The 60,948-nt window shown below is 46.6% G+C and overlaps 1 protein-coding gene and 1 long non-coding RNA gene across 2 annotated transcripts; both read left to right on the plus strand.

The window, feature by feature from the left end:
- The first annotated feature begins 28,073 nt into the window (after positions 1-28,073).
- Positions 28,074-50,888, plus strand: GPR132 (G protein-coupled receptor 132). Its single transcript, XM_084837261.1, has 2 exons — positions 28,074-28,204; positions 49,146-50,888. Exon 2 carries the CDS (start codon positions 49,158-49,160, stop codon positions 50,199-50,201), a length of 1,044 nt encoding a protein of 347 aa, XP_084693387.1. The 5' UTR covers positions 28,074-28,204; positions 49,146-49,157; the 3' UTR covers positions 50,202-50,888.
- Positions 50,889-58,411: 7,523 nt separating this feature from the next.
- On the plus strand, positions 58,412-60,073 carry LOC146356965 (uncharacterized). The gene is made up of 3 exons (XR_014788174.1): positions 58,412-58,528; positions 58,959-59,057; positions 59,141-60,073. It is a non-coding gene; the product is annotated as an uncharacterized LOC146356965 (long non-coding RNA).
- Positions 60,074-60,948: the final 875 nt, after the last annotated feature.

Below are 60,948 nucleotides of genomic sequence, written 5' to 3' on the forward strand. Positions count from 1 at the left end.
AACCAAACACTTCTAGCCTATGCTGAAAATGCTTGCTAGTGTTGTGCTGCCTCATGGGTAACATGTATGGTATAAAACCCATTTAGCCCAATAGCTCGTGGTTCAGAGAAGCTGTCTGATCCAACCATTAAGTACGCCTGTGTGCTGTAAGTTACCCAATAAAGTCTCCTTGTAAGTAACCCCCCCCCCCGCTGGAATCCCAAAACACAAGTGGGGCTAGAGCGCCTCACCCAGTATCAAACCCTGCTGTTAGAAGCCATGAAAGCAGGTATGAAGAAGTCAGTTAATATGACCAAAGTGTCTAAAGTGCTGCAAGGTGCCACCGAGGCCCCAGAGCGTACTTGGAGCGTCTTTTAGATGCCTATCGCCAGTACACCCCCCTCGACCCAGAGGCCCAAGAAGACGTGGATGAAAGAAGAAAAGAAGAAGACCCGGCAGAGGCAAAAAATTCTTTAAAAAGAATCAGTGTGCCCAGTGTGGACAAGATGGACATTAGTGGCATGAATGCCCAAATAAAATAACTCAAATACAAAGGAGAAAACCAAAGGGGCCAGAATGGGCGAAGAAGGAGACAGCTTGAGAGGGGCCGTGACATTGACTTCATGATTGACACTGGAGCGGCATCAAGAGCAAGCAAACGTTAGCCTTAAACAAGAAGTTCAAACACTGAGCAAAGTTCTTCAAGCCCAGCGTCGCTTTGTCTTAGAAAATAAGCCATTCCCATCACAGAAGTTCATCCTTTCCAACCAAGAGTTAAAGTATGAGTTAAAGAGGGAAAAATAACCCTTTGACTCCCAGATGGAGAGGACTGAAAACTGTCATACTTTCCACCCCCGCAGCTATGAAAGCAGCTGGATTAAACCCTGGATACATTGGACACGAGTCAAGAGAGCAAGAGGGGGAGAGTAGACTGTAAACAGAAATCCTGAAAATCCTTTAAAAATCATTCTGAAAAAGCAGTAAAAAGACTCAGGCTAGACCTTACTGTGGACACACTGGGAGACTGTCCCCCTGCGTACGGTCAGACCTGCAACTGGAGAATTGAAGAAGGGGACTAGACCCTACAGCAGCTTGCCAGGTGAATAGCTGCCCAGCGTACGGTCAGATCCCAAAGAAGATCAAACATGCGTGTTGTAGTGTTAGTAGTGTTGCATTGTGTTTCCTTAATAAGGTGCAAAAAGGGGGGTCTGCCCCTGGAAGGAGAAGTTTGTCCCAGTGATTTGCTGATAATTACTGGCTTCACCTGGCTAACATCACGAGAGTAAAACATTTTTGTTTGCCAAGAGATATACCTGCAAACAGGCTTATTAGCTCTTGCCTAATACCTGTCTGTACCCCTTCATGGATCACTGCCTTGTTGTGGCGAAGGGGCTTGTGTAACTCAGTGAAGCCATAAGCTATGCCGTGCAGGGCCACCCAAGACGGACAGGTCATGGCAGAGAGACAAAATGTGGTCCACTGGAGAAGGAAATGGCAACCCACTCCAGTATTCTTGCCAAGAAAACCCCATGGAACGTATCACAAGGCTAAAAGAGATGACGCCGGAAGATGAGCCCCTCAGGTCGGAAGGTGTCCAATATGCTACTGGGGAAGAGCAGAGGGTATTTCCAAGTAGCGCCAGAAAGAGTGAAGCGGCTGGGCCAAACCCGAAAGGACACTCAGCTGTGGATGTGTCTGGCGGTGAAAAGAAAATCCGATGCTGTAAAGAACAATATTGTTTAGGAACCTGGAATGTCAGATCAATGAATCAAGGTAAGCTGGAGGTGGTCAAACATGAGATGGCAAGATTGAACATCGACATCTTGGGAATCAGCGAACTAAAATGGACAGGCATGGGTGAATTTAATTCAGGTGACCATCATATCTACTATTGTGGGCAAGAATCCCTTAGAAGAAATGGAGTAGCACTCATAGTCAACAAAAGGGTGGGAAAAGCAGTACTGGGGTACAATCTTAAAAATGATAGAATGATCTCAGTACGAATCCAAGGCAAACCATTCAACATCACAGTAATTCAAGTCTATGCCCCAACCACTGAGGCCGAAGAAGCTGAGGTTGATCGGTTCTATGAAGACCTACAACAACTTCTAGAACTAACACCAAAAAAAGATGTCCTCTTCATCATAGGGGATTGGAATGCTAAAGTAGGAAGTCAAGAAATCACCGGGATAACAGGCAGGCATGGCCTTGGTGTACAAAATGAAGCAGGACAAAAGCTAATAGAGTTTTGCCAAGAGAACATGCTGATCATAGCAAACACTCTTTTCCAACAGCACAAGAGGCGACTCTACACATGGACGTCACCAGATGGTCAATATCGAAATCAGATTGATTATGTCCTTTGCAGCCAAAGATGGAGAAGCTCCATACAGTCAGTAAAAACAAGACCTGGAGCTGACTGTGGCTCAGATCATGAGCTCCTTCTTGCAAAATTTCGGCTTAAATTGAAGAACGTCGGGAAAACCACTAAACCTTTCAGGTATGACCTAAATCATATCCCTGATGAATATACAGTGGAGGTGAGGAATAGATTTCAGGGATTAGACCTGATAGACAGAGTGCCTGAGGAACTATGGACGGAGGTCCGTAACATTGTTCAGGAGGCAGCAACTCAATCCATCCCAAAGAAAAAGAAATGCAAGAAAGCAAAGTGGCTGTCTGATGAGGCTTTACAAGTAGCTGAGGAAAGAAGGGAAGCGAAAAGCAAGGGAGAAAGGGGAAGATATACCCAACTGAATGCAGAGTTCCAGAGAATAGCAAGGAGAGACAAGAAGGCCTTCTTAAATGAACAATGCAAAGAAATCGAGGAAAACAACAGAATGGGAAAGACTAGAGATCTCTTCAAGAAAATTGGAGATCTCAAGGGTACATTTTGTGCAAAGACGGGCATGATAAAGGACAAAGAAGGCAGGGACCTAACAGAAGCAGATGAGATTAAGAAGAGGTGGCAAGAATACACAGAAGAACTATACAGGAAAGATCTGAATGTCCCTGATAGCCATGATAGTGCGCTCACTGAACTTGAGCCGGACATCCTCGAGAGTGAAGTCAAGTGGGCCTTAGGAAGCATTACTAACAACAAAGCTAGCGGAGATGACAGTATTCCAGCCGAGCTATTTAAAATCCTAAAAGATGATGCTGTTAAAGTGCTGCATTCAATATGCCAACAAATCTGGAACACTCAACAATGGCCACAAGACTGGAAAAGGTCAGTTTACATTCCAATTCCAAAGAAGGGCAACGCCAAAGAGTGTTCAAACTACCGCACCATTGCGCTCATTTCACATGCCAGCAAGGTGATGCTCAAAATCCTACAAGCTAGGCTTCAGCAGTATGCGAACCGAGAACTACCGGAAGTACAAGCTGGGTTTCGAAGAGGCAGAGGAACTAGAGATCAAATCGCCAACATTCGCTGCATCATGGAGAAAGCAAGAGAATTCCAGAAAAACGTCTATTTCTGCTTCATTGACTACGCTAAAGCCTTTGATTGTGTGGATCACAACAAACTGTGGCAAATTCTGAAAGTGATGGGAGTACCAGACCACCTTACCTGTCTCCTGAGAAACCTGTACGAGGGTCAAGAAGCAACAGTAAGAACCAGACATGGAACAACCGATTGGTTCAAAATTGGGAAAGGAGTACGACAAGGCTGCATATTGTCACCCTGCTTATTTAACTTATATGCAGAGTACATCATGAGAAATGCTGGGTTGGATGAATCAGAGGTCGGAATTAAGATTGCCGGGAGAATTATCAACAACCTCCGATATGCAGACGATACCACCCTAATGGCAGAAAGCGAAGAGGATCTCAAGAGCCTCTTGTTGAGGGTGAAAGAGGAGAGTGCAAAAGCTGGTTTGAAACTCAACATTAAAAAAACGAAGATCATGGCATCTGGCCCCATCACTTCCTGGCATATAGAAGGGGAAGAAATGGAAGCAGTGACAGATTTTACTTTCTTGGGCTCCAAGATCACCGCAGACGGTGACTGTAGCCATGAAATTAAAAGACGCTTGCTCCTTGGGAGGAAAGCTATGGCCAACCTAGACAGCATAGTAAGAAGCAGAGACATCACCTTGCCGACAAAGGTCCGTCTAATCAAAGCTATGGTTTTCCCAGTAGTAATGTATGGCTGTGAGAGCTGGACTATAAGGAAGGCTGAGCGCCGAAGAATTGATGCTTTCGAACTGTGGTGCTGGAGAAGACTCTTACGAGTCCCCTGGACTGCAAGGAGGTCAAATCAGTCCATCCTAAAGGAAATCAACCCTGAGTGCTCATTGGAAGGACAGATAATGAAGCTGAAGCTCCAATATTTTGGCCACCTAATGCGAAGAGAAAACTCCCTGGAAAAGACCCTGATGCTGGGAAAGACTGAAGGCCAAAGGAGAAGGGGACGGCAGAGGATGAGATGGCTAGATAGCATCACGGATGCAATGAATATGAACTTGAGCACACTCCGGGAGAGAGCGCAGGACAGGAAGGCCTGGCGTGCTATGGTCCATGGGGTCACGAAGAGTCAGACACGACTGAACGACTGAACAACAACAATACCTGTCTGTAGACATCCTGAGAAAATTCAAACCATGTTAAGAGTTTATGGTGTAAGTTTAACTTATTCCCAAAATGGTAACTGGGGCGTGGTTGCAAAGATCCTACCCCCTACAGAGTTCACTCTACGCACCCCCATCGTTGCTGAAACAAATGCTACGTGTGCACGAATGCTTAATTGTCAAAAATTTTCCAGAAAATCTAAAGCTATCCCTGGCCCCCTTCCACTGTAATAAAATTCAAAACATATCTTTTAATGATGCCCTCATACTTTTGCCTCATGGATGGTTTTAGACATGTAGTTCCCGCACTTGGTCATTCATTCCTGCCAACTTGTCTAATAACCACCCAGGTTGCCTCAGCCGCCAATTGAACTGGTGCCAATTCTTCCCCTGTGGCCCGAGAAAATCCGTCGACGGCAGCCTCGAGCACTCCAACTAACTAAAAATTGTAATAGTCATGTGCAGTTATATTCTGACTCAGAAAAATTGGCCTTAGCAATGTCACTGGTTGGGGTTCCAGGTTTAGCCTTGGCTGATGGTCTGGAGATCAACCGGTTAGCTTGCAGCTTAGCCAAAAGCATAAATGCCACCTCACGAGCATTGTCATTGTTAAATAAAGAGTTGCGTGATCTAAAAGGTGCAGTTCTAGAAAATAGAGCTGGTATAGATTACCTCTCCCTTCTTCATCATTTAAGTTGTGAGACACACCAAAAGCTCTGTTGTTTTAACTTAACTGATAATGGCAATGCTGTAGATGAACAGATCAACAAGCTGCACAATATAGTAGCTAACAAAACAATAAGACAAAACAATTAGCTCAATTAGTTAACCCCTTGGCTTCCAGATCTTAGCTGGCTTAAAGCATTGTTCATCCTAATTCTACCAGTGTTGTTCATAAAAGTTCTGTTATATCTCTGTGTTCCTTGTCTTATGCGCTGTTTAACCAATCTGTTTTATGTCTCAGCTAATAAAACTGCTGCCCTCTATGCTCTAATAGCCCAACAAGAGGCTAAGTAATATGTATGTCACAAAAAGCTTTGTATGGTTATCAGAAATGCTATAATTGTAATGAAATTATGCATTTAAGGGGGGAATGTAGCAGCCATATCGGGGGTCAGACTAAGTAGCCTCATGCAGTCTCATGCTTCATGTTCTTGCTGAGCTCTTTCTCCCTTGAATATATTGTTGTAAGCTGACGAGACACAGGAATTCCTTATCTTGTCAAAGGTCATACAATTGTATATCTTGTTCTCTGCTGTTCTCTTATGTTCTCTCCTTATCATGGCTACCCTATAACCCAGTTCTTGTATTATAAACAATGGTGCTGGGAAAAGAAATGTTGAGGACTGCAACCCCACGCGGGGGGGGGGGGGAGGAGCCGTTTCATATGTGTCACAATGTCTATAAAAACAATGTGCTGATGTATTTCGGGGCTTCTGGCTCTTTGGAAATGATTCCAGCCTTAAGCCCGCGCGTTAAATAAAGAATCTCTTTTTCCTTCACTCCGTGGTCTCTCTGACTCTGGGTTCTGCAACAGTAGCATAAGCAACAACACTCATAGCCTGAACATCAGAAATAAAGGGCCCACCTGGGGTCCTAAACTGGCCCCCCAGCATTCCCAAGATTGTCATGCCCCCTTCCCCAGGCCACACACGCTCCCCCCCAAATGCTGATTGTTTGGTTGTTTCCCGGCTTCTGCAGGTCCCCCCCACCTTCCAAAAGGTTGAAATGCCTCTCCTAAGGCTTAGTTATTGGCCGTAAGAGCTTTCAGCTAAAATATGCTGGTATTTTTGGTGTTTTGCCTACACCCCTTTTAGCTTTAGCTCCACCCCTTTCTCTTTGACTCCACTCACCACTAGAATGCAGCCCCTGAGTGCTTCTCTGAAACTGACCCTGAAACTGAATTTGGTCCTCAGGTTAAAAGAGGTTTGACACTCCTGCCTTACGGGAGGCCATGCTGGACACATCTGTGCTATAAGCCTTAACTGGCTTAAAAAAATTATGCATGGTGTGGAGAAAGTGGATAGGGAGACATTTTGCTCCCTTTCTCATGATCCTAGAACCCAGGGTCATCCCAAGAAGCTCATTGGTGGGAGTTTCAGGACCGAGAAAAGGAAGTACTGGGCATCTTTAAAATGGGATCAACAAATTCCTGGAGGAGAAGGCTATCAATGGTTTCTAGTCCTGATGGCTCTGTGCTACTTCCAATATCAGAGGCCGTGAGCCTATTTACACCAGTTGCTGGGGAACATGGGTGGGAGGGTGCTGTTGCGCTCATGTCCATAAAATACAAATTTAAAACAGTAAAGCTAAAAGTTTAGAAAGCTAAAATGCTAAAATGCCTGGGAAAATAAAAAGGACTTCACCTGGCGCCGAAAGGAATACAATGTAGGTGCCAGGCAAACCTCACCAGGGAGCTCATTCCAGAGCCGGGGTGCCACAGCAGAGAAAGCCCTCCTCCTAGTAGCCACCCGCCTCACTTCCTTTGGCAAGGGCTCACGGAGAAGGGCTGCTGAGGATGATCTTAAGGTCCGGCCAGCCACATATGGGAGGAGGTGATCCCCCAGATAACCTGGCCCCAAGCCGTTAAGGGCTTTAAATGTTAATACCAGCACTCTGAATCGGGCCCAGAAATGGACTGGCAGCCAGTGCAGCTGGAAAAGTACTGGCGTAATATGAGCTCGCAGGCCAGTCCCTGTTAACAATCTTGCTGCCCTATTTTGGACCAGCTGAAGTTTCCGGATCATTTTCAAAGGCAGCCCCACGTATAACGCATTGCAGTAATCCAGACGAGAAGTTATCAGAGCATGGATAACTGTAGCTAGGCTATCTCTGTCCAGATAAGTGCGTAGTTGGTATACCAGCCTAAGCTGATAAAAAGTGCTCCGTGCCACTGAGTTCACCTGTGCCTCAAGTGACAGTTCTGGATCCAAGAGCACCCCAAACTACGAACCTGATCCTTTAGGGGGAGTGCAACCCCCTCCAGAACAGGTTGAATATCACCTAGCCAGGCAGATGAACCACCCACAAACAGTACCTCCGTCTTGTCTGGACTGAGTTTCAGTTTATTGGCCCTCATCCAGTCCATTACCGTGCCCAGGCACTGATTCAGAACAGCCACTGCCTCACCTGGTTTTGATGAGAAAGAGAGGTAGAGCTGGGTGTCATCCGCATATTGATGGCACCTCAGCCCATACCTCCGGATAACTTCCCCCAGTGGTTTCATGTAGATATTAAACAGCATGGGGGATAAAATAGAGCCCTGTGGAACCTCATGGCACAATTGCCATGGCACAGAGCAATAATCCCCCAGCACCACCTTCTGGAATCGGTGGTTATATCCCATCCTTGCACCAAAAATGGTGCTCTCTTGCATCTCCACTCTAAAGGATGGCATTTACCAGATGGGAAATGCTGCTCTCTGCCTGAGACCCAGAGAGTCACTGCCAGTGAAAACAGACAATACTGTAGTAGATGGATCAATGGCCTAACTCACCATAAGGCAGCTTAATAGAAGTTTGACCCAACAAGCCTCATGGGTGAGCAAGAGCATGAAGAGAAGGGAGATGTAAAGTTGGGGGTAACAATGGATGAAGGCTCATGCACTGCAACGGAGAGAAGAGCTCTAATAGCACCCAAAATAGTTTTCACAAACATGTAGGAAGAAAGCCAGACCATGAAGCACGTGGTCTTCGATGTCTATATACTAATGCCCAGAGTATGGGAAACAGAACAAACTTGAACTCTTAAAACAGGAGGGAAATTATGACTTGATAGGTGTAACTGAGACTTGGTGGGATGACTCTCATGACTGGAATACAGCAATTGAAGGATATAACTTGTTCAAAAAGAACAGGAGGAACAGAAAGGGAGGTGAGGTTGCACTATATGTGAAAAATACATATCTCTGCACAGAAATACAGGAGGTCAGCTTGGTAGCCCCATAGCATCTGGCTTAAAATAAATGGAGCAAAGAATAAAAGGAACCTACTGGCCACCCAACCAAGGAGAAGGCAAGGATGAAACTTTTGAAAAGCAAATAGCCAATGTTTCAAGGAAGAATAATGTAGTAATGGGGGACTTCAATTTCCCCGATATTGTTGGGAGACAAATTCTGCAAAACATGGCCCCTCCAGGAAATTCCTGACTTGTGTGGCGGATAAATTCCTCCTACAGAAAGCAGAGGAAGGAACTAGGGGATTGGCTATCTCTGACTTGATCCTAACCAACAGAGATGACTTAGTGGATAAAGTAGCAGTTACAGGAACTCTGGGGGAAAGTGACCATGTTATACTTGAGTTCTTGGTTCTAAAAGAAGCAAAAGCCGAGTGTAGCCAAACGCGTACCCTGGATTTTAGGAAAGCTGATTTTAATAAACTCAGAACAATGATAAGTAAGGTCCCATGGCAAGTGACTCTAATGAGAAAAGGAGTCCAAGATGGGTGGGAGTTTTTTAAAAAGGAAATTCTAAAGGCACAATTACAAACAATTTCAACAAGAAAAAAAGGTGGAAGTCAACAGAAGAAGCCAATTGGCTTCACAAAAAGCTTAGAGATGACCTGAAAACAAAAAAGCACACATATGGGAAGTGGAAGGAAGGCCAAGCAACAAAGGAAGAGTACAGGCAGGTAGCACAGAATTGCAGGGATGGTGTCAGGAAGGCTAAAGCTGAGAACGAGCTGAGGTTAGCGAGGGATGCTAAAAGCAACAAAAAAGCTTTCTTCAGCTACGTGCATAGTAAAAGACAGAGGAAAGAAATGGTGATTCAGCTATTAAATAAGGATGTCAAAATGATAACAGATGACAAAGAAAAGGCAGCAGTGCTCAATTCCTACTTTGGCTCAGTCTTCTCCCAAAAGAGGGTCTATGAGGCCCCTGGCAAAGGTGAAGTATAGGCTGAAGGGGCAGGATTGCAGCTCAAGATTGATAGGCATATGGTCAAGGAACACCTATTGACTTTGAATGAGTTCAGATCTCCAGGGCCAGATGAACTGCACCCTAGAGCAATAATGGAACTGGCAGAACTCTCAGAACCACTGTCTATTATCTTTGAGAAATCATGGAGGACAGGTGAAGTGCCAGATGACCGGAGGAGGGCTACTGTTGTCCCTATCTTCAAAAAGGGTAAAAAGGAGGAACCTGGGAACTGCAGACCAGTCAGTCTGACATCAATCCCTAGGAAAATTCTGGAGCAGATGATAAACCAATCAGTCTGTAAGCACCTTGAAAACAACGCAGTGATTACTCGAAGCCAACATGGATTTGTCAAGAACAAATCCTGCCAGACGAATCTAATCTCATTTTTGGATCAGGTAACCTCCCTTGTGGACTGTGGGAATGCTGTGGACATCATATACCTCGACTTAAGCAAAGCTTTCAACAAAGTGGACTCCTTTTCTCGTTAGAGTCCCTTGCCATGGGATCTTACTGATCATTGTTCTGAGTTTATTAAAATTGGCTTTCCTAAAGCTGTCCTCGTGCCCTCCAAATGTTTTGATGACAAATGTTTTGTCATCAAAACATTTGGAGGGCACCAGGACAGGGAAGGCTGCCTTACCCGATATGTATTTCTAGTGCTTTAATTAGAGTCATAGGATCATAGAATAGTAGGGTTGGAAGGGGCCTACAAGGCCATCAAGTCCAACCCCCTGCTCAATGCAGGAATCCATGTCAGAGCATCCCTGACAGATGGCTGTCCAGCCTCCCAATAAGAAGAGGAAATTACTATTTCCTCTTCTTATTTGGAGGAGGGCGAGACCAACCCTACAGTTGCACTACCCTTTGGAGGTGCTCCAAGCCCCTCCAGATCACAGTGTGTTATCAGGGCCAGCATCAAGGGTAGGAATTAGCAGGCACCTGCTGAGGGCCCACACCCCAGCAGGGGCCCATTGACAAGAGCCCCCTGGACTTGGTCCTCCTCTTCACCACTGCAACCTGCTTGCTCACCTGCCTCTCACTCTGAGCCAGACAACAGTGGTGGTGCAAAGGTGAAGCAGTAGATGACAAGGCCAACTTGCTCATGGGCTCACTGGCTGTCAAGCAAGAGAGTGGCAGCAATGATGAGAAAAAGGATGAGGAGCAAGAACAGCTGTTGACAATGGTGGTGGGGCGGGAGACTGAGGGAGGGGGCCCACTGAGGGGGTCTTGTCCCAGGGCCCTCAAAGACGTGGAGTCAGCATAGTGTATCATAAATGTGAGCCTGTCCTCCTCCTGAGCTTGAAACCATGGGGTGTGGGGAGGGGCTCATCCTTGATCTCATATTGTGCTTTAGAGCCATTCTAAGTGTCTCTGAAGCTGAGCATGCTATCAGAGACACAAGATCCCCTTTTTCGCTGAGTAGGCAGCTCTACTGGTTTTGGCAGCCAGCCATAATGTATGGCTTCCTATTTATAGTGCAGGCTGGAGACAGGCAATCATTCTTAAGAGAGCTGAAAATGGTTTGAGGTAGATCTTGCTTCCCACAGTGTACACACACAGTTCTTTTGTCCCATTCTCCTCTTTGGTCAAACAGGTTTTTGGGAAAACCTGCAAGACCTGTTTGACCAGAGGCAAAAGTAGAATGGATATACACCCCATGAGCAGTGATTCCTCTTTCAAACCAACTACTTTTCCAAAACCATGACTGCCTTTCTCCCACCTCCATCATTCTTGTTTCCAAGCCAAGCCTTGCCATCCATCTTGGGGTCTCAACATCTCCTCCTCCTCCTCCTCCATTTCCTATTCCTGTTCTAGATGGCCTTGTTATGCAGTTCAGACCGTTTGTAAGCTATTATCACCAACTTTATCAGCTTTTTGCAGGCCACTTCCTGTGACTTTGGCACGTGTGGCTTTTGTTTTTGTTCTTTGTCTATTAGAGCATATAACAATGCCTGGAGACAGACAGTAGTTCACACAAGAGTTGAAAGTGCCTTGAGAGAGTTCATTTTCCATGGTGCGCACACTGATTAATTTGTCCTCCTGTCACCTCTGGTCAAGGAGGTTTTGCCCATTTGGAGAACCACTTACAAAACCTGTTTAACCAGAAGCAAAGGCTTAAGGCGCAAGCAGCTAACACGTGTGGGAGACAGATCCTGTGAGCAACCAACAGCTTATTCAATCAACTCAGTTAGGCTTCAGGGGCCCATGGGCAAGATGCTCTCTGGCCCCTCACACCACTGCCTCGCCCCACTACCACCACCACCACCACCCCACACTGCCTTGGTCTCCTGATCACATTCCCCATACACCCACATACACACATTTAAAATAACAAAGAAAAGAGAACCTGTTCATTCGCTTCCCGTCATACTGCCTGGTGGCCCCCACCCCGTGCTTATTGGGTCACCACTGGCAGCATCAGCAGTCACTGCACTCAGTGGGCCAGTTTGCACATCAGATAAACCACCATGAAAATAAGCTACAGCGGTTGTTTGTTCGCTCGCTCACCCACGTTACTCCCGACAGACAATCAGGCACTCTGCAGCTTGCAGTGGTTTGTTTCCACGTTAGCCCTCCCACCCGCTCCTGGCATGTATCCCATGGACCTTTGCAGCACAGCTCAGTAGCCTACTCTGCTACCCCTCTAATGAGCGAAAGGTGAAAAAAATAACATCGAATTTGCGCAAATCCCCCCCAGGTAAAAAAAAAATGTTACATTTGCACAACTCTCCCCAAAAGGGGGGAATAACATTAAATTTGCAGAAATATTCCTGAAGGGCCAGGGAATGTCACTATCTAGGGAAGCAATGAAGTGAAGGAGTAAATTGCCTAGTGTCATTTCAAGATGTAATAGAGATGGGATATCGTTAGTGGGATCTTGAGGAGTAACCGGCAGGGTTTTTCACTGTTTTAAACAACCCATGCTGAAGCAACTCTGCCCGGGTTTGGACATCATGACAAGCCACCCTGAGAAAAAAAGCCACCCTAAACAACCCTACTATAAGCCATGGGTTCTCAGGGTGGCTTGTTTGTGAAAAACAACCCATGATGAAAAAGCCACGCCGTGTTCGGACGTCATGCTAAGCCACCCTGCAACCACCCATGGTGACAACCCACCATGGCTTAGCATGACATGTGAACCAGGTCAATGTCTTTCCTTTTTCTTCCCTTTGTAAAAAGAAATATATATTTGGGGAGGGCAGGATGGGTGCACTGGCTGCTACGGACCAAGCTCCACACAGTCGTCCCTGCCATTTTCTTTGCCCAGAGTGTACACACAATGAGCAGAGATATCTGTCACCACCTGCATTTCTTTTAACCTCAGTCTGAACACAAGGAAAATCAGAACTTGGGGGCCCAGAGGGATGCACTTTGGGCAATGAGAGAGTCAAGGCCAGCGTCAAGGGTAGGCATGGTTGGGCACCTGCCGAGGTCCCACACTTCTCCTCTTCACCCGTGCAACCTGCTTGTTCACCGCCTCTCGCCCTGGCCCAGACAACAGTGGTGGTGAGAAGGTGGAGCAGGAGATGCCACGGCCGGCTTGCTCACTGGCTCTCTGCCTGTCAAACAAGGCAGTGGGAGCAATGAGGAGAAAGAGGATGAGCAGCAAAAGAATCTGGCGACAATGGCGGTGAGAAGATAGGCTCACTGAGGGAGGGGGCCCATTGAACCTGGAGCCCGCACTGAAGATAGTGGGCGTGGCTGTCTGAAGCGTCGCTCAGCAGCAGTGCAGCGACACATAAATCTGGGGGAGGGGCTTTTTTTTAAAGGGAAGATGTTGCAGCAACTACTGCTGGTGGGGCAGTGTTCTTTGGGGCCCTTCTGGGCTGCGGGGTCCCGGAACTGCACCCAGATGTCTAACCCTAGTGGCAACACTGGTCACAGTCACCCAACGAGATTCATAGCTCCATGGGAATTTGACCTTGGGTTTCCCCAGTCTAAGGGCAACCGTCCAGCTGCTTTCTCCAGCAAATCACAGTAATTCAAATGCCCGTGTCTCTCAGTATAGGGAAGGGCTAGAGCTCAGTGAGAGAGTGCAGGGTCTGCATGCAGACGGTCCCAGGTTCAATCCCTGGCATCTCCATATAGTGGCTGGAAACACTCCTGGTGAGGTACAGGAGAACCGTTGCCAGTCGGTGTAAATCAGGAGTAGTGAACTTTAGGCCCACATGCCCAATCTGGCCCATCTGGTGTCCCAATCCAGCCTTCCAGGGTTCCCCAGATGACCACGCCCCTTCCTCCATTCCCTACCCCCTTTCTCTCAACCACCAATCGCTTGGTGGTTTCCTGGCTAATGCATAATTCTTTCCCCGTTCTAAAAAGTTGAAAAGCCTCTCCTAAGGCTTAGTTACTGGCAGTAAGGGCTTTAAGGTGCAATCCTGTGCTTGTTTAGGCAGAAAAGAGGCCTGCACCTCCCAGCATAGCTGGCTGGGCATGCCGGGAGTTGTAGGCCTTTTTTCAGTCTAAACATGCATAGGATTGTGCCCGTAAGCAAAAATACTCTGGCCCCACCCCTCTTGCCTTCAACTTTGCCCACCACGGGAGCGTGGCCCTGGAGAACTTCTCCGAAATTTAATTCAGCGCTCAGGCTGAAAGAGGTTCAACACCCCTGATGTAGGTCGACAATGGTTGGACTCAGTATAAGGCAGCTTCCTATGTTCCTATATAATGTCGTAGGGATGTCAGAGAATTTCTCCACGAATCTCGGGGAGGCCGATTGCCAGCGCATTCGGCCCTCCGAAATTGGTGGAGAAACAGTCTGCCCCCCGCCCCCCCCCCCCCGGGATGGGACTTACCTTGCTCGAATGTCCCTGGCGGTGGCGGCTCCAGCGGCGATTCGGCAGTGGTGGCGGTGGCGGCTGGTCTTCCGACCGGCTGCCGCCACCATTTCCAAGTAAAACAAACAAACAAACAAACATGATAGGCTACGTAAAGATTTACGTAACCTATCATGGCTAGATTTTTAAAAAATACCGTGATAGGCTACGTAAATGTTTACATAGCCTATCACGGCTGACTTTGGGGGGGGGGAAGCGCGTATGCAAATGGCGGCGCCCATGGGCGCCGCCATTTGCATTCCTTATTTTGGCACGTGTAGTCTACGTAAACATTTACGTAGACTACGGCGAAAATAAGGGCAATGCAAATTTCGTTGCCCTTATTTTCACTGTAGTCTACGTAAATGTTTACATAGACTACACGTGCCAAAATAAGGAACGCAAATGGCGGCGCCCATGGGCGCCGCCATTTGCATACGCGCTTTTTTTTTTTAACTCAGCCGTGATAGGCTACGTAAACATTTACATAGCCTATCACAGCTGACTGCAGGGATGCAAATGGAGGCGGCTACGGCCGCCACCATTTGCATCCCGGCAGGAGACGAGGTTTCACGGCCGGAGGGACGAGGCGCCTCCCCCCCGGCCAGAATTTCGGCGGGGAGGGATGGGGTGCCTCCCCCCCGGCCAGAATTTCGGCGGGGAAAGACGGGGCGCCTCCCCCCCAGCCAGAATTTCGGGGGGAGGGACGGAGCGCCTTCCCCCCACCGCAAAGCAAGCTTCGGGATCAGGTAAGGGACTTTCGTCCATCCCTAGTTGTGGATAGATATTTAGGTTGGTCTAAGACTGAAGCAACCTGAGTTCCAATCCCTGCTTAGCTTGGGACATGACTTTGGACCAGTCACATTCTCTCAGCCAAAGTCTACCTTACAAGATTGTTAGGAGGATAAAAGCAGGGTGGGGGAGTACACTTCCCAGAGCTCCTTGGAGGAAACACAGGACAAAAATGTGACAATAATATCAAATTATTAGAGGTTTTGTAGTTCCGTCCTGACCGCATATCCTCTCTAGCCATGAAAGAACCTCACCCAAAGCCTGTGCAAGCTGGTGGTGCTTGCTCAGGGTGTGTAGTTTCATTATTGTTGTGGGGGGGGGACTTCCCCCCCCCCTTTACACCAGCCTGAGACCCTCCAGTTGTGTCAGCCATGCTGGCTGGGAATTATAGGAGTTGCAGTCCAACACAGCTGGAGAGTTCTGGGTTGGGATAGTCTGCTTTACCCAGTGCAGCCACTGAGGTCCAATGTGAAATGGAAGACAGGGCTTGGGGGAAGAGGAACTCTTAACCCTTTTCCCCTATGCTTTCTACTGAAAATGGCCTGCCCCCTTAAGCTGCTCTTACCCGCTCCCCCACCCCCTGGCGGAAAAATGAGAGTCACTTTTCAGAGAAAAAAATGACTCAACAAGAAACGCCTTCCCCTTTCAATACCTTTCTACCCTCTTAGGATTCAGCCTCAAAAGTTAACAGTCATCTCAGCCCAGCTTTGGGGGATTCAGTCCTTTGACCTCATAGCAATGGAATGATTGCCTTCTTCCCCCCATAAGTTTACCAAGGTTTTTACTTAATATTAGTAGTTTGGACATTCCTTCTCTCTTAAATACAAAAAGGGAGTTCCTATTTTGTTTTTAATTTTATGTTGTGTTATCTTTCTGTTTAAGCATTTGGTAAGGAAACTTCAGTGGCTGCATTGTTGATGCGTTTTTAAAATGCGCCACCGGAAATTATGGAACTACACATAAGGCAGAGCAAGCAGGATGACCAGACACTCCTGAATCATTAATACTCATGAAGAAGAGCAAACATAAAAAGAGCCCTGCTGAATCAGGCCAAAAGCCTATGAAGCTTAGCATTGGCTTCCCATGGTGGCCAAACAGATGTCTCTACGGGGCAAATCTGGCCCACTGGTTCCAATATGGCCCTCTAGGGTTACCCAAATGGCCATGTCTCCTTCCTGTGGCTCCTCCGCCTTTCCACCAACCACCAGTTTCATAGAATCATAGAATAGTAGGGTTGGAAGGGGCCTACAAGGCCATCGAGTCCAACCCCCTGCTCAATGCAGGAATCCAAGTCAGAGCACCCCTGACAGATGGCTGTCCAGCCTCGTCTTGAATGCCTCCAGTGTAGGTAATTGGTTCCATTGTCTTATTGCTCTAACAGGAAGTTTTCCCTGATGTTCAGCCGGAATCTGGCTTCCTGTCACTTGAGCCCATTATTCCGTGTCCTGCACTCTAGGATGATGGAGAAGAGATCCTGGCCTTCCTCTCTGTGACAACCTTTCGAGTACTTCAAGACAACCTTTCAAGGACTTGAAGAGCGCCATCCTATCTCCCCTCAGTCTTCTCTTCTCAAGGCTAAACATGCCCAGTTCTTTCAGTCTCTCTTCATAGGGCTTTGTCTCCAGTTTGTGGTTTCCTGTTCTTTTGTGCAGTTTTTTTCCCCATTCTAAAAGGTTGAAATGTCTTAAAGCGGCAAGAGCTTTAAGCTAAAATGCGCTGGGGTTTGTTTTGTTTGTTTTGTAGTTTGGCCCTGCCCCTTTGCCTTGGGCCCCACCCACCACTAGAAGGCGAGCCCTGAGAGCTTCTCCGAAAAGAAATTTGGCCCTCGAGCCAACAGAGGTTCTGCACACCTTCTCTAGGATGCCCACAAGCAGGGCATAAGAACATCAGAAGAGCCATGTTGAATCAGCCCAAGGGTCCACCTAGTCCAGCATTCTGTTTACACAGTGGCCAACCAGCTGCCCATGGGAAACCCACAAGCAGGACATGAGTGCAACAGCACCCTCCCGCCCATGTTCCCCAGGAACTGGTATACACAGGCATACTGCATCTGATACTGGAGGTCGCATATAGCCATCAGGGCTGGTAGCCATGGATAGCCTTCTCCTCCAGGAATTTGTCCAACCCCCTTTTAAAGCCGTCAAAATTGGTGGCCATCACTACATCTTATGGTAGTGAATTCCATAGTTTAACTCTGCGCTGTGTGAAGATGTCCTTCCATTTATCTGTCCTGAATCTCCCACCAATCAGCATCATGGGATGACCACGTGTTCTAGTATTATGAGAGAAGAGAAAGAATGGCATCTGTGCCCTACCCCTCTCCTGCTGTTGCTCCCCAGCAACAGATGTTCAGAGATACACTGCCTCTGAACATGGAGGTTTCATTTAGCTACCTCTGCTAAGAGCCATAGATATATCCATCCTCCATGATTTTGTCTAATCTCCTTTGGAAGCCCATCTAAACTACTGCCTATTACCATGTGTTGTGAGGTCCCAAATTAACTATGCATTGGGTGATGAAGTACTACGGTCCAGCTTTCCTCATCCTCCTGCGACACTCTGCCATGACCAACTATACACACTGAAATCAGCTCTTCTGGACGCTTACGGTGCAATCCTATGCATGTTTAGACAGAAAAAAAACCTACAATTCCCAGCATCCTCCAGCCAGCCAAGCTGGAAGTTGCAACCCAAAACATCTGGAGGTCACCAGGTTGGGGACAGCTGCTGTCTTGCCTCTGGACACCAGATGCATCTGGGTTTTGTAAACCACCTTGGTTGGCCTCAGAAAGGTGGTATAGAAATACAATAAATAAATTAGCAGGAGTGCACTCCGCATATGTGCAAAGGCACTCTCAATTGGCCATGGATAATGTGTTACCTGTCCTGTATTACCAGCAGATGAGGGGGAGAAGCAAGGCTGCTCTATTGGTCCTGCTGAAGACCACCATCATGAAGGCCCCTCTCCCTCAAGTGTCACCACCACCAGCAATTCCAGCAGGCTGTACTGAGGGAGGAACGGGAAGATTTTTTGTTGAAAGTTGTTTTTAAAATTTCCCTCTTCCCTCCTCATTCCTTTTTCCTTGTGTGTCATGTCTTTTTAGATTGTAAGGCTGCAGGCAGGGACTGTCTTGCTTTACTGAGTGCATGTAAGCCGCCCTCAGAGCCTTTTTGGCTGAGGAGCGGGGGATGGATGGATGGATGGATAAATAAATAAATGCGAAGGCACTCTCATAACAGTTGACAACGGGTGATGTGTTAATGTCACTGTGACATTCCTGCCCTGGGTTCTACCTTCTCCAGCTTCCTCCTGATGAAACTAAGAAGAAAACCCCCTCAGGACGTCTGCCTCTGCTGGGTCAAAGAGACACACAGTATGACTAGTTCCCTCTACCCAATTTGTTGTTGTTGTTCAGTCGTTCAGTCGTGTCCGACTCTTCGTGACCCCATGGACCATAGCACGCCAGGCCTTCCTGTCCTGCGCTCTCTCCCGGAGTGTGCTCAAGTTCATATTCATTGCATCCGTGATGCTATCTAGCCATCTCATCCTCTGCCGTCCCCTTCTCCTTTTGCCTTCAGTCTTTCCCAGCATCAGGGTCTTTTCCAGGGAGTTTTCTCTTCGCATTAGGTGGCCAAAATATTGGAGCTTCAGCTTCATTATCTGTCCTTCCAGTGAGCACTCAGGGTTGATTTCCTTTAGGATGGACTGATTTGACCTCCTTGCAGTCCAGGGCACTCGTAAGAGTCTTCTCCAGCACCACAGTTCGAAAGCATCAATTCTTCGGCGCTCAGCCTTCCTTATAGTCCAGCTCTCACAGCCATACATTACTACTGGGAAAACCATAGCTTTGATTAGACGGACCTTTGTCGGCAAGGTGATGTCTCTGCTTCTTACTATGCTGTCTAGGTTTGCCATAGCTTTCCTCCCCAGGAGCAAGCGTCTTTTAATTTCATGGCTACAGTCACCGTCTGCGGTGATCTTGGAGCCCAAGAAAGTAAAATCTCTACCCAATACAGAAGTCATAAGAAAACACTTTTTTTCTAATGGTAGCGAAATAAGACAAACCAACACGTGGGATTTTGTAGTTACAATAAAATAAATACAAATTTATTTAATACAAGAAGAGTTATATATTATTATGAATCAATCTATGCTTGGTCCTAACCTACCTACGTACTCTATCCCTTCTAAATGCTATACCCCAAAGCCCAACTCACTAGATGTGGTTTCCTCAATCCCTAAGGCCCTAATTGTCTTCTGTTAGCTCTCTCCTTTTATAACCTCAGAAGTCTCTCTTGCACACACAAGCCCTTCCCACCTTTCACTCTCTGCCTTATACTTTATTAGCCCTGTCTTACCTGGGTCACATTAACAATGCAAACACATACATTAATTATATAACAGGCATATGTTACATTCACACACTAGGGTGCACACCTCTTTGAACACTTGTGTGCACCCCTACTGCGAAAGCTGGCCTCACCATGAAAAGCAGGTAGTTGTCTGACTTGGGCCGGTCCTGCTGTTAGGCAGAGTGACGCAAGTGCCTGAGGGCAGCAGATTTGGGGTGTCCTGAAAGGGCAGCAAATTGTTATTTATGTAATTTGTTGTTGTTGTACTTTTACTGCCAAGGATCAAGAGCCAAAATAGCATGACTGTTTGGGGGTACTATGAATCTTGACTTGAGATTCATGACTGTTTAGTGGTACTATGAATCTTGACCCCATGGCTGTGGGGCGTCATCTGTTGTTCTGCCTCAGGCAGCAAAACATCTTGGGCCAGCCTTATGTCTGAACAGAAAGAAGTATAACAGTCTAGCAGTACAATCCCATTCACGTCTACTCAGATGTAGACCCCATTGATGTCAATGAGATTCACTCCCAGATGTGTATATGCATCTGTGAATAGGTCTCACCGTCTCACTGAACTCGAGGACACTTACTTTTGAGTAGACGTTGTGCTACTGGAAGAAGTAGCTACTATTAGAAGGGGGACAACTGAAGCATATCCAAAATGACCACAAAGGGGAAGTCCCAACAATCATACAACTTTTCTCAGGTTGATTTCTGAAGAGAAATTGAGATGACTCATAGAATCTGTACATGTTTGAAACTTTTCAGTCACTGTCTGACTTCTATTTGGCTAAGACCTCAAGCAAGAAAGTCCCTACTTCAAACCTGATGTCATCACAAACATCAGATGGAATCCACGACTCACACCCACCTATCCCTGCTTCTCTCTGAAATGTGGAGATAGTACTAGCCTACCTTACAGGGCTGTTGTAAGGGTTACTTATGATAATATATGTGAAGTACATTTGAAATGTAGTAGCAGTAACCCTGTCAGTAACCCTGTAAGAGAGGAGTGCAGAACCTCAGGCTTGGGGGTCAAATCCGGCCCCCTGAGATTCCTCAGAAGGCCACACCCCTTCTCCTGGCCCCACCCCCTTTCCCTCAACCATTGATTACTTGGTGGTTTTCCAGCTTTTGTGCCTGTTTTTCCGATTCAAAAACACTGAAGTACCTCTCCTAAGGCTTAGATATTGGGAATAAGAGCGTTAAGCTAAAATATTTTGGCCCTGCCCCTTTTGCCTTCATCCCCACCCACCACTGGAATGTGGCCCCCAAGAACTTCTCTAAAGTGGAATTCAGTCCTTGGGCTGAAAGAGGTTCTGCTGTCAGATATGCCGGTATGATTGTCCCTGTCCTGCAACCTCAGTCTGTGGCTTGCCTGAACAACCTATTGAGCGCATGGCTGAAATAAGATTGAAAGAAAGGTCTTCGCGCTCAGGCACTTCGCCAGTACATGACACACAGCCCGAAAGGTTCGCTGTAGGTGGTGACATGAACCCTGAAAACATATTATTGTTGTAAGCTTGGGGCTGGGGTTGTACTGGGTCCCTTCTAACTTGGTAGACAGGAGATTAACTAAATACAGAGAGGTGGGTGGACTTCAAGCTTGCGGGACCTATTTTGTTTCTGTTCCTAGAACCTCAAGGCCCACCAGATGGAGCCAAGTGCAAAATAGTGGCTTAGATAGAGGGGTGGACATACACTTAGAATTAAGGAACAGGACACCACTGAGTGCATCTCAGCCCAGGAATTTCTGTAGGGGAACTGTCTTTTCACACACAAATCCACTCCTGGTTCCCGTACGCTATGTTCCATTTCTAAGGCCCTCCTCCGGGTGCCTCCTCTGAGGGAAGCTTGGACGGCAGCAACAAGGGAGAAGGCCTTTTCAGTGGTGGCCCTCCCAATTGCAGAATGCTCTCCCCAATGAGGCCTGCCTGGCACCAGCATTGTTATCTTTTCAGCACCAGGTCAAGACTTTTCTCTTTTCCCAGGCATTTGGCGGCATATGATGAGTTTTAATTAGAGCTGTGCACAAATGGCCTCTTGAAATTCTCCAGCCTATTTGTGGGAAGAGAAATTGGGGGGACAATTTCACCCAATTTCTTCTAGGAGAGGAGAAATTCTCCAACAGTTTCTCACAGGCTGGGCTCACTATTGGCAGGGGTTGTAGCACAGCTTCTTTCTTGTTTCCTCAGGGTTTTTGCTTTATTGAGCTGCTTCTGTAGGGGGCAACAGCATCAACTGTAGTGAGGCTTCCACTTTTTTGAGGCAGAATTTTGGATTTCTTTGGGTGGTATTTTTGAGCTTACCTAATCACTGCAAGGTGGCCGAGGATGCTGTGTGCGTTTTCTCTCTCTATTACACATCTTTCCAGCCTCCCAGGCTACCTGCACTTTCTGAACTGAAAAAGCATGGGAGGAATTGCCTCATGATGTCTTCGTCATGATGGCTTTAACTGAAGTGCGGGAAGCCGAGGAGGCTACGGGCTGCCACAGAGATTACTGTGCAATGACAGGTAGGACACTCAGGCACACTCCTCAGCCACCTCACAAGTAAGGTAAGCACAAGAACCCCAAACCCAGCCCATGAGAATTTCTCTGAAATTTCTCCTCCTTTGAATTTCTTTGCGAAAGCAATTTCGTTTCTATCAAATTCAGTGACAATGGTCGAAAAAATGCTGGAGAAATTTTCATCACAACACTAGTTTAATCGATTCTAGATTTGTCTTATGGTATGATTGATTGCTCAAAGTTGTTTATAGATCTATGTTGTCTCTGTGTATACTGTCTGTTTGTGTGTTTTTATGTAAAAAAAATTATTTGAATACATACATTAATTATTATCATTATTATTATTATTATTATTATTATTTTGTGGTGTGCATTGTAGGCTGGGAGGCAATTTTGTGTATTGTGGATGAATACTTTTCATATTGTATCATTTTTAGATTGTGTTTTTAGGGTGCTTATTTGTATGTGTATTATTGCACTGATTGGTTTATATCAATTTTGGGTTTTCTCTGTTATATGATGTGGATTTCTGTATGTGTGTGTGTAAATTGCTTCAAGTCTGCTTTTTGCAGAGGGAAGCGACACCACCACCACCACCACCACCACCACCACCACCACAACAACAACAATAGATTAGGGGCATAATCCTATGCATGTTTAGACAGAGAAAAGGCCTACAACTGGCTGGGGAATGCTGAGAGTTGTAGGCCTTTTCTCTGTCTAAACATGCATAGGACTGCAACGTAAGAGACATATCACACACACACAGAGTATCCAGCACACATTTAAAGGAGCTAGAGAACGACCTCCTGGTGAGATTATTTGGGGGGGGGGGTTAACCCTTCCCTCCCCAGCTGCAATCTTTCTTGAAAATCATCACCCCCACCCGCACACATAGTAATTTAGCTTCACACATAGTAATTTAGCTTAGAAAAAAAGCCTTCCTTTGGCTCCAATGGACACTCAGGACTCTGGGAATCAGTGGAGACTGGTGGATCTGATGTCAGTGGGGCAGTGAATCTGCTCTGTGTTTGAGTCAGAATCACTCAGAACTCTAAAGGAGCTATCCATGGTGAGAGGCTATCCAAGGTGAGATAGCTTCTTTAGAGTTCTGACTGGTTCTGACTGAAACCCAGAGCGGATTTACCACCCCACTGACATCGGAGCCGCCAGCCTCCACTGATGGATGTGTAGAAAATTGTGCATGGTGTGGAGAAAGTGGATAGGGAGACATTTTTCACCCTCTCTCAGAATACTAGAACCCGGTCACCCCATGAAGCTGATTGGTGGGAGATTCAGGACAGATAAAAGGAAGGACTTATTCACAGCGCAGAGTTAAACTATGGAATTCGCTACCACAAGACGTAGTGATGGCCACTGATATGGATGGCTTTAAAAGGGTGTTAGACAAATTCATGGAGGAGAAGGTTATCAATGGCTACTAGTCCTGATGGCTATATGCTACCTCCAGTATCAGAGGCAGTATGCCTGTGTACACTAGTTGCTGGGGAACATGGGTGGGAGGGTGCTGTGTCTTCTCGGTCTCATGTACTGCTTGTGGGCTCCCAGTCGAGAGCTGGTTGGCCATGGTGTGAACAGAATGCTGGACAAGATGGACCCTTTGTCTGATCCAGCATGGCTCTTCTTATGTTCTGACATTGTGTCACACACTACCCGGGTCATATTTATGTGCAAAAATGGGATAAAAAATAAATCTGGGCTCTCCAACGTGGTACCTGTGGGCACCAATGTGCCTGCAGACACCTCTCTTGGCACCCACCAAGCTCACTGCCCCACATGATTTTTATTTTATTTTAATTTGTTTTTAATTTTTAAAAAAATGAGCTGGGAGAGTGACATGCTGCAAATTGAGGCACCAGCCTTCAGCACCAGCCTTATTTCCAAGAATGCTTCTGGGCCCCATGTGGCATTCTTGGCCAAGTTACCTGCTCTGAGCCTCATCCATTTGTTCAGAAAACTGTGGGTTCAAAAGAGTAGTTTTGGAGCTCGGACCCCACCTCTGCCTTGTACTTGTTCTTGAGTAAATTACTTTTCTTTTAGCCCCTCAGAAGTGTCCATTTTGGACACTACTTGGCCTGAATTCCTAGCTTTCCTAAATAATAAAAAAATCAGTCTTAAGTCTCTAGCCCTTATGATTGCCAAGATATAAGGAGAAATGTGTAGGCAATATTCTGCCTAACAGTTTAGTTAGGAACCCAGCCTATTCCCACCTCTCAGGAATGGAGAGAAAAGAAGCCAGAATTCTGTGCTTCTCTCCTGTTAATTATGTAAATATTGCTGCTTTCCTAATTGGCTAGAATCTTGGTGAGGGAAATCAGGGAGCAACATACCAGCAGCAGTTCACCCACTTTCCTGCGGATGGGCATAAAAAAGTAAGAGTGCATTGTTTATGGTCCATAAAAGCAGCCCTGCCGTTTCATATGTGCTGGCATTCTCTTGCCTCATCACTTGCTTGGTTGCTCCTTCTTCTTTTCGAAACTCCAGTCCTTATTCCCCCCCTCCACCTCCCAGCACCTCTGTCTCCCTTCGCACTTCAAGACTGTTTTCCCTTATGCAGCCTCTTCTCTTATTTCACAATTTGGGTAGCATGGTCCTGTCCAAAGCAGCAGAAAAAAAGGAACGAAAGCAGGTGGCAGAGCAGGGGTGGGCAGCTTGGGGCCGGTCAGATGTTTTGGCCTACAACTCCCATGGTCCTTCGCCATTGGCTATACTGGCTAGGGCTGATGGGAGTTGTAGGCCGAAACAAACTGGAAGGCCCCAGTTGCCCAGCCCTGTTGCAGAGGGAGAAGAGGAAGAGGGCAGAAGAAGAAGGAGTGACAATGCACCTTTGGACATCTCTGCGCAGACATAAGCCCCGTTAACCCCAGCTAAGTGTATATAGGATCACAGCCTAAATGTGAAGGAGAATGATAAAAAGAAAAGTCTTTGGAAGTGTTGTAATGTGATGTTGTGGTTACTGACAGCTTGCTTTATTTATTTCCTTTCATTATTTTTATGAATTTATACACTACCTTTCAATGTAAAAATGTTTTGAGGCTGGCTTAACCAACCCCAATCCCCATATATATTAGAAACAACAATGAAATCAACGAATAAATACACACACACATACATGAGGTTAGCAACAATGAATAAATCACAGAATAAAAGCAGAACTTAACATAACTCTACCACTTATTTTTTAAACTCCCCCATGTTTTTTGTTAAGAATTAAAAGCCTGGGCAAGCTAAAAGGTCGTGCTGAAAGTCATCAAACATTGCTTGTCCTTATGATTTCTGCCATTGGTGTACATGTTCTGGCACCTTGGCATGAGTACTCCTGAACATATACGAATTCCCCCTTCCCTGCAGATAGAAAACCACATTCTTGTTGCTGCTGCTATTATTGTATTCCCCCCACACACGCACGTGCACACACACCAATCACCCAAAAAGGTTCCCAGAGCAACTTACAAAGGTGGGAAATAAGGCAGTCCCTACCTGCAGGTTTACAATCTAAAAGACACAGCACAAAAGGAAAGGGATTTGTGGAGGGGGGGAGGACTAAAGGCAAAGTACCACTGAGCATCTCTGCAGAATGCTTTTCCTATGCCAACTTCCATGTCTGCTTGGAGATTGTCTGGGTGTGTTGTGGAATTTAGTGCCCTGTACCTCACTCTCAACCTGCTTGAGGGGAGCAACCCCAGAGACTGCTTCAGAAGTAGGCTAGGGTGAAGGGGCCAAGGTCTGTGTGGCAATGCAGTGTCCATATATTCGCATTCACAATAAACAACTGTTGCAGCTTGTTTATTTTATTTATTTATGAGTCTCCTTTTGGCCCAAATAGGGCCCCCAAGGAGACTTACCATTAAAACTTGAAACTGCAAACAATGTCCAAGGCTTTTAAAAGTTTAAAAGCTTTATCAAAAAATGGAAACGTTAAAAACACATTTTAAACCTCAAAACGTTGCCTGCAAGCAGAAGTAAGAGCAGGAGAGAATCTTAAGAACAAAGTGTGGAGCTAATACAATTAGGGCGCAATCCTATGCAGGTTTACACAGAAAAGAGTCCTATGATTCCCAGCATTCCCCAGCCAACTATGTGAATTGTAGGCCTTTTTCTGTCTAAACATGTATAGGATCGCACCCTTAAAATACTAATAAGCCATATGGAACAAAGAAGTTTGAATAGCCTGCCTAAAACTGAACAAAGAAAAGGTTAGCCTAACTTCCTTTGGGAGAGAAGACCCTATAGAGAAGGCTTATATGTGTCCACTCCTACAGCCACATGATCTCTTCACACACAGGTTGAACACTAGGACAGCACACACAGGAACACTAATAGCAAGACTGTTTCAACTAGAAACTCCCCCCCCCCCCCCGCCGCCGCCCTTGGGTTCTGGCAGCTAGCCGGGGATAATATGCCGACCGGGTGGCAAGCACATTGATGTGGCGTCTCAGCTTTTTAAAAATCCGTTTGTGGAAGCTCCAACTTGGACCTATTGCAAAGGCACTAATCAAGTTAAGGAGCTGTAGGACTTTTTTTCTGTCTAAACATGGATAGGATTGCACCCTAAAATTGCCAACTGGAGATTTGCACTTTCATCTTAACAGTGTGAAATGCAGCAGGAGAGGTTGATGCCCGGCACCCTCCCCCCTGTTCTGTCCTGGCTCCTCCTGCTGCCCACTATTTTCCGCCATCTGCTGTAAGGCAAAATTGGAGTCCCACTTATTTATTTTATTTATTTATTACATTTATTAATCGCCCATCTGGCTGGTCACCCAGCCACTCTGGGCGATGTACAACAATAAAACAGTTAAAACAATAAAATTCTACATTAAAAACATTGTATGTCTAAAAATACCCTAGCCCACCCTAAATGCTGCCTGAACAACCACGTTTTCAATGCGTGGCAGAAGCTCATTAAAGAGGGGGCATGGCGGAGCTCCCTAGGGAGGGACTTCCACAGAGTGGGGGCCACTACAGAGAAGGCCCTCTCCCTCTCGTCCTCACCAGCCTAGCTTCAGCAGGTGAAGGAGGATTACAGCCAGTAGGACTCTGTAGATGAGTGCTGCAATACATGAAACGGTGTTTTAAAAGGCTGACCAGAGTGAGGTATCATCAACAGACACAGAAACCTCCCAAGGTTTGCAGAAGTGGAATGAGATCCAGTGTGATTAGAGTGTTGAAAATGAAAATGGTTCCCTGCCTGCAGGTTTACAGCCGGAAAGACTCAACACAAAAGGAAAGGGGGTTGGGAGGGAGGAGGACTAAAGGCAAAGTACCCCTGAGCATCTCTGCAGAATGGTTTTCCTTTGTCAGACTTCCTTGCCAGCTTGGAGGTTGTGTGGGTATGTTGTGGAATTTAGTGCCCTGTATCTCACTTTCAAACTACTGCTTGAGGGGAGCAACCCCAGAGACAGCTTCAGAGGTAGCCTAGGGTGAGACGGCAGGCAATTTCTTGATAGAGGGAGAGAGGGAACATAGGTGAAGTATACTGAGAGCCAGTGCGGTGTAGTGGTTAAGAGTGTTGGACCACAACTATGGAGATGCGGGATCATGTCCCCATTCAGCCATGAAGCTCCCTGGGTGACTTTGGGCCAATCACTGACTTTCAGCCTAACCTACCTCACAGGGTTGTTGTGAGGATGTAAAGGAGAGCAGGAGGCTCATGTACACCGCCTTGGGCTCCTTGGAGGAAAGGCAGGATATCCATGCAACAATAAATAAGTACAAAATATCTGTAGAAACCCCAATGGTGGGAACCCCTCCCCCAGAAAAATGTCCATTGAGGAATGAGCATATTCAGAGGCCACTAAACGCTGACTGGGGATGGAATGGAAAACCAAGGAGAGATGGAATGAAATGGAGTGGGCTGGAAAAGGGCATGGCTGGCTGGAACTCTGAGCAGGTGCATTCTATGCCACAGTCTGTTGCAAATCCCACTTGTATCGACCTAACTGAAAAGTGCAGTTGGATCATGAGGAAAGACTGTTACTTTAAAAAAAAAAAAAACCTCTGCTAAATGGGCAGTGATGAAACAATTGAGCTGGTTGTGCAGGCTTCTCTCTTCTTCTTTTTTTTGCCTTTGCCTGGTGCATGTTAACACTACAACTGACTGTTACTTCCTGGCCGGGGTTTCATACATGTGCAGAGAGAGACAAGTCAATGCCAGCACTCGGAGTGAGAGGTAACTCTGCCACTGCTCCATACCCTCCTTCAAGAAAAGACAGAGAAGAACATTTGGGAATTGCTTCTTTCAAAAGTAAGCCGTTGCTTCTATTTTAGCACATGTATTTTCTCCATCTTATGATTGATGTTCCACTCAATGTTTCCCTGGGGTTGGTGATGTGGAAGACCAACTGATGGTGCTTCCAGATAAGGCTTTTATTGTGCTTCAAACACAGAATTTTACGGAGGGTCCAGACACTGTTGTCTTCCTTCATAATCCTCCCATGTTTTCCCACTGCCTCTTCCGTCTCTTTTTCTTACAAGGAAAAAAAAGTTAAAGAGGAAAAGGCATGATACGTGCAGAATGCCTTTTGATTGGTAGCGCCGGGAGTCCTCCGTCTGGAAGCACTCTTAGGCTGGGGACAAACTATCTTTTTCCCCGCAGAGTTGAAAACAGAGGAGAGAAGGCACCATTACCTGGAACGTTCACATCCATGTCTCTGGTAAATTGGTTTTGCACATTCTCAGCAGGTTTCCAATCCTTCTGTGGTAGAGCACATCTTTTGTTTGAGAATAGGGGGTGTTTTTATTGTGATTGTTTCTGTTTTAAATTGATTTTATAAAATTTCGTATGCCACCTTTGCACAGGGAGAGTGGTGCATTCAGTAATTCTACACTCTGGACTTAATGGTCTTATATGGGGGAGCGGGATCTTGAGATGGTAACATCTCAAGGGAAGGGGACACTTCACTTCAGGGAAGGGGACACTTCAGACTTCTGGGGTCTACTTTCTCTTTTACTCCATACCCCAGGTCCAACCACTCAGATGCAAAACAGTAGCGTAAGGAAGGGAAACTGTTCATTCACACAGAAATCCACTATTAGTTTCAAACCTCCTCCATGCCACTGCCCCCCACCCCCAGCATTCTTGGTTTCAGTACTAGAAATTTAGGATTCTCAAACAAACGTTTTTGTTGCTGCTACTGTTAAATCTTTGGGAGTCAGAGAAACCTTGCAGATCCACTGTAAATCACCCAGAGATCTACCACTAGATCCCAATCTCCCTTCCCACCCATAGCAGCTTTTTTGGTTTGTTTTTTTAATTTGGGCATTAGCTAATTGGTACGTCCTTTGGAGAATGCAGATGTAGTGATATCCATAGCATCTACGTGGTATTTTTCTGAACAGGGCTAAGGACCATGTACTGAAAACCTGTAAATGGCCACCAAGTTAGTCACCTATGGTGAGAAAAAATTAACTACAAGTGACCAAAGAGGTTGATTTGTTGTTTTTGTATAGGACACAAATGATTAACTTTGTGCAGGAGGAAGGTCGGTAAAGCAGGAATGTTCTGGTTTTTGTTTGTCAGAAAAATCTTGCAGATCCACTGCATATCACCCCAGAGATCTACCACTAGATCCCAATCTACCTTCTCCCTATCACTGACGTACTTCAAAGGATCTTAAGGGGTTGGGGGAGAACTTTAGATGGTAACGCATATGACTCGACTTATTTCAAAATGTGATAAGCCAACCCAGCAGCAGTGATAGACCCCCCTCCTCATTTTGTTGAGTGGGGCCCTGGACATCTGTGCCAAACTCCTGACCTAACCACTGTTGTACACATGTGTTCTACACATGCATACAAAGGTGGGGGTGTAATTATTTTAAAAAGAAATATGTAATAACCCCTGAAACATGTTTGACTAGAAACAACAGCGGGACAAAACAAGGTGGAGTATTTGCCACAGAAATTAGTATGTCTATCATACCACCAATCAGATCTCTCCGAAAAGTTTGGTTTCTTCTACCTCGTGCTTGTGTAGTAGTTAGAGTGTCAAACTAGGAAACCAGAGACCTAGATTCCAATCTTCACTCAGCCATGAACCATGCTGGGTGACCTTGGGCCAGTTGCACTCTCTCACCTGCTCTACCTCACAGGGTTGTTGTGCAGATAAAGTGAGTGCATGGGGGAGAACCATGCATGCCACCCTGGCTTCCTTGGTGTTAGGGTGGGATAAAAAAAAAAGGAGTAAGTAAATATTTATTCAGGGTGTGAATTGTATTTGCTGCAAAATCTAGAATGGAATCGCAGAGTTGTGATGGGTTGATTCACATATCTGGTGGAGGGGTTGTAGCTTAGTGGTAGAGCCTTTGCTTTGCAGACACAAGGCCCCAAGTTCAGTCTCCAGTTCAACAGTTTTCAGGCACAAGATCTGAGCATCATCCCTGTAGCCTAGATCCTTGCAAAAATGTCATGTTTGGATGCTATGTGTATATAAGTCATTCCCCAACTGACATGTGAAATCCAGTGGTCACATCCACCGGATGTATACCTGTGTAGCTTCCCCCCTCCTTTTCCCTTGTGTAGGATAATGGGGGGTGGGGAGAGAAGCAGGAGGCTTAATGACAGTGGAGGCTGGTGGCTCCGATGTCAGCGGGGCAATGAATCTGCTCTGGGTTTCAGTCAGAACTCTAAAGGAGCTATCCAACCTTAGATAGCAACTTTAGAGTTCTGACTGGTTCTGACTGAAACCCGGAGCGGATTCACCACCCCACTGACATCGGAGCCACCAGCCTCCATTCCTTAATGAATGATTGACCCTACCTTGCTACATTGGGTTGGTACTGGGTCTGAACTGCAACCTCATGGCCACATGGGCCAGTTTTGCAACTCTTCTGTTTCTTCCCCCATCCCTTCCTTTTTGTACCACTTAGCCCAGCCTTTCCCTCCTTGGCGCCCTCCAGACGTGTTGGGACTACAACTCCCATTGTCCCCAGCCAACCAGCTCTGCTGGTGGGGTTGGTGGGCACTGTAGTCCAACACATCTGGAGTGCCCTGGTGTAGAGAAGGTTGACCTAACCCAATGAAGAGTTTCAAAGAACTCAAAAGCTCAAACACACATTTGTGGCAAGTTTTTATGGACCGTGTTCCCTTTCAAATGCAAGGACTCTACGATCTTCTCCTTTCACCTCATCTTTGATTCATACCTGCAGAATGGGTTATATTGCTCATTCTGCCTACTCTTTTCTTTTCTTGAAGTTTCAGTGATGAAACTGAGAGTGGCGGAACGATTCAGTGATGAGAGTTGGCAGAAATCGGATGCAACCATTGAGGGATGATGCAGCAGTCCTTGTTCCCTGCTGCTGAGTGAGGGACTCCATAATATCATGGGATGGTGTTTACATCTTCTATATTCTGCTTCTCATTTGGGGAGGGGCTCTCCATTGCATATTTATTTTTTTACTTACTTATTGTATTTCTATACCACCCATAGCCAAAGATTACACCTTCCTTGTTGGCTACCTGCCACATTTCTCTGCTTTGTGCGCAAACTCCCTGCCGTTTCCTTTCCCAGCCATAAGTGCTTTTGTTGTGTTTTTAAATTTGGGCGTTAGCTAACTGGTACTTCCTTTGGAGAATGTAGATGTAGTGATATCCATAGCACCTACTTGGTATTTTTCTGAACACAGCTAAGGACACTTTACTGAAAACTTGTAAATGGCCACCAACATAGTCACCTATGGTGAGAAAGAATGGCCTCCAAGTCACCAGAGAGGTTGATTCCTTGTTTTTGTATAGGGCACAAATGACTAACTTTAGGCAGGAGGAAAGCTGCTAAAGTCGAAATGCTCTGGTTTTTGTTTGTTCTTAAAATGGAAAGAAGTCACCATATTGCTTAGAAGCACTCATTGTAATGTGTCAGTCTTTTAAAAAAAAAAATTGCAAACTCAGTCATAAAGTGAGGAAAGGGAGGGAGCTTGGCAACATGGCCCATTGCAATAATTAACATCACTGAGGAAGACCAGTGGCCTTGTAGGCCCCTTCCAACCCTACTATTCTATGACCAAAGGATAGCCAAAGGATACAGGAAGACGGCAGAGCTCAGGAAGACTTTGTCGCTAGAGTGAGGCTTAACCTGAATAGGAAACCCGACTATAGTTCTTCCATCCAGGAGGCTCAAAAGGCCAGCCTGGGTGAGTGGGGTCAGTCCAGGACCTACAAAATCTAAATCACCTAGGAAGATGCTGCAACGTGCAGCTCGCTGGCTCACCACATGGGACAGCCGCACACAGATCTGAAGGTTCCTGGTTCAACCCCCAGCAGCTCCTGACATCTGTCAAGTCAGACGCTGAGCTGGGATGGAAGCTTGGCGGATCAGGAGTGGAGCCAGGGCAAAGATCTAGGGGCTGGTGAAAAGAACTAGATTGGAATCTGGTGGTTTATTGGCAGAGGCGTTAATTGGAGACCTAATGTCTCCATCATGTCCACACACAAATCAGCAGTGTCATCTGATGCTTCTGTGGCTGGACTGTACCATCCCAGAGTGGAGGTGAAGGGTGGAATATTTAGCTGCTCCCTTACTTGCATCTCAGAGAGAAAGGGCCTAGGCTGGCTTTCTCCCTAAAAGCAACGGGGTGAGCAAAATAGGTGTTTTTTTCCACAAAAATAAACATTCAGTGCATGTCGGACCACATGTAGGTCCTTCTTTAGGGAAATTTGTAGAACAATACAACACTTACATTATAGACTTTAAAAATTTCCCTGTATTTAAAAATAAGTATATTCATCGTAATTACAACAGCAGCAACGCAATTATTTATTTTAAAAAATCTGAAGACAGAGAGGCTCAAAGTTCCAAACTGTATAACCATAACATATATCAAATGATAACATATCTCAGGAATACACAAACTTACTCGATAGGACCAAATCAGATGGCGCTTGCTTTTCAAGCTTTTGTCTCCTGTGCTGTACTGGACCAGGGAGAAGAAATCAATAATATATGTGCACGAATCCTGATTGGAAACAGCTATATTTTAGAACAGCATTGCAAAGTCGAGAGACTCATTAAGGCCAATACAGTGGGTAAATACAATGACATTAAGGAGTCATTGTATTTACCCTCAAAATCTACCTGGCTTTTCCCCCCAAAAGAACCTTGTCTATCTGTTTATAACTCATCTCTATTGCCCAGAAAGAAAGGATCTGTTATTCTATGGGATATCTATTTACTTATTTGTTACATTTATATCCCGCCTTTTTTCCTCCTTAAGGAACCCAAGGCAGCGTACATAATCCTCCTCCTCTCCGTTTTAGCCTCACAACAACCACCCTGTGAGGCAGGTTGGGCTGAAAGTCTGTGACTGGCCCAAAGTCACCCAGTGAGCTTCCATGGCTGAGTGGGGACTAGAACCCGGATCTCCCGACTCCCAGTCCAACACTCTCGCCACTTCACCACATGTTGTTGGATTCCTTTAGCTTTGTCCCTGACATGCAAGATTTGGGTGTGTGTGAAGTAACAGAGGAGCACTCAGTCCTTGGATCCTCAGGGTGGTGTAGTGCAGAGAGTGTTGATTTTGGACTAAGGAATCATCGAATCATAGAATCACAGAATAGTAGGGTTGGAAGGGGCCTACAAGACCATCGGGTCCAACCCCCTGCTCAATGCAGGAATCCAAGTCAGAGCATCCCTGACAGATGGCTGTCCAGCCTCGTCTTGAATGTCTCCAGCGTGGAAGAGCCCACCATCTCCCTAGGTAATTGATTCCATTGTTGTATTGCTCTGACAGTCAGGAAGTTTTTCCTGAAGTTCAGCCTGAACCTGGCTTCTTGTCACTTGATCCCATTATTCCGTGTCCTGCACTCTGGGATGATCGAGAAGAGATCCTGGCCTTCCTCTCTGGGACAACCTTTCAAGAACTTGAAGAGTGCTATCATATCTCCCCTCAGTCTTCTCTTCTCAGCACTAAACGTGCCCAGTTCTTTCAGTCTCTCCTCATAGGGCTTTGTTTCCAATCCCCTGATCATCTTTCTTGCCCTCCTCTGAACCCTCTCCAGCTTGTCTGCATCCTTCTTAAAGTGCAGTGCCCAGAACTGAATACAGTACTCAAGATGTGGCCTAACCAGTGCTGAGTAGAGGGGAACTAGTACTTCCCAGGATTTGGAAGCTATGCTTCTATTAATGCAGCTCAAAATAGAATTTGCCTTTTTTGCAGCCACATCACATTGTTGGCTCATATTCAGCTTGTGATCGACAACAATTCCAAGATCCTTCTCGCTTGTAGTGTTGTTGAGCCACGTACTCCCCCCCATCTTGTAACTGTGCATTTGGTTTCTTTTTCCTAGGTGCAGAACTTGGCATTTATCCCCATTAAATGTCATTCTGTTATTTTCTGCCCAGCGCTCCAGCCTATCAAGATCACTTTGAATTTTGTTTCAGTCTTCCAAGGTATTAGCTATCCTGCCCAATTTTGTGTCATCTGCAAATTTGATCAACATTCCCTGCACCTCCTCCTCCGAGTCATTAATACAAATGTTGAAGAGCACTGGGCCCAGGACTCAGCCCTGCGGTACCCCACTCGTTACCTCTCCCCAGTTGGAGAAGGTCCCATTGATAAGCACTCTTTGAGTCCGATTCTGTAGCCAACTGTGCATCCACCAGATCGTTGTCTCATCTAGCCCACTTTGAGCTAGTTTGCTCATCAGGATATCATGGGGCATTTTGTCGAAAGCTTTGCTGGAATCCTTCCTCAAACTGGTGCCCTCCAGATGTGTTGGACTGCAACTCCCATCATTCTCATGTGGATGAAGGGAGTTGCAGTCCAACACATCTGGAGGGCACTAGGTTAGGGAAGGCTAGACTGAGGAGTCCTGGGTTCAACTCTCCACTCAGCCATGATGTTCACTGGGTGACCATGGCCAGTCATTCCCACTTGGAGGAAGATAAAATTAATAAGGCGTACTACCGCCCCACACTGCAGTCTGAAGAGGTACAATCCAGCAACAAACAGATCACGCGAGCCCACAAACCGGCTCTTGGAATTCCGAAGAGAATTCCCCCACCCTCCGCGCATGATCGACCGATGAAGCAAACCACGGTCTCCAAGCTTCCTGTCTGCTTTCATCTTCCACCCGCTCAGCACTCCGTCCCCCAGGTGCAGCGGCCGCCGGAGTTTGAGCTACAGCCATAAATATGGATTCTCAGATCAGGCATCCTAGCAAACCGCTGTTAGCAGAATTGGCGGTTTGGACATTCACTTCAAAGCATGCTCTCCAATGCTGTTTTGACAGTCGGTCGCAAGCCACATGTCAGTGGCTGTTGGGATCTGTGGACAACTGCCCCCTGTGCCAAGTCACTGAACTGCAGGCGGCAGCTTCTGAGTGAGGTTGCTTCAGGCTCTGGACAGACTCCGCCCACCTAGGCTGGGTATTGGATCCTCCTGGACAGGAAGGGGCGTCAGAGGGCTTCCTGTTCCAGTTGAGCTCTTCTTGAGCAATATGGTCTTCCTGAGCTCTGGTGTGTTCTTGTATCTTCCGTTGTTATTCAGTCCTGCCTGCTGTTTTATCCTTCCGCTCTGACTTGTGCTTTGCTCCTGATCCTGCATCCTAGTTTGTCGTTTGGTTCTTACTTACTCTTCAGTCCTGGATACTGGCTTGTCCCATGGCTGCTGGTTCCTGGCTCCTGGGTATCTTCAGACTACTGTCCATGGGCCAGCTCTGACCATTCAGACAACACACTAAAGCAATGCTGAACTTCTATAACGTGGTTTCATGTAATGTCTGAACTGAGCTACTGTGTTTAAAACACACACACACACTTTCCCCTAGAGAAGTTAGATGAATTCATTTTCTCGCCACCCACATTCAGTCACCCTTTGAATGTCACACAGACATGAGACCCGTGGAACCATGGAAAAGAACCCCCCGAAAGGTAATGCCCTTTTCAACTTGCTAGCTTGTGAGCAGCAAAACAGAATAAAATATAATTTCTTTCCCATAGCTTGCAGTTGCTCAGGTTTGTAGAAGTGCAAGGAGGAAGTTGTTTTGCTTCTTCCTCTGTGTGGTTTGGTTTAGTGTCTCCTGGAACATCTGTGCTAAACAGAAAGCAGACTGCCACATGTCACTGGTGAGCTCCAGAAGCTAGCCAGCTGCCCTCAGGTGCAGTAGAAGACACTTCCCTTCTCCAGTGTTGAAGTCCGATTCAGTGGCCAACCCAGTTGGCTCCTGTATGTTGAATGGCCAGGCACAATCTTGTCCTCTGCCTCAGGCCAACCCTGACTTGAAGGCAGGAGTTCAGGTGTATAAAAACGCCACGTGGAAAACCCCCCAGTTGCTGACACTTCACAGATACAAAGATGCAAGAGTGTTCTTGTCCCCGCAATGGTGCAGCTCAGCCATTTTGGACATGGGATTTGGGGGCCCTTTAAATGACCATGTGTATTATTTCATTTGTTCTTTTAAAATAAATTGTATTAATATATATAGATGGCACAAATTTATCCAAATCTTTAAAACAAAAAATATACAACTGGTTAAGCAAACAAGCGATTGCATAACATATACACACACAGACAGATGTCGTTGCTACCAGATATGCCAAGAGAATAAAAATCCATTTCCAAAAAGAAAAAAATCTCAAGGCAGGGGAAACACATGACAATAAATAGTCTTACTGTCCAGATCTTATAGAACTGAGTAGACCTGTCCATCCATCGCCATGAGTCACCGGAGCAGACCAAAATCCATCACCTTCTCAATCAATAAAACTAATGAACGATGACCGTGTATGTTCAAATGTGTTGATGTCTGATTGATTGCCTGAATACCTAACTCACTAAGTCAGGTTTTCCAATAATGCCAAATTCCACATTCTCCCATACCAGTCACTCAAATTGGGAAGCCTATCACATTTCCAGTTTGTAGCAAAAACTTGTCTAGCAGCCAGCAGAAAAACAATGAAATGAAATCTTTTTGCAACTAATTAGTATTGAATTCATTATATAGATTAAGAAGGGCAAGACCTGGGTCGAGACTAATTGACTGATTAGTAATTTTGTTAATTTAATTTTCAATCTCGCCAGTGCCCCTAAGGGGGACTTTTTAAGGTCTGGATCGGACCTCCTGCGCCTACTCTAGAGTACAAACAAAAAAGACATAGCTGCTAGACACAAATTTAAAGTAATGTCTGTTATGGCCCTAAGGGAAGGGAAGAAAGCTTCAGCAATTGGGTGGAATAGAAATGTAATTAATTAATTAATTCTGTGGCAGTGGCTCTGTCCCCTCAACAAACTACAGTTCCAAGGACTGGTGGGTGGAAACAATCACTGGTAGGAAACTAATATGAGTTTGTTGTTGTTTGTGCCTGTAGAGAGAGGCTATTGGTACATAGCCAATATGACCCTGCCTTCGAACTGAACCTCTTTTGAAATTCGCACTTCTCCAAATTTTGCCGTGGAGTTCTCCCATCAAATATGCACATAAAATGTGTATATTAAGAGAAAATAATGTTCAAATATGCATTGCATTAGGAAAACTGTTTGAAAACGTGTATATGAGACACAACTGTATACACTGGGAAAATATACGCAAAAATGCTTATGAACTTGCAAACTTTTTTAAATTGTCTTAGGTCAGGATGAACCAAACTTACTTTATTTATTTATTTATTTATTTATTTCATTTCTATACCGCCCAATAGCCAAAGCTCTCTGGGAGGTTCACAAAAATTAAAACCAAACAACACACAATAAAACAATTTAAAATATATAGAACATTAAAACCACAATGTAACAATACAACCACAATAAAACCTAGCAGCAGTACAGGAGTTTAAAATACAGATTTAAAACAGCAAAGATAAAAATTTAGAAAGCTAAAATGCTAAAATGCCTGGGAAAATAAAAAGGTCTTCACCTGGCGCCGAAAGGAGTACAATGTAGGTGCCAGGCAAACCTCACTAGGGAGCTCATTCCAGAGCCGGGGTGCCACAGCAGAAAAAGCCCTCCTCCTAGTAGCCACCCGCCTCACTTCCTTTGGCAGGGGCTCACGGAGAAGGGCCGCTGATGATGATCTTAAGGTCCGGGCAGGCACATATGGGAGGAGGCGATCCTTCAGGTAACCTGGCCCCAAGCCGTTAAGGGCTTTAAATGTTAACACCAGCACTTTGAATCGGGCCCGGAAATGGACTGGCAGACAGTGCAGCTGGAAAAGTACTGGCGTAATATGAGCTCGCAGGCCAGTCCCTGTTAACAATCTTGCTGCCCTATTTTGGACCAGCTGAAGTTTCCGGACCGTTTTCAAAGGCAGCCCCACGTATAACGCATTGCAGTAATCCAGACGAGAAGTTATCAGAGCATGGATCACTGCAGCTAGGCTATCTCTGTCCAGATAAGGGCGTAGTTGGTATACCAGCCTAAGCTGATAAAAAGTGCTCCGTGCCACTGAGTTCACCTGTGCCTCAAGTGACAGTTCTGGATCCAAGAGCACCCCCAAACTACGAACCTGATCCTTTAGGGGGAGTGCAACCCCCTCCAGAACAGGTTGAATATCACCTAGCCGGGCAGACGAACCACCCACTAACAGTACCTCCGTCTTGTCTGGATTGAGTTTCAGTTTATTAGCCCTCATCCAGTCCATTACCGTGCCCAGGCACTGGTTCAGAACAGCCACTGCCTCACCTGGTTTTGATGAGAAAGAGAGGTAGAGCTGGGTGTCATCCGCATATTGATGGCACCTCAGCCCACACCTCCGGATAACCTCCCCCAGTGGTTTCATGTAGATATTAAACAGCATGGGGGATAAAATAGAGCCCTGTGGAACCCCATGGCACAATTGCCATGGCACAGAGCAATAATCCCCCAGCACCACCTTCTGGAATCGGCCATCCAAGTAGGAGCGGAACCATTGTAGTGCAGCGCCTCCAACTCCCAACCCAGACAACCTATCCAGAAGGATACCATGGTTGATGGTATCGAAAGCCGCTGAGAGGTCCCGGAGAATCAACAGGGTCGCACTCCCCCTGTCCCTCTCCTGGCAGAGGTCATCCCACAGGGCGACCAAGGCAGTTTCCGTTCCAAAACCAGGCCTGAAGCCCGATTGAAATGGATCTAGATAATCCGTTTCATTCAACAGTGCCTGGAGCTGTCCTACAACCACCCGCTCAAGCACCTTGCCCAGAAAGGGGATGTTGGCCACTGGCCTATAATTGTTAACATCCTCTGGGTCCAGGTTAGGCTTTTTCAGGAGTGGTCTAATTACTGCCTCTTTTAAAGCGGCAGGCATCACTCCCTCTCTCAAGGAGGAATTTACAACCTCCTGGACCCAGCCAGACAACCCCTCCTTGTTTGATTTAATAAGCCATGAAGGGCAAGGGTCAAGCACACAAGTGGTCGATCGGACTTGGCCAAGCACCTTGTCCGCATCCTCAGGCCTCAGTAACTGAAACTCATCCAATAAAACTGGACCAGACGGTGCTCTGAACGCCTCTACCAATGGAACTGCATTAATGGTGGTGTCCAATTCATGACGAATCTGAGCGACTTTATCCTCAAAGTGCCGTGCAAACTTGTCACAGCGTGCTACCGAGGGTTCCACCGTCTCTCTCCCTGGCCCAGAATGTAACAGGCCACGAACCACTCGGAAAAGCTCCGCTGGACGACACTGAGAAGATGCAATGCTGGTGGAAAAGAACTGCCTCTTTGCCACCCTCACTGCCACAGAGTAGGCTTGTTAGTGGGCTCTTACCTGTGTTCGGTCAGACTCAGCACAAGTTTTCCTCCACCTGCATTCTAGCCGTCTCCCCTCTTGCTTCATTGCCCTCAGCTCAGGTGTATACCAAGGAGCTGGCCGGGCTCTGCTCAGAGGGAGAGGGCGCTTGGGCGCGATCGTGTCAACCGCCCGAGTCATCTCTGCATTCCACAGAGCGACCTGGGCTTCGACAGGAGCACCAGCCATACCAGCAGGAAAATCCCCCAGAGCCCTCTGGAATCCATCGGAATCCATTAATCTCCGGGGGCGGACCATTTTAATAGGTCCCCCACCCTTGCAGAGGGGAAAGGCCACCAGAAGTCTAAACCTCAGCAGGAAGTGATCTGACCATGACAAAGGGACAGATGTTAATTCCTCCACTTTCAGATCACCATCCACCTGCCCAGTCGAGAAAACCAGATCAAGCGTGTGTCCTTTTATATGCGTTGGGCCGATGACATGTTGGGACAGCCCCATGGTTGTCATGGCGGCCATGAAGTCCTGAGCTGCCCCGGATACAGCGGCCTCGGCATGAAAGTTGAGATCCCCCAGGACCATCATCCTGGGGGTCCTCAACACCAAGTCCGAGACCACCTCCGTCAGCTCAGGCAGGGAGTCTGATGGGCAGCGGGGTGGGCGGTACACCAACAGAATCCCTAATCTGTCCCGGGTACCCAACACAAGGTACAAACACTCAAGATCTGCACTCGAATGAGCAGGAAGCCTGGAGAGGGAGATTGAATTCCTATAGACCACGGCAACCCCCCCTCCCCGACCCTCAAGTCGGTGTTGGTGCTGCACCGAGTACCCAGGAGGGCACAGCTGGGAGAGACAGGAGACTTAAGACAGGAGAACTTCTCCAAGTTTAAGATGAACCACACTTAAGAGTGGGGAAATGAGAAACTGAGAGAAACTGAAACTGACAGTTTCATCCATCCCTGTTTGATTATCTAGATCTCCAAAGTTCTGGGGATCTCTGGGGTTTCCCAGAACCAAGGGTGCAGAACTGCTTTCAGTCCAAAGACCAAAGTCATTTCAGAGCAACTTTGGGGGGCTGCATTCCAGTGGCACGTGGGGCCAAATGCAAATGAGACAGATCCAAAAAATACCAGCCTATTGCTGCGTAAAGCTCTCGCTGCCAGTAACTAAGGGCATTTCTACACCAGCCTAAAATCCTGCATTTAAAATGGGGCTTTCTGCTTCCGTTCTAAATGCAGGATCATAACTGACTCCCTTTCCCCCTCCTTCTCCCTGTATCTGAGTCTTCCATTATCTTTCATTGATCTCACTCCTCTTCTTTCCGCTTTAGCTCTTTAGACAGAGGAAACTGAAGAGGAACACAGCAGGATAATTTGATAGCACATTATCCACGGTGGCTTAGTGGTTAAGATGCTGAACTGCAGACTGGAAGGTCGGCAGGTCAGCAGTTCGAGACCCGAGTGCTGCGTGACGGAGTGAGCTCCCATCTTCAGTCCCAGCTCCTGCCAACCTAGCAGTTCGAAAGCAAGAAATTGCAAGTAGATAAATAGGTACCGCCTCGGCGGGAAAGGTAACAGCGTTCCGTGCACCTCGGTGTTCAGTCATGCCGGCCACATGACCACGGAAGCGTCTTCGGACAGCGCTGGCTCTTCGGCTTAGAAACGGGGATGAGCACCGCACCCTAGAGTCGGACACGACTGGTTGGGGACACCTTTACCTTTTACCTTTTTATCTGCAATCTATTTAAAAATGGAACAAAGGGCATTTAGTGCAGGAGGGTCACGGCAGGGTCACTGCATCATGCAAAGAGCCCGCAAACTTCTGTGAAGGAACAATCTCAATCGCAGGATAAAAGCCCGGTGTGAAGGAACCCTTAGCCTTGGGCGAAGCACAGCCTTCTCTGCAGTGGCACCCTGGTTGTGGAATCCCCTCCCCTTGGAGGCCCAATTGGTGCAGACATTGGTCTCATTTCAGTGCCAAGTAAAAACATGGCTTTTTTTTTTTTTTTACCAAAGCCTTTGAGAGCTAAATGCATTCCCTAAAGTAGCACACTCTTTTAACTCTTTTATTGTTTTAGATTTTAATTGGTATTGGCTTGTTCATGGTTTAATGTGTTTTAACTGTTTAAATTATTTATTGTTTTACACTGTTTAAATTGATTTTATCTGTATGCCTAAGATCTTAATGATATAGAACTGGATACAAATGTTTTAAATAAATAAATTAAATAACTTCAAGCTTTCAAAATGGGGAAAAAACAGCACCCGAGCCAGGAAACCCCCACACAGTCAGTGGTTGTGGGAAGGGGTGGGGCTAGGTGAAAGGGGCATGGCAATCTGGGGAATTCCAGAGGCCTGGATTCGGCCTAACGTTCTGCACCCCTCTTCCAGAAGGTTTTCATTGAAGAATCTTCAAAAAGGGTAAAAAGGAGGAACCTAGGAACTACAGAGCAGTCAGTCTAACATCAATCCCTGGGAAAATTCTGGAGCAGATGATAAAGCAATCCATCTGTAAGCACCTTGAAAACAATGCAGTGATTACTCAAAGCCAACATGGATTTGTCAAGAACAAGTCCTGCCAGGCAAATCTCATCTCATTTTTGGATCACGTAACCTTGCTTGTGGACTGTGGGAATGCTGTCGACATCATATATCTCAACTTCAGCAAAACTTTTGACAAAGTGCCCTATGATATCCTGATGAGCAAACTAGCTCAAAATGGGCTAGATGAAGCAACTCTCAGGTGGATCCACAGTTGGCTACAGAATCGGACTCAAAGAGTGCTTATCAGTGGAATCTTCCCCAACTGGGGAGAGGTAACAAGCGGGGTACCGCAGGGCTCAGTCCTGGGCCCAGTGCTCTTCAACATTTGTATTAATGACTTGGAGGAGGAGGTGCAGGGAATGCTGATCAGATTTGCAAATGACACAGAATTGGGCAGGATAGCTAATACCTTGAAAGACAGAAACAAAATTCAAAGTGATCTTGATAGACTAGAGCACTGGGCAGAAAACAACAGAATGACATTTAATGGGGATAAATGCCAAGTTCTGCACCTAGGAAAAAGAAACCAAATGCACAGTTACAAGATGGGGGATACGTGGCTCGACAACACTACAAGCGAGAAGGATCTTGGAATTGTTGTACATCACAAGCTGAGGATGAGCCAACAATGTGATATGGCTGCAAAAAGGGCAAATGCTATTTTGGGCTGCATTAATAGAAGCATAACTTCCAAATCCGGGGAAGTACTAGTTCCCCTCTACTCAGCACTGGTTAGGTCTCATCTGGAGTACTGTGTCCAGTTCTGGGCGCCACACTTTAAGAAGGATGCAGACAAGCTAGAGAGGGTTCAGAGGAGGGCAACAAAGATGATCGGGGGACTGGAAACAAAGCCCTATGAAGAGAGACTGAAAGAACTGGACATGTTTAGCCTTGAGAAGAGAAGACTGAGGGGAGATATGATAGCGCTCTTCAAATTCTTGAAAGGTTGTCCCTGAGAGCAAGGCCAGGATCTCTTCTCGATCATCCCAGAGTGCAGGACACGGAATAATGGGATCAAGGTACAGGAAGCCAGGTTCTGGCTGAACATCAGGAAAAACTTCCTGACTGTTAGAGCAATACGAAAATGGAACCAATGACCCAGGGAGGTGGTGGGCTCTCCCACACTGGAGGTGTTCAAGACGAGGCTGGACAGCCATCTGTCAGGGATGTTCTGACTTGGATTCTTGCATTGAGCAGGGGGTTGGACTCGATGGCCTTGTAGGCCCCTTTCAACCCTACTATTCTATGATTCTAAGAACGCCTGATAACCTTCTGTAGAATCCAAAGGTTTGCCTGATGAGTCTGAAAATCTATATATTTATTATTTTATTTACAGAGCAATCCTGTGCCCCCTAGAAAGTGTCTGAGGGGCCATAAGATAGTACAGATTCCTGGATCCAAGGCTGGAGATAGCACTCCAAACTTGGACCCAGGAGTCCAGGCTCCCCTCCCCCTCCCAGCGAGTGCGGAGGGAGCCGCGCTGGCTGCCTCTCCAAGGTTGCAAAAGCGACCTCAGAGGGGAGAAAAGAGGGTGGTTCTGTTGGTGGGGAGGGGAGGGCAGGGGAGGGGAGGGCAGGGGAGGGGACGGGGGAAGCAGGCATATGACCTGTCCCCCAGCCCTCCCCAGCCTGCTGCCCTCCCCCTCTGCAGAGCCCTAGCTAGATGGGCAAAAACGCCTGTCTAGCAAAAATGCAGAGCAGGAGAAGCACAGATGTGAGGATCATGTCTGCGCTCCTCCCAGTCTGCATAGGCTGCCTGTCAGCCCCTGGGTTCAGAGGCTGGCGGGCATCCCTAAAGGATTTATAATACTTTTCTACCACTTAACGTATTGAAATCTCTAATCTAGATGAACAAGTTGACAGTAATGTCAGAGACGCTTCACTGAAAGATTCCCCATTCCTGTATGGGGCAACAGGGAGGACAAAGAGACCTGGCCAAAGAGTCAGCGCCCTGTCACATGCCCCATAAGACTACAGCATGCAAGGGCTCCATGGCAGGTGCATAGGGGGCCCAAGTGAGACATGCCAATGCAAGAAGGAAACAGGATGCAGAAACTTTCTCTGAAGGCAGAAAGCTCAAAAACCACTAACCTGATACGAATTCCTGAGACGAAGCAGCACTTGGTCTGTTACACCAAAATCAACAAGGTGTCTGACTAAGACCTTCCTCAAAGGCTATCACTTCCTCAGCTCCGTGACGCTGAAGTGAGGGCAACGCATTATCTATATGATATAGCAGGCTCTGTAGCCCACAAAACCGTATGCCGACAATAAATGGATTTAGTCTTTAGGGTGCAAGGAACCCAAGGCGGCTTACATTTTCCTCCTCCTCTCCGTTTTATCCTCACAACAACAACCCTGTGAGGTGGGTTGGGCTGAGAGTCTGTGACCGGCCCAAACTCACCCAGTGAGCTTCCATGGCTGAGTGGGGACTAGAACCCGGATCTCCCAGCTCCTAGTCCAACACTCTTGCCACTACACCACGCTGGCTTTAGGCTGCTGCACCTACAGGGTTCTTTCTCTCTTTTTTCGAGCTGGTACTTACTCATGCTATTCTTTGCACATAATGAGACAGGAAATATACAAAGCAGAAGGAAATGAGAATGGGTGGGGATGAGGTAGGATGGGGTCAGGCCTGTTTACATGCACAGAGGCCCCGGTAGTCAAAAGCTGTCTCGCCAGCTTCACTAAATAGAACAAGGATGGCTGTTAACTTCTGTGTTAGCTTTGCAAGAGGTGATGAGGCAGTGCCAGGTCCAGGTTCTGGAGGGCCCTTGGGCAAGACCCCCTCAATGGACCCCCTACCTTCTCACCGCCATTGTCCCCAGCCGCTCTTGCTCGTCATCCTCTTTCATATCACTGCTCCCACTTGCTCGCTTGCCAGGCAGAGAGACAGGGAGCAGGCAGGCCATGGCATCTCCTCCTCCTCCTCTCCAACTCCACTGTCTGGCCCAGAGCAAGAGGCAGGTGAACAAGCAGGTTGTAAGGGTGAAGAGAAGGAGCAAGTCCAGGGGGCTGTTGTCAGTGGGCCCCTGCTGGGGTGAAGGCCCTAGGCAGATACCCAACCATGCCTTGACACTGGCCCTGCAATGAGACCCGAGTTCTTGTGACATGGGAGCCCTCCATGAGGACACAACACAAGAAACAAAACTCCTCATGGAGTTTTAGAAGTTCACAGAGGATGGAAATCATGCCTTCAAAGCAAACCGCAAAGGACAGGTTTCTTTTTCATTTCTTTCATTTTAAAAACAATTCTTTTTCTTGCAACACACACTTCCATACCAGTGGGACTGTGTTTTTAACCTCCCTTGTGGACTGTGGGAATGCTGTGAACATCATATACCATCATATACCTTCAGCAAAGCTTTTGACAAAGTGCCCCACGATATCCTGATGAGCAAACTAGCTCAAAGTGGGCTAGAAGAAACAACGATCCGGTGGATCCACAGTTGGCTACAGAATCGGACTCAAAGAGTGCTTATCAATGGGATCTTCTCCAACTGGGGACAGGTAACAAGCGGGGTACCGCAGGGCTCAGTCCTGGGCCCAGTGCTCTTCAAGATTTTTATTAATGACTTGGAGGAGGAGGTGCAGGGAATGCTGATCAGATTTGCAGATGATACAAAACTGAGCGGGATAGCTAATACTTTGGAAGACAGAAACAAAATTCAAAGTGATCTTGATAGACTGGAGCGCTGGGCAGAAAGCAACAGAATGACATTTAATCTGGAGAAATGCCAAGTTCTGCATCTAGGAAAAAGAAACCAGATGCACAATTACAAGATGGGGAAAACTTGGCTCACACGCGATTTACTGCAGACTTCTCCAGTGGAAAAATCCACTGTGCCCTGACACGTGGGCATTAAAGCAAAGTAGACTGTGGCAGTTGTGCTGCTCTCTTTTTTTTTTACCATTATATTTAAATGCGCAGCCGCGCAGCCACGTGAGGATGGGAGTTCGACACTTCAGGTTTTTATTGGCTGTTTTGTATTTGGGGGGGGGGTGATTGTCCATTCCTCTTTGGTTAGATGTGGGTAATCTGCTCCTTTGTTACCTTGCCAACTGTTTGTACACAATCACAGCGACAGTCCTCCAGCCCCACTCTCTTGCAATGGCTCACACCCGCGAAGGGACATGACCACGTGAGAGGTACGTGCCTACCCATCATTCCACAATGGATCCCTCTGATGCAATCACTAAGCACGCCTACCCCGCTCCCACTGCAAACTGCGAAGTCAGTTCGAGGAAGGGACAGACAGCTCAGCAACCGCGGTAAACCTGCAGCAAGCTAAAAAATCACAGCAAAACACCTCTACGGAAATCCGCATTTTCCCTGTGGAAACCACAGTTTGGCTGCGATGCGGTGATTATGTCGTATGTCCTGAAAGTCCTTGGATTGCAGCAGCCACGGAGTAAATGGCTTGTGTAGATGGGGCCAGAGTTGCGCAGAGTGTCTACTACAGGGGTAAGGGACCTCTTTCACCCGGAGCACCAAATTCCATTTCGCCCTTGGGGGCCGTGTGCCAGTGGTGTGTGGGGCTGAATGCAAAAAGGGTGAGGATACAAATACAAAAAAGACCAGCCTATTGTAGCTTAAAGTAAGGCTTGGGCGAGGCATTTCAACCTTTTAGAATGGGGGAGAAACTGCACAGAAGCCGGGAAACCATCAACCCATCAGAGACTTGGGGAAGGGGTGGGGAAAGGGCATGGCCATCGGGGGAAACTCAGAGGGCTGGACTGGGACCCCAGGAAGGCCAGATTTGGCTCCCGGGCCTGAGGTTCCCCACCCTTGGTATACGGCCCTCAGGATCAGAGGCAGCATGCTTCAGAATAAGAGTTGCTACAGAACAGCAGCTATTTCCCTGCTGTCCTGCTGAAGTGGTGAGATATTCCAGGGGTAGCACTTACCAGGATGTGGCTTTATTTCACAATATAAGAAGAGCCATGCTGGATCAGACCAAGGGTCCCTCTAGTCCAGCATTCTGTTTAGGAGGAAGAGATCACTAGAGATTTATGACATTTATGACATTTGTTTGTTTGTTTATTATGTTTATATCCCGCCTTTTTTCCTCTTTAAGGAACCCAAGGTGGCTTTTACATAATCCTTCTCCTCTCCATTTTAGCCTCACAACAACAGCTTTGTGAGGTAGGTTGGCTGAGAGTCTGTGATTGGCCCAAAGTCACCCGGTGAGCTTCCATGGCCAAGTGGGGACTAGAACCCGGATCTCCCGGCTCTCAGTCCAACACTCTAGCCACTAGACCACACTGGCTGGCTGTGCTGGCTGGCTATGATGGGAGTTTTTGTCCAACACATCTGGAGGGCACCAGGTTGGAGAAGACTGAAGTAGAGCATAGGTGCAGACAAAAAGCATTCATGCAGACAGTGTAGCAGACAGCGTAGCAGACTAGCAGACAGTGCATCCACTGCCCCATATCAAATCCCTAGAGACACATCCCAAAATGCTTTAAAACTTCAAGTGTGTGTGTGTGTGTGTGTGTGTGTGTGTGTAGCAGTAACTATACATGGAATACTGTTTAGAGTTCTGGTTACCACACCTAAAAAAGGATTGTAGAGTTGGAAAAGTGCAGAAAGGGGAAACTAAAATGATCAGGAAAGGTTGCAACCTATGGGACTGTTTACCTTAGAAAATAGGAAAACTGAGACATGATAGAGGTGTACAAAATTATGCACAGTGTGGTGAAAGTGTACAGGGAGACCTTTTTCTCCCTCTCTCATAATAGTAGAACCCAATGGGTTACTGAAGCTGAAGCTCAAATATTTTGGCCACCTAATGCAAAGAGAAAACTCCCTGGAAAAGACCCTGATGCTGGGGAAGACTGAAGGCAAAAGGAGAAGGGGACGGCAGAGGATGAGATGGCTAGATAGCATCACTGATGCAATGAATATGAACTTGAGCACACTCCGGGAGAGAGCGCAGGACAGGAAGGCCTGGCGTGCTATGGTCCATGGGGTCACGAAGATTCGGACACGAATGAACGACTGAACAACAACAACAAATGGGGTCATCCCATGAAGCTGATTGGTGGGAGATTCTGGACAGATAAAGAGAAGTCCTTCTTCACACAGGAAGAAGTTAAATTCCATAGTTAAACTGTGGAATTCACTTCTGCAAGATGTGGTGATGGCCACCAATGTGGATGGCTTTAAGGGGATTGGACACATTCATGGAGGAGAAGGCTATCAATGGCTACTAGTCCTGATCGCTATATATTACCTCCAGTATGAGGCAGTATCCCAACCAGTTGCTGGGGAAGACAGCTGAGAGGGAGCTCATATTCTGCTTGTGTGTTTCCCATAGGTATCTGGTTGGCCACTTTGTGTACAGAATGCTGGACGAGATGGACCCTTGGTCTGATCCAGGATGGCTTTTCTTAAGAGATTGCAGTGGATAGTGCAATGAAAATGTCAACCCAGTATTTGGAAAAGGCTATCATTGGCTACTAGTCCTGATGGCTCTATGCTACCTCCAGTATCAGAAGCAGTGAGCCTGGGTACACCAGTTGCTGGGGAACATGGGCAGGAGTGAGCTGCTGCACTCATGTCCTGCCTGTGGGTTTCCCATGGGCAGCTGGTTGACCACTGTGTGAACAGAATGTTAGACTAGGTGGAACGTGGTCTGATCCAGCAGGGCTCTTCTTATGTTCCCATGTTCTCTCTCACATACTCTTGGGGGGGCCATTTCAGGGGGGCCAAGATACCAGCATGTTTTAGCCTAAAGCTTTTACTGCCAGTAACTAAGCCTTAGGAGAGATACCTGAACCTTTTAGAGATTGGTAAAAGCCAAAGAAACCATCAAAATATTGTCAGCTGGGGGAAAGGGGCAGGGCCCGGGCAAAAGAGTCTGGCCATCTGGGAAGCCCCAGTGGGCTGGATCGGGACCCCAGGTGGGCCAAATTTGGCCCATGGACCTGAGGTTGCACACCTCTGTTTTAATGCATCCAACTTTTTCCATTTTGCTTTTAGACCTGCATCCAAATGAAGGAGGCTTTGTCGGGGGACCCTGCATGCAACTTGTGCAATTCCACAGACAGCATGCCGTATAAAGAAAGTCAGCACTTCCTGGTGGCCGTTTACAGCATTGTGTTTGCCATGGGCCTGCCAACCAACTGCTTAACTGCCGCCGTGACCTTCATCCAGATCAGCAGGAAAAACACCACTGCCATCTACCTGTTCGGCCTGTCGCTGTGCGAACTGATGTACCTGAGTACCCTCCCCCTCTGGATCATCTATGTGCAAAACCAGCATGAATGGATGCTGGGAGAGACATCCTGCCAAGCGACCGGCTACATCTTTTTCTGCAACATCTACATCAGCATCCTCCTCCTGTGTTGCATTTCGATCGATCGCTACATGGCCGTGGTGTACGCGCTGGAAAGCCGAGGGAAGTGGTGCCGTTGTCAGAGGACTGCCACTGCAGTGACGGTTGTTCTCTTTGCCATAGTCGCAGTGATCTATTGCCCAGTGTTTTTCATGAAAAACGTACAGGACCCACAGTGCAAGACTTGCTTTGAAGCAGTGCTCAACCCCCGTTTGGCCTATTACAACATCATCCGGTTCTTTGTGGGCTTTATCGCCCCTTTCATGGTCCTTATTTTCATGAACTACAAAGTCTTCCAAAGTATCAAGACCAGCTGCAGCCTCAGCCCATCCCAGAAAGCAAAAGTGAAGAACTTGGCGATCGCCATCATTTCCATCTTCGTGGTCTGTTTCGCCCCCTACCATTGCGTGCTGCTCATACGATCTGTCGTCTTTCTTTGGTACCGAGACTATGCGTGCACATTTGAAAGGAGCATATACACCACATCTGTGGTGTTCTTGTGCTTCTCTACTGCCAACGCTGTGGCAGACCCCTTTATCTACGTGCTGGCAAGCGAAAATGCCAGACATGAAATCGGTCGGACTTTCAGGGCATGTGGGATTCAGTTCCTTGTTGGTTCCAAGGCGGAGAGTAGCAAGGATAACGATTCCCAAAGGTCCCCGAAGGAGACACACACATCAGGAAATAACGGGGACAGGTAACACCTCCCTTATCTACAGTAACCTGTTCCTAATAAAATGGCAGAAAGTGGGCAAGTTCTTCAGAGAGGAGACACCCTTGGATCCTTGGAGCCGAGCAAAAGCTCCTGTACTCTTTGGGGAACAGCGTGGTCCCACTGTGTGGCTCGCTATGAATGGACCTTTCAGCAAATCCTGGCTGTGATTCACAGTGGGATGATGTCACACTATGGCACTTTGCAGCTGGATCCGTGCATTGTGCAGGACATGTTGATGCACCAGCGAAGGGCCACGGGCAGAGCAGCGGCGTAGCCTGCAGAGGGGAGATGACTGATAACCCTCTGCATTAAGAGGGATGTCCTGCCATGTAGCAATTCAAGAGAGAGCCTCTTGTGTGATCTTGGATCTTGTCCAAAGGCTCATGCTGTGTCGAATAAACAACCTACTACATCCTTGTATCCTCTCGATATTCACACAAACACAGCGTTGAAAGCCTTATCCAAAGAATATATGAGTTATATCCAGTTACACTACAGCAGCCTTCTCCAATCTGTTCCCCCTCCCCCGCAGATGTTTTGGACTATAACTCCCAGGATTCCTGACCAACAGCCATGCTGCCTGGGACGTTCAAGTCCAAAACATCTGGAGGCACTTGAATGGAAGTTCAAGTCCAAAACATCTGGAGGCACTGGAGGCTGGTGGCCACCATGTCAGTGGGGCAGAGAATCCACTCCGGGTTTCAGTCAGAACTCTAAAGGAGCTATCCAAGGTACTTTGCACCTTGGATAGCTCCTTTGGAGTTCTGACTGGTTCTGACGGAAATCTGGATTCACATCAGAGCCACCAGCCTCCCCTGCCTGGAGGGCACCAGGTTGCGAAGGCTGCAGGAGAGTAACAATATTTACAAGTCATTGATGGTGCCGATTGTGTGTGCTCGAATAAAGGAAGTCTCACACTGCTTGCAGCAGACACCTAGATTTGGGCTTTCGAGAGTCTCAAGGGGAAGGGAATTCCAGAGGTGAGAGGCAGGCAGGAACCTTCAGATCCTAAGTTCCCATGAGCAGAACCTTGCTCGCAGGATGCTTCTGCTAATGGGGTATGATTTTCACCAGTTCCTCTGGTTGATGCAGCTCCCTGTGCCTTCCCCAAATCTGCTCTTGTAGCTGTAGGGAGAAGAGGGAATTGGCAAAAATTGCTTTCCCCTTCCCCCAACATAAGCCTCCTCTGGATCAGAGTCCCATCCACAACTCTGAAGACCTTCTGTTTGCAACAGCACAATTCAGGATCCCAAGTCAAATTCTTTTTATTGTTATTTTTCCCAACCTTGATCCAAGGAGCATAGGGTAGCATACATGGTCCTCTCTCTCTCCCCCTCTCCCTCTCCCTCTCTCTCACTCTCACTGTCTCTCTCTCACACACGTACACACACAAACACACACACTATCCCCAAGATAGGTTAGGCTGAGAGAATAGCTACTGGCCCAGTTTCACCCAGTAAGTTTAGTGGCTGTCGTAGGATTTGAACTATGTCTCCCTGCATTAAAACCACACCAAACTGGCTCTCATCTATAGCACCTTTCCAGTGTTACTTCCTGAATCCCGGGTAGCCAAGACGGAGGAAAGGTACAGGTGGTGGACCTGACCAAGGGTCAGGCCACATCCTTAGCAGCTACATCCTTAGCACAGTCGCCTGATAGTTTTGCAATTTTTCCTCATGGAGTTGCTTCCGTACTGAAAGTTCACATTCTTGGCAATGGCATTCTTGGCAGCCTTTATTAGGGATGGACATATCTGTCAATTTTGGTTTCTCTTCGTTTCTCATTTTTCCACCTTAAATTCAGGGATTGTGAGGAGCTCCAGAATGGGTTCCAAATGGCAAATGTGGTTCAGTGTAAGCAAGTGATGCACGTTGGGGCAAAAAATCCCAAGTGCAAATGTAAGCTGATGGGATCTGAGCTAGCAGTGACTGAGCAAGTAAGAGATCTTGGGGTTGTGGTGGACAGCTCAATGAAGATGTCGACCCAGTGTGCAGCTGCTGTGAAAAAGGCAAATTCGGTGTCAGGAATAATTAAGAAAGGAATTGAAAATAAAACTTCCAAATCATATTGCCCTTATACAAATCTATAGTGCGACCACACTTAGAATACTGTGTCCAATTCTGGTCACCACACCTAAAAAAGGATATTATAGAGTTGGAGAAAGTGCAGAAAAGTGCAAATAAAATGATCACAGGGCTGCAGCAACTCCCTTATGAGGAAAGGTTACAAAAGTTGGGATTGTTTAGCTTAGAAAAAAGGCGAGTAAGGCAGGACATGATAGAGATGTATAAAATTATGCATGGTGTGGAGAAAGTGGATTTTGTTGTTCAGTCGTTAAGTCGTGTCCGACTCTTTGTGACCCCATGGACCATAGCACGCCAGGCCTTCCTGTCCTCTGCTCTCTCCCGAAGTGTGCCCAGGTTCATATTCATTGCATCGGTGATGCTATCTAGCCATCTCATCCTCTGCCATCCCCTTCTCCTTTTGCCTTCAATCTTTCCCAGCATCAGGTTCTTTTCCAGTGACTTTTCTCTTCGCATTTGGTGGCCAAAACATTTGAGCTTCAGCTTCAGTATCTGTCCTTCCAATGAGCACTCAGGGTTGATTTCCTTTAGGATGGACTGATTTGACCTCCTTGCAGTCCAGGGGACTCGTAAGAGTCTTCTCCAGCACCACAGTTCGAAGGCATCAATTCTTCGGCACTCAGCCTTCCTTATAGTCCAGCTCTCACAGCCATACGTTGCTACTGGGAAAACCATAGCTTTGATTATACGAATCTTTGTCGGCAAGGTGATGTCTCTGCTTCTTACTATGCTGTCTAGGTTTGCCATAGCTTTCCTCCCAAGGAGAAAGCGTCTTTTAATTTCATGGCTACAGTCACCGTCTGCGGTGATCTTGGAGCCCAAGAAAATAACATCTGTCACTGCTTCCATTTCTTCCCCTTCTATATGCCAGGAAGTGATGGGGCCAGATGCCATGATCTTCGTTTTTTTAATGCTGAGTTTCAAACCAGCTTTTGCACTCTCCACTTTCACCCTCAACAAGAGGCTCTTTAGATCCTCTTCGCTTTCTGCCACTAGGGTGGTATCGTCTGCGTATCTGAGGTTGTTGATAATTCTCCCAGCAATCTTAATTCCAACCTGTGATTCATCCAGCCCAGCATTTCTCATGATGTACTCTGCATATAAGTTAAATAAGCAGGGTGACAATATACAGCCTTGTCGTACTCCTTTCCCAATTTGGAACCAATCGGTTGTTCCATGTCTGGTTCTTACTGTTGCTTCTTGACCCTCGTACAGGTTTCTCAGGAGATAGGTAAGGTAGTCTGATACTCCCATCTCTTTCAGAATTTGCCACAGTTTGTTGTGATCCACACAATCAAAGGCTTTAGCATAGTCAATGAAGCAGAAATAGACGTTTTTCAGGAATTCTCTTGCTTTCTCCATGATCCAGCGAATGTTGGTGATTTGATCTCTAGTTCCTCTGCCTCTTCGAAACCCAGCTTGTACTTCCGGTAGTTCTCAGTTCACATACTGCTGAAGCCTAGCTTGTAGGATTTGAGCATCACCTTGCTGGCATGTGAAATGAGCGCAATTGTATGGTAGTTTGAACACTCTTTGGCATTGTCCTTCTTTGGAATTGGAATGCAAACTGACCTTTTCCAGTCTTGTGACCACTGTTGAGTGTTCCAAATTTGTTGGCATATTGAGTGTAGCACATTAACAGCATCATAGTAATGCTTCCTAAGGCCCACTTGACTTCACTCTCTGGGATGTCCAGCTCAAGTTCAGTGACCGCACTATCATGGCTATCGGGGACATTCAGGTCTTTCCTGTATAGCTCTTCTGTGTATTCTTGCCACCTCTTCTTAATCTCATCTGCTTCTGTGAGGTCCCTGCCTTCTTTGTCCTTTATCATGCCCGTCTTTGCACAAAACGTTCCCTTGATATCTCCAATTTTCTTGAAGAGATCTATAGTCTTTCCCATTCTGTTGTTTTCCTCCATTTCTTTGCATTGTTCATTTAAGAAGGCCTTCTTGTCTCTCCTTGCTATTCTCTGGAAATCTGCATTCAGTTGGATATATCTTCCCCTTTCTCCCTTGCTTTTTGCTTCCCTTCTTTCCTCAGCTACTTGTAAAGCCTCATCAGACAGCCACTTTGCTTTCTTGCATTTCTTCTTCTTTGGGATGGTTTTAGTTGCTGCCTCCTGAACAATGTTACAGACTTCCGTCCATAGTTCCTCAGGCACTCTATCAGGTCTAATCCCTTAAATCTATTCCTCACCTCCACTGTATATTCATAAGGGATATGATTTAGGTCATACCTGAATGGTTTAGTGGTTTTCCCCTACGTTCCTCAATTTAAGCCGAAATTTTGCAGCAAGAAGCTCATGATCTGAGCCACAGTCAGCTCCAGGTCTTGTTTATACTGACTGTATAGAGCTTCTCCATCTTTGGCTGCAAAGTACATAATCAATCTGATTTCGATATTGACCATCTGGTGATGTCCATGTGTAGAGTCGCCTCTTGTGCTGTTGGAAAAGAGTGTTTGCTATGATCAGCGTGTTCTCTTGGCAAAACTCTATTAGCCTTTGTCCTGCTTCATTTTGTACACTAAGGCCATGCTTGCCTGTTGTCCCAGTTATTTCTTGGCTTCCTACTTTAGCATTCCAATCCCCTATGATGAAAAGGACATCTTTTTTTGGTGTTAGTTCTAGAAGGTGTTGTAGGTCTTCATAGAACTGATCAACCTCAGCTTTTCGGCCTCAGTGATTAGGGCATAGACTTGAATTACTGTGATGTTGAATGGTTTGCCTTGGATTCATACTGAGATCATTCTATCGTTTTTGAGATTGTACCCCATGGGGTCACGAAGAGTTGGACATGACTTAACGACTGAACAACAGCAACCACAACTGCTTTTCCTACCCTTTTATTGACTATGAGTGCTACTCCATTTCTTCTAAGGGATTCTTGCCCACAGTAGTAGATATAATGGTCACCTGAATTAAATTCGCCCATGCTTGTCCATTTTAGTTTGCTGATTCCCAAGATGTCGATGTTCAATCTTGCCATCTCATGTTTCACCACCTCCAGCTTACCTTGATTCATTGATCTTACATTCCAGGTTCCTAAACAATATTGTTCTTTAAAGCATCGGACTTTCTTTTCACCACCAGACACATCCACAGCTGAGTGTCCTTTCGGCTTTGGCCCAGCCGCTTCACTCTTTCTGGCGCTACTTGGAAATTCCCTCTGCTCTTCCCCAGTAGTATATTGGACACCTTCTGACCTGAGGGGCTCATCTTCCGGCGACATATCTTTTAGCCTTGTGATACGTTCCATGGGGTTTTCTTGGCAAGAATACTGGAGTGGGTTGCCATTTCCTTCTCCAGTGGACCACATTTTGTCAGAACTCTCCGCCATGACCTGTCCGTCTTGGGTGGCCCTGCACGGCATAGCTTATGGCTTCACTGAGTTATGCAAGCCCCTTTGCCACAACAAGGCAGTGATCCATGAAGGGGGAAGAAAGTGGATAGGGAGACATTTTTCATAATACTACAACCCTGAGTCTTCCCATTAGACTGATCGGTGGGAGATTCAGGACAGATAAAAGGAAGGACTTCTTCACACAGCACAGAGTTAAACTATGGAATTCACTTCCACAAGATGTAGCGATGGCCACCACTTTGGATGGCTTAAAAGGGGGATTCGACAAACTCATGGAGGATAAAGCTATTGGTGGCTAGTAGTCCTGATGGCTCTATGCTACCTCCAGTATCAGGGCAGCATGCCTATGTACACCAGTTGCTGGGGAACATGGGCAGGAAGGTGCTTTGCACTCATGTCTTGCTTGTGGGTTTCCTGTGGGCAGATGTTGGCCACTGTGTGAACAGAATGTTGGACTAGATGGACCCTCAGTCTGATCCAGCATGGCTCTTATTATGTTTTTATGTTCCATTTGTCTCATTTCCACATCAATCTGAGGATTCTATTTTTAAATGTTCACACAAAATTTTGTACACATTTTTGTGTGGATTCCCCTAATACATGTATTTTTCTATGCATTTTTGTCTAATATATGCATTTTCGTATGCGGTTTTGTCTAATATACGCATTTTGCAAGCAATATTCCCTAATACATTTTTGTTTGCTATTTTTATTAATATACACATTTTTGTGTGCACACTTTCCAAATGTACGTATTTTTATATGCATTGCTTGACTGGAGAACTGCACTGCAAAATTTAGAGAAGTGCAAATTTTGAAAGATAACTGAGTTTCAATTTATGTATTGGTAAAAGTGTAAAATTAGGTAAGTTCATATTAAAATGCAAATGGAACAAATTTCTGCCCCATCCCTAGCCTACATGTGGCCCCTGAGACCAGGAGTCTTCAACAGACTTCTCCGCTTGCCCAGCAGCTAATTCTGGACTTAACTGTAAGATGGTGTTTGGATACCTCTGCCAAAAGGGAAGATGAAACTTGGTAGCCACCCATTTCAGCCGCAATGCTTATAGTCACTAGAGGGCACTAAAAGCTAGCTTATTTCAGCAACATACATACATACACACATTGGAGGAAAGAAAATTAAACTTTTAGCTAGCTATTCACCTTGTTAGTGGGGCAAAATGCACACTGACCTGGCATAGCATAATCATGACAGTACCTAATCTCATCGTTATACATATATTTTAATTATTGGGTGCAACATGGAAAAACTGGTGATGAATAGCTAAGGATCATGTCTTCTCCTACACAGCAATTTCCCTATTTTTCAGGAGTATAGCATTCAAAACTGCACCACCATGAATTACATTTCTATGTTTAAAAAAAAAATCAAGGCGCTTTTAAAATGCATCTTGTTGCTTCTCTTTGTAAGCACTTGTTTAGGTCAGGTGGACTGATACTTTCGCAGTCACAATCTGCCTTCACAAGAAATAGGGACCAACTCCATCCATAATACGTTTTTTTAAAACCTTATTATAAATATAACTTCCAAAATACTAGCAGTCCATCACATTTCTATATAGGAATGCTAGATGTATCCAGATACTGGGGAGAGTTAGGCTGAGTTTCTGAAATAGCATGGAATTTCTCAGCTACTGATTGGAGATGGGTTGGGGCCAGGGAAATAAGTCATGCCAGGTGGGGAACCTCCGTGGGTCTGAGGTTCCCCATCAGTGTGTTACAGGTAGACTGAGAGAGAGCCACAGATTCACCCAATAAGCTTCACAGACGGATGGGGATTTGAACTCGGATGTCTTTCTTCTTTGTCTGACACACTAAGGGCTCAATCCTATGCATGTTTAGACAACAACAACAACAAAGTCCTACAGCTCCCATCATTCCCCAGCCAGCAAAGCTGTAGGACATTTTTCTGTCTAAACATGCATAGGATTGTGCCCTAAGCCAGCCTTCCCCAACCTGGTGCGCTCCAGCTGTTTTGGACTACAACTCCCAGGGTTCCTGACTGTAGGTCATGCTGGCTGGAACTGACGGGAGTTGAGGTCCAAAACATCTGGAGGGCATCCGGTTGGGGAAGGCAGGTCTAGCCATTACACCACAGCGGCAGCCAAAAGATTACGTGTACAAAAAAGTGCAGACTGCAACGCTGGCCCATTAGAAAAGAAAAATCTCAAAGAACCAGCCTGCCACGAAGACCTTTCGTTACGCTCAGCTGAAACGTCACCAGGTAGATTGGATGTTGTCAGAACAAGCCACAGGAGCAGACTGAGAGGAAGAGAGAAAGGATGCTGGCAAGCGGGGTGGATAAGGCCCTGTCTTGTGACCATGAGGAAGAGGTGCTTTGCAGACTTAGTGAGGTTCCTCCCTGCCTGGTTCAAAAAGCTCACAGCATGGCATGCTGAGCGAAGGAGCCCTGGCGGCTCTCCTATGAGAAGTCGTGAAGCCCTCCAATCTCCAGATCGTCACAGCGGTGCACGTGGTGCGCTGGGACAAGCTGCATGAGGTCACTCTAAAGCAGAGGGAGGCCAAACCAAAGCCGCATGGGAGAGTGATGACACAGCCAGGGGGAGGGAGACGAACGGCAGGAAGCAAGAGTCACTCTGGTCGTCACACACGGAACAAGCAGCAGCCTGATCGCTCTCCTTATTAGGGAGAACAGCAAACCCTGGAGCAATATGGCAGGAAGTGGGCTGGGATTGGCTCTTTTGCATCACCTGACGTCCAGGCTCAGGGAAAGTTGCCCAGGCCTGAAATGCCTCCAGCTCCCTCCCCTGGTTTGTGATGACGCAGAGTCGACAGCTCCTAGCTGGGCTGCAAGATTCGCAGTTCGTGACTCAGGGCAGAAAGTGAGTTGCAAACCTTGTGGTGGTGGCACTAGATCTACAGGCGTAGGCAACCTGGTACCCTCCAGGTGCTTTGGACTACAGCTCCCAGAATCCCTGGCATTGGCCATGCTGGCTGGGGCTTATGGGGGTTGTAATCCAAAACATCTGGAAGGCCTGCCCTTGCGACTAAACAAATTGAGGGCTTCTGGACGAAGCAAGGGGCACGTTGCACTCTCGCTGCATTGCACCGCCAGCAATGAGCCGAATTAGGCAATCCCTCACTAAAGAGATGTTGTGGTGCCCGACAGACTCAAAACAAAAGTTTTTGCTGAATAAGATGCAGCCTAAGATCCATAGATGCCACAGGGAGAGGCCAAAGCAGCGATCCGCTGATGAGGTATTTTGTGGTGGTGCCCACAGCAGTTTCTCAAATTCTCAAATGTGCCCACAGGTCCAAAAAGGTCGGGGAGCCCCGGTGTATACTGGACACACAGAGGTGCAAGCGGATTACACCACGGGCCCTTCCCTACCTCTCTAGGTTCACTGGAAGGTATGCTTGGCAGTGTGAATAAGGCTAATAACTTCTCTCATTAAGAAAGTTATGATTACTGGGGATGCTTATCGAATTTGCAGATGACACAAAGCTGGGAGGGAGAGCTGACATCACAGAAGGCAGAAGCGAGATTCAGAACGATCTTGCTGGGTTGGAACGCCGGGCCGAAACCGACACGACGGACCATTCAACCGAGATCACAGTAGCATTCCAGCACATGGGTTCAAAAAATAAAAGGCTTATGGTGGAGACCTGGCTTGACAGCAGTACGTGTGAAAAGGGCCCAGGTGATGAAAACTGAACACAAGCCAGCAGTGCAACACAGCTGCTAAGAAAGTGATGATCCCTCAGGCTGCATTCACAGAGCAGAGTGTCCAGACCATGAGAAGGAACGGCGCTGCTCTGCCCTCCTTTGGCCAAGTCCTCGCCTGGAGCACTACGCCGACAAACTGGAACATGTCTGGATGTAGGGACTGGGCTCAGCACCCCTGCAGAGGCATGTCAAAAAGACACGAGCGATTTCGAGCCAGAGGGGGAGGAGGCGGAAGGGTTTGGGGAAGCGCCAAGATTGCGGGAGACTAACAGTCCCAGAGGGGAGGCTGTCCAGGTGCAAGCTAAATCAGTTGGAAAGCAGCCAGCCAGGGCCCTCTTCACCGGTGGGATTGCCAGAGCTGGAGGAACAGGAGGAGCAGGAGTTAGAAATACAAGATCCCAGGGTGAGATGTCGATGTCAATTTGGGAGGCGTTCCAAAAGGCTGGCTGTGCGGAGACGGTCCCCCTGGGAGCGGCTTAACCAGCTGCTAAAGTTGCTGAAGAGACAGCCAGCACCAGTTTTCTTGGCAACTATCTAACATAGCACATTAGCCAAAGGTGGTTGCTTGGAGCCTAAGTTGCCGCGTATTCTGCAAAGCTGTCTACAGACTTAATACTTCAGGGCTGTTTGTGGATTTCAATTGTAACCTGAAGCACTGCTGATCTAACTGTTGTTTGCATAATAAAAGCAACTGATTTGCACCTTGATTTCTCTGATCAAAAAGAGACCCAAGGCCAGGCACGTGACACTGGAGGATGTGACAAAGATGGTGAGAGGCCCGGAGACCAAGTCCTATAAGGAAAGGTAGAAGGAAGTGGGTACATTTTAGCTTGGAGAAGAAACGTGTAATAGGTGATATGATAGCTATCTTCAATTATTTGAAAGTCCCTTGCATAGATGCTGGAGCAAATTTGTTTTCTGATGCTCCAGAGGACCTGAAGCAGTGGATTAAAATTACAAGAAAAATGATGTAGATTACACATTAGGAAGAGTTTCCTGACGATACAAGTGCTCAGCAGTGGGACGGACAGACTGCCTCAGGAGATGGAGGCCTCTCCTTTGCTGGATGTATGTAAGCAGAGGCCAGGATGTCAGGGCTGCTGTACTTGCATCCTGCATTGTAGATCCTGCATTGAGCAGGGAGTGGGACTAGATGACCTCTAAGATCCCTTCCAACTCTAAAAAGTCTATGATTATTTTTAAAATAAAGTGCTTCATATATGCACAAAGTTAAATGACATATAACAGTATTTATACACACAAAAACTATTTTGCATTTGTATAATTTAGACATCATTAAATGTATAAAATTTTTAAGTATCTCTAATACTTTTACATTCATTCAATACTTTCCATATGCGAAATATCATTATCTATTATTATTATTATTACAGTCTAATTTCTCAGTCATTCCACTTTCATAATAGCTCCATTTCTATTTCTTTAAAGCCTAATTTTAACCTCATAATTGTTTTGGAATAATTATTTCTACCTGATCCCAAATTTTAGCCCTAAAGGACTTTGATTACTTTTCAAAGTTTTTGCATATATTATTCTAGCTATTATAAGAACGTA

This window comes from Heloderma suspectum, chromosome 1 (assembly GCF_057233095.1).
Source record: "Heloderma suspectum isolate Gila_16-S chromosome 1, 16-S_ref, whole genome shotgun sequence".
Lineage (NCBI taxonomy): Eukaryota > Metazoa > Chordata > Lepidosauria > Squamata > Helodermatidae > Heloderma > Heloderma suspectum.

Bases quoted from the DNA above. Each gene is read 5' to 3' on its own strand.
- GPR132 (XM_084837261.1), top strand. From the start codon at position 49,158: ATGAAGGAGGCTTTGTCGGGGGACCCTGCATGCAACTTGTGCAATTCC.